Below are 63,966 nucleotides of genomic sequence, written 5' to 3'. Positions count from 1 at the left end.
GGGAGCTTGCGAAGGCGTTGCGAGTGAGGAAGCCGGATCGGCAATGGCGGGGTCGAGGTCGGCGCTCAGTGGATTCAGCGGAGGACCGATCTCGCTTCACCCGGGAGCAGCGGCTTCAGCTTCCGCGTGGGCTCGTTTGGGCCAATCACCGTTGGTCCCGAGCTTACCTACCTCGGAGCGGCAGCGAGTCCGAGGGGACAGGTGGAGCCGGAGAACGAGTTCGTCTTCGGAGCGATAATGGCGCTCCGTGCGCCGGGCTCGTGGGCGGAAGCCTGGTCCGAGAGCTGTGCAAGTGCAGGAGGTCTTCCAGCCGAGATCTAGAACTGCAGGACACCGCCGTAGTCTCGCGAACAGAGGTGAAGGAGAGGTCGGAACAGAGCTTAGAGGTGAGCGACCAGCATTCTCTGTTCGTTTTGGCGAGGGAGAAAGCTTTTGCGCTGCTTCCTCCGAGGTGGAACATGAGGCCATTTCCGCTGGGGCTTGCTGTACCGGAGCTGAAGGCGGCGGTGGCTCTGATGATTCTGCGGCAACACAAGCGGTTGCTGAGCAAGACGCCAGAGGTGCTAGAAAGTACAGAGACTTGATTGGAGCAGCTGTGCTTGGTTTTGGCGGGAGCGGAAAGGAGAAGGAGGGGTTGGTGGGTTCCAGGAGCTCGCCCATGGCGTCGTGGACCAGGTCAAAAGGTCGTGGAGACCATGTGCCGGGTGTAGACATGGAGGATAAGGAGCTAGAAGCGCTTTTCGGACAGCTGTGGGATATTCCCAAGCATCTAGCCAACCCCCCCACCAGGGTGGCTCCATATATAAGCCCACCACGCTCTAGGGTTCGGAGTTCCCCTCCTCCGCCGCCATTACCACCGGAGAGACCAAGCTTATGCTACTCGGGGGTTGAAGAGGTTGATTTTATTGATCTGGAGTCTGAGGTGGTGATCATGGCTGACCGAGGGCGTGGAGGAAGAAACAGAGGAAGGGGATCTGGAGGGGGAAGAGGTGACAATTGGAATCGACAGCAATTCAACAGCAATCAATTTCAGCAGGGTCCTCAGCAACAACAGCAGCCCTTTCAGCAGAATCAAGGTCCATATCCTCAATTCCCTCCTCAGTCTTATGGATTTGTTCCTGGTGGCCTACCTCCTCCCTGGGCTTTTCAAGGTCCATACCCCCAGTTCAACCCTCAACAGTTTGGATTTCAGTCCAATCAATGGATTGCTCCAAATGCTGAAGAAAATCCACAGAGTTCTCAAGGTCCTGTGGAAGAAAATGGTGCTAAAGCTAAGAGTGGGATGGCAAAACAGATGCAGAAGAAGAAGAATGGTGGAGGAGGTGAAGTTCAGGTGATTCCAAATCAGATGTCTTATGTAGATACTATCTGTCTTGGATGTGGTGAGCCTGGACACTTCAAGCAATCTTGTGACAAGAAAGCCTTTTGCTTCATTTGCAAGGCTCCTAATCATGGTGTGGAAGGTTGCCCAGTCAACAAAAGGCCTCCTCAGGTGGCCAAATACATAGGGAGTGCAGCTAATGGCTTAGGTTTCTTCCATATTGAGATTCCTGAGGTAGTTGCAAACCCTGTGACTACCACTAAGAATTGTGGGCTGGTGCTGATAGAAGAGGGGAATATATCTAAAGCTGAGCTAGCCAAGGAGTTTGCAGGGATCTATAGGACAAACTGGCCATGGCAGATCAGAGAACTTACCCAATGGTCATACTTGGTGAAGTTCCCTCCTCATCTTCCAGTGGACCAGGTGATTGGGTATCCTAGGTTTGGACTGACAAAGCCTGGAGTGTGGGTCAAAGTTGAGGCTTGGGATGATGATCCAGATCCTGTGGCAGTGATGCAGGTGACATGGATGAAGATACATGGCCTGCAGCCTCCATGGTGTGAGTGGAACATAATAGCTCAAGCTGTATCTGTGTGTGGTATCCTTGAAGAAGTTGACTGGATGAGTGTGTTCAAGGATTGTGCTGAGGTGGTCAGGGTGAAGATAAAGTGCAGGGATGTTACCAAGATTCCTGCTGGCAGGCTTTTTCATTTCCAAGGGAAATTCCATCAGTTGCTGTTTGAGGCTGAGGGTGAACCTATTACTGGGGTTGCAGATGATCCACCTGCCCCACCACCACCCCCACCTTCTGATGGGAATGATGAGCATGAAAATGAGGAGCAGAACAGTGAAAGACAGGATGGGATGGATACAGACAGAGGCAGTGCTGCAGGGAATTCTACAAATTCTGTGGTGGTGAATCCTAATGCTGCTAGTTCTGGTTCTGTAGGAAGGAGGCTGGTTACTGATGGTGTAGAGGTGAAAGAGTATGTCAGTGGAGAAGAAGTGTATGATCTGCTGCTCAAGAATGGTGAGGTAGATGAGGAAGGAAGATTCATCTGGAGGAGTGGGCCTAGCAAAATTGATGAGGTGGTGAGTGAAGAGATACACAATTTCCTTTTGGGAGATCAGGAAAGCTTAACTTGCAACAGTGGGATTGATTTAGGCAGTGGAGAGGTGAATGAAGGCTTGGGGTTTACTCTTCCAGAGGATATTATGCCTAGCTTTGAGAAGCCTGATACAATTGGAGTGATGGATACTGACCAACAGAGGAAGACAAGGAAGAAGAAAGTCTGGGGTCCTGTTCAGGCTACAAGACAGAGTTCCAGGGTGGATAGGTCAATGAATGTGATGAAGAAGGCTATTGAGTACAAGAAGAAGAATAACCTAGAAGAGCCAAACAAAAAGATGAAAGGTATAATGCATTCTAATGCTTTTCAGTCCTTAGATGATGATTATCTTGAATCTCTAGCTAGGAATGTAGGTGTCGATATATCTCGTCGTTAGTGGTAGTTGTGAAAAGAGGAGGTTCAAGCTGATCAGTCTAGGTGTCCAGTGAGTAATGTGTTGCATAATAGGAATGTGGTTATAGATATGGAGATCCCTAGGGAGAATAATACTCATGGGTCTCCCCAGTCTAGGAGTCCAGTGAGCAAGGTGCTTCATAATAGGAATGTGGTAGTAGATTTTGAGATCCCTAGGGAGAATAACACTCATGGGTCTCCTTTAGCTTCCATTGATAAGGTAGATTTAGAGATCATGAATGAAAAAAGTGGAAATGGTTCTTCTCTAGTTTCTAGGGTGTGTAGAGGTGTAACAACTCCTGTTGCTTGTAATAGGCAAGAGGTAGATGACTATGAGGACGAAGGTGAAAAATGGATAGAGGTCATTAGGAAATCACGGGGCAAGCACCCCAGGAAGAGAGGGCAATGTTAATTTCCTTTTTAATATTAGAGGGATTACCGCCCTGGTAGGAAGAAATGTCCGGAGGACATCGTCATACCCCCGAAAGTTGATTACATTGGCTTTCGAGAAACGAAAAAGGAAAAGTTCTCTAGATCTTTCTTGAAAAACCTTCTAGGAAATAGAAATTTTGAGTGGAATTTCAGTCCTGCAGTTGGTTCAGCTGGTGGGATCTTAGTTGGGGTTAATAGTGATGTCTTTGAGATAATTTCTTGGGACATTAGAACCTTTTCCGTGAACACAGCTTGTTAGGGTTAAAAGTACCGGTGTGGTAATTAGGCTTACTACGATATATGGCTCTCCTTATGAAGAGGGTAAAGATGCTTTTATTTCGTAGTTGCATGAGTTGTGTTTGGGTTGGGATGGGCCTGCTATGATTGGAGGTGACTTCAATTTGGTTAGGTCACAGTGTGATAAAAGTAATGGAGTGATAGATTTTAAATGGGCTGATAAATTCAATGCTTGGATTGATTTGTGGGCCTTAGTGGAAATTGGTTTAGCTGGTAGATCCTTTACTTGGAGTAATAACCAAAGTAATAGAATTATGAGTAGAATCGATAGGATTTTTTGTACTACTAGTTTTGAGACCTTGTTTCCTTTAGGAAATGCAAGAGCTCTACCTAGATTGGGTAGTGATCACACTCCCATTCTCTGGGATTCTGGGGAAAGTGTGGTGCCTAGGAAGAGTAGCTTTAAATTTGAGAAATGGTGGAGCACTAGAGTAGATTTTAGAGAGGTGGTTGTTAAAGCCTGGTCTACCCAGGTTTTTAGTAATAATCCTTTGGATATTTGGCAATCTAAGGTTAGGTGCTTTAGGTGTTCTGCTAAAGGGTGGAGTGCAAATATTGATGCTGAAATTAGGAAGAAAAAGAAAAACCTTATGGAGGAATATGATATACTAGATATTAAAGCTGAATCTCAAGAGTTGTCGATGGGGAAGCCGAAAGATTTAATCTAATCCTTGAAGAGCTAAGTTCTTTTTGGCTCATTGAGGAGATTAAAGCTAAGCAGCTGCTCTGGAGATAAAGATATATGTGAAGGAGATAGGAACACCGCTTATTTTCATGCTTTAGCTAATCAAAGGAGAAGGAAGAAAATGATTGCTCGTGCTAGATGGGCCCGATGGTCCCGTCACATCGAAACCAAAGATATGTTAGAGGTAGCTAAACAATATTATAAGGATTTATTTGGTGCCGAAGATAGACTCGACATTAGGTCATTAGATAATTTTTTCCTTCCTGAAGAAAAAGTAACAATAGAGGAAAATGAGATGTTAGGGAGTCGTTTTACTTTAGAGGAGGTGAAGGAGGCTGTTTTTGGTTCTTATGCTGATGGTGCACCTGGACCTGATGGCTTATCCTTTTTCTTCTACCAGAAGTACTGGGATGTTATTGCACAAGATTTAATGAATTTATTTGATGCTTGGTTTGAAGATAAGTTGGATATCTTTAGACTAAATTTTGCTATGATTACCTTGATTCCAAAAGAAAATGATGCTAGGACTATGAGGAAGTTTAGGCCTATAAGTCTCTTGAATTGTAGTTTCAAGATTTTCTGTAAAGTCTTAACAAATAGATTGGCTAAAATCATAGGGAGGTTAATCTCTTATAATCAATCTGCTTTTATTAAGGGCAGATATATTTTAGAGAGTGTGGTTACTGCACATGAAATTGTGCATGAGGTTCACAGGAGGAAGAAAGAGGGGTTTGTTTTTAAAATTGATTATGAAAAGGCATATGATAGGGTTAATCTAGATTTCCTCTATGAGATTTTGCATCTTAGGGGTTTTAGTCCTTTCTGGATTAGGTTGATTAAGCAGCTAACCTCTGGTGGATCAGTGGGTGTGAAAATTAATGAGGTTGAAAGTGATTTTTTCCTTACTGGTAAAGGCTTAAGACAGGGGGATCCCCTGTCTCCTGGTCTCTTTAATTTTGTGGTAGATGTGTTCTCAAAAATGCTCCTCAAAGGGGGCAATGAAGGTTTGGTTAGGGGCCTGTGTCCTGAATTTGTCCCTGGGGGAGTTGTTTGCTTGCAGTATGCTGATGATACTTTACTTTTCTTAGAGAAAAGTAATAGGATTGCAACTAATTTGAAGTGGATCTTAACTTGTTTTGAACAAATATCTGGTATGCGTATTAATTATCATAAGAGTGAGTTGATTCCTATTAATGTTGAGGTGGAGGAATGTACTTCTTTCCTGGAAACTTTTGGGTGTGTTTTGGGATCTTTCCCAATTAAGTACTTAGGAATTCCTTTGCACTATGACAAGTTAAAAAGGGAGGATTTACAACCTTTAATTGATTCTCTCTTGAGTAGATTAGCTGGTTGGAGGGGAAAGCTGTTGTCCTCTGCAGCCAAAAGGGAACTAGTTAGATCAGTACTAGCTAGTATTCCTATTTATTTACTGTCTTTCTTTAAGTTCCCTAAATGGGCTCTAAAATTAATCAACACTCAGTTGGCCAATTGTATGTGGAATGATGAGGAAGGAAATAATAAAATTCATTTAGCTAATTGGCAATCTGTGTGTATGAAAAAAGAGTTTGGTGGTATGGGTATTCCCAATCTGCAAGACTTAAACTTGTGCCTCCTAGGGTCTTGGATTAAAAGGTACATACAAGGGGAAGGAACTTTATGGAGGAAAATTATTGATAGCAAGTATAATACTAGGGACCCAAACATCCTCTCGTCTGTCATGATGCTCACCCTTCTACCTTCTGGAAAGGGGTAATGGGAGCTGCAGAGGCTGTTAGGTTTGGTTATAAGTGGAAAATAGGGAATGGTAGGAGTGTGAGGTTTTGGGAGGACATTTGGTTTGGTAATTCTAACCTAGCTACTCAATTTTGGGACATTTACTTTGTATGTAATCAGCAAACTAAAACTGTTAGAGATATTTGGGATGGTGCAAATTTGAGATGTGATTTTAGGAGAACCTTCTCGGATGAGATGATGTCTCAATGGCAAGAAGTGTTAGCTATTGCTGAGACTATAGTTTTTAGTGTAGATGAGGATCAGTTGATCTGGTCCTATGAAACAAATGGGGTTTATTCTTCAAAGTCTATGTATGCTATAGTTAATTTTAGAGGTGTGACACCAATCTACTTACCTGCTGTTTGGGATCTGAGAATCCCTCCAAGAATCCAGATCTTTCTGTGGCTGTTGTCACAAAATAAAATCATGACTAGGGATAATCTGAGGAGGAGAGGTATTCCAAAACCTATGGAATGTTCTTTCTGTAAAGAGTTTGAAAGTGTTCATCATCTCTTTTTTGATTGTCTTGTGGCAAAACAAGTATGGAGTCTCAGTGGAGGAGGTGTTTAGATATAGGGTTGATAAATACTTGGATATAGCTAGTAGGTGGCTTTGTAATAAGAAGTTTTTGCAGCTTAATTTCATTTCCTCTGCTTGTTCTTTGGGGAATTTGGAATTCTAGGAATAGTTTAGTGTTTAATAGACTTACTTGGTTGAATCTAAAACAGGTGTGGAGTGTGATCTTGTCATACCTAAGGAATTGGAAAGTTCCTTTCAAGGACCAGTGTGGAAGGAGGTGGACTTGTTCATGGAGTTACCGATGAGAAGAATCAAAGCTCCACCGAGGTCGGCACAAACCTGAAGTGCTCCTCTTTCGACTGGATCACTTCCCGGGCTCCCGCTTCCAAGATGGCACATGGCGGGAGAGCGTCGCTTGACTTCCCGAAAGAACATCCGAAGAGGATGCCTCGGTGCATGTGGTGCTGTGAGCAAGACACCAAGGAAAAAGAGCGAGGAGTTTGTCTGTTGTGTTGCAAGCAGTTAGTGTTCTCCTTGCTGGTTTAGTCTGTTTAATGTCTGTGTAAGAAACCTGGTTGGTAGCTTTTGTGGGTGCGCTTTTGTATGCGCTGAGCTGGGTCTTGGTCGGTTCGGTCGCTCCCTGGAGGAGGTGTTGTCGTACTGTTCTAAACTAAGTTGTTGTTTAGGCTACACGGTGTAGCAGGGGTTTTGCTGGGTGCGTTTTATTTTCTGTAAGACTGATGACATTGGTTTCTTTTCGGTATGAAATGGAACCGGGGAGAATGTCTCCCTGTGAATCTAAAAAAAAAAAAAATCTTCAAGGAGCCAAAATTAGGAGAGTACCAAATGAGGTTTTCAACATGTTTAATCTGCGGTTTCTGGGTCTTAGAGATACTGTGGTTGAGGAGCTTCCAAAAAGAGTTGGAAGACTACAGAATTTGGAAGTTTTGGATGCTTACAATGCTAAGCTGTCTAGTTTGCCAGAGAGTGTCGCGACACTTAGAAAGTTGAGATATCTATATGGAGCTACCGATCCAAAGGCAGGTATTAAAGGAGTTGTTGCCTGGACTGGGTTCCAGGTGCCTAAGGGCATAAAGCACTTGACAGGCTTGCAAACCTTGCAACTTGTTGAGGCAAGCTCAGACACTTTGTGCGATCTTGGTTCTTTGACAGAGTTGAGAACTTTAGCCATCACCAAAGTGAGGAGAGAACAATGCTCTGATCTGTGCACTGCTATCATGAACATGAGCCATCTTGTTAGTCTTGCAATTATGGCTATAAGTGAGAAGGAAACACTGGAACTGGAAGATCTCTGCTTGCCTCCTACTCTTTCAAAGCTTGAAATAGGGGGGCAACTAGACAAGAAACGGATGCCTCAGATTGTGTCATCCTTCTCAGATCTTAATAACATTACCTTGTTGGCCCTAGCCTTCTCCAAACTTGATGAAGACTCATTTTCATGCCTTTTGGAGTTACATGGGCTACGTGCACTTTGGCTTGATAAGGCCTACGAAGGGAAGAGACTGCACTTCAGTGCCATGGCATTTCCAGAGCTCCGACTACTATCAATCTCAGATGCTCCACAGACTCAATGATGTTTTAATAGAACAAGGTGCATTGCAAAGCCTTGTTCACCTAACTCTCACAGATTGTCCAGAGCTGAAGGCCCTCCCTGATGGCATTGAGCGTGTTAGAACACTGGAGAAATTATATCTCCGGGGAGCTTCCAAGGAGCTCACAAAGAAACTTCAGAATAAAGAAGAAACAAATGAATGCAATGAATGTATTAAGAAGATCAGTCATGTCCGAAGGGTTACTGTTTACCCTTGAAGCACTTGGTTATGATCCAGTTCCAGTACATATCACCAGCTCACGGACCTGTGAGCTCTTGCTCGAATTGAAAGTTTCACTTGCCTTCTAGCATTAGAGGTCAACTGTTAAAATATATAGCCTGGCCCTTTACATAAACGTTGACCAACGGGGGAATGATCCCTCCCTTGGCTATAGGTTGTTAGATAGGATGAGACTCTCCAGCGATTTCTCGCTACGGATGATAACCCAGTTAGTTCGCCCTCCAGCGATTCCTCGCTTCGGATGGGATTCGAACTCGGGTGGGCTGGCTCAACACCCTGAGCTCTAGCCACCAAGCCAGCGCTTGGTTCTCAGCCTAGCCCTTTACATCAGTCCGGACCTTTGCAGAACTTGGCTAGTGCATCAAGTCAATATGGTATCAGAGCCTTGAGGTCTCAAGTTCAAGACCCGGGTAACGCACTGTTCGGACATTTGGAAAACTTGGCTAGTGCATCAATTCAGTATCAATGACAGTGGAGAGATGATCATGGGTGACAAGCAGCTCTCCTGAATGGTAAAGGAAAAAAAAATACAGCCATCAAAAAGTTCAAGCAGCAGGAGGCTCTAAAGAAGAGAAGTGGCACATAACCTGACCTAGAAACTAGGGAGAATAGAAGAAGCTTATTTTGTTCTGTTGATCCAGATGCTGAAAATGCACAACACATGGAAATGGATGCCTCAGGAGGTTGGTAGATTTTTCTTTCTTTTGTTATTAATTCGGAAGATTACGGATTTCCTGACTCTAAACAAAGTTTTGGACAATTCTACACCAGGAATTAGAGAGGGAACATTAAATGGTCTGAATTGCGGCAATGAGTCCTTCTGATTTTTTCCGCAAATGCTGCTGAATTAGGTGAGTGTTGCCTCAGTTTGTTGTGAATATTTTTCTGCCATTGTGACACTATCTCAAGGATCTTTGTTATCATTAGCTGGTTTAGTTTATTCTTTTGTGCTCGTCTTAAAATTTATGCACCTATGAAAATGTGGCTTTGTGTGACGAGTACTCAGTGGGGCTCGAACTGTTTTTTGTTCAGGAGCGCCAAGAGAGATGGGCAAAGTGTTGGTCTTGGCCTGTAGGGAACTCTGCCTGCAGGTGTCGCAGCGCTGAAGATCTCAAGTGCCCGCGATGTGCACTCTTCATTTGGCTCATTTATCCTTGCATGTGCAAAATTAACCGGCAGTTTTGCATAAACTGTAGAAGTTGGTTATTATCCCCACAAAAGAGGTGGTTAATGGTTATTATCATCTAGTAGATCATAAACAACTATTATTTCTGCTTGACACTTGCATAGTGTGTTGGTATAGCTTATCACCCCAGAGGACTTGTGCACTGAGGTGTTTGCTTTGCGTGTCAGTTGAGCATCAGTGGCTACGAACAAATTTTTAGCTTCGCCTTGCCAGGGACGGATAAAAATGATGGTTGTACTCGTATCAGTGATGATGGATGACCCGGATGCTGCCATTGTTTGTGCGTTGAAATCTGTGTTTTATATGCAGCCACAGAAGCTAGCTTGGCATTCAGAAATCTACAAGTAGCCTGGGCAGTAGATAGCACCGCGGAGAAATGTACTGTAGTTGCTTTGAACTGTCACCTTATATCAGTATTGAACTCCTTCATAGATCAATTCTTTGCTGCTTGCTGCTAGTAGCACCAGTTAGCTATCAGGAGCACAAGCTTTGCCGGCAGCATATACTATGGGACGAGCCGCAAATCTACCTGGGTGGGAGTGGGACAAATACATTGATCAGCAAGAAAATGGCAAGAGCAGATTTTAACAGTGACTATTTTGTTGCCGGTAAGGGTTTGAAACAAGGGGATCCACTTTCCCCCATCCTTTTTAATCTAATTGCTGAAGTTTTTAAAAAAATGTTGTGTAAAGCTGCTGGGAAGAATCTGATTCGGGGATTGCTCCCTCAGGTCACTCGGAGTGGTGTCATCGGCCTTCAATACGATGATGATACCATTCTATTCCTTGATCCAAATATACATATGGCAAGAATTCTTAATTAGATTCTCACATGTTTTGAAAATTTATCTGGTTTAAGGATCAACTATCATAAAAGTGACTTGTTTACTTTAAATCTTTCTGAGGCCTATGCCAAAGATTTTGCCCAAGTTTTCTGCTGCAATTTGGGCTCTTTTCCATTTAGGTACCTTGGTGTGCCTTTGCATTTTGCTAAACTTAGAAAGGAAGACCTGGAACCCATTATTGACCACATTATAAAGAAAATCTCTGGATGTCGAGGTAAGTTAATTTCCTATGAAGGAAAACTTATCTTAATTAAAGCATGTTGCTGAGTTCTGGTAGCAGGTGAAGTTCATCTCTCTTTTCGTCGTTGTTTTCGTGATGCTATGATGTCTAGATGGCGAGAGTTATGCAGAAGCTGGGGAGATACCCCCATTTCGAAAAAAAAGATGGCGAGAGTTGTGTGCTTTGTTGGGCCCTATTATCCTCTCTGAAGAGGAAGATACCTCTGTTTGGAATTTGAATGGCTCTGGGAAGCTTTCAGTAAGTTTGTGGTACCAGGTGGTGAATGACGGGGGCGTTCGTGTCCCACACCTTGGTATCAATTGGAAAATTGTTGTCCTGGAACGAGTACAAGTTTTCCTGTGGCTTCTTGTCCAAAATCGTATCTTGACTCGAGATAACCTGTCAAAACGCCGTTATTTAACTGACTATACCTGCTTGTTTTGCTCAGAGTCTGAAACCATTCAACACCTCTTTTTTGACTGTGGTTTCTAAACAAATCTGGGCTATGCTTGTTGAGTTTTGCCAGGGAATTCATATAAAAAACATTGAATCTTTGTTATTCAACTTGGTTGCTTAAAGATTCTATCTCCAGTACTACTACTGCTGCCTTTTTATGGGCCTTATGGAAATGTCAGAATGGTCAAATAATGGTCAAGTTTGGCGATGATCTGTGGTACATCACTGTTGAGGAGTCGGACGCCGCTATTCAAGGAGTCGCGATCCGTCTAATGGACAGAAACTTGATGCTTCTTCTTTTTCTTCAAACGGAGGCAAAAAAATTCACCTCATCTATTATCTATTAATTAAGCGAAGGTGTCTAGTTTTTAAGAAAAAATCGGGCGAAAACCTATAACAATAGGGCAAAGCCCACACCCAGAACCACCCACACGCCGCCGTGAGGGGCACACCCAACTATCATGGCTACCCACGGAAGCTACACAAATGGGAAGCTCAAGTCATCCTATGTCAAACAGATGGCCCTTCGAGAAGAGACTGATAGCTCCGATTCTAAAGACGAGGCTCGGAGGGGAGACAGATGATTCTAAATTCCAAGCGGGGTGAATTACTACGGATTGCTTGGCAGCTTTGAAGATGGATGCGGAGCGCAGTCATTTCTTGGTCGACAACACTAACTGGTTCGAGCCAGTGTAGTTTACTCCTCCTGAGCCTGCGTGCCTGCATTTGAAATATGTAGTAAGAAATTCTGTTTGCACTTTGCTGGGGCCGCAAAACTCTGCTTCTCGTCGCGAGCTACTCTGTTACTCCCTGCGTCCATTAATAGATGTTCGATGTATCATTTAAATTTGGATGTATCTATGCACTAAAGTATATCTAGATACATTTGAATTTAGACAAACTTTTGACATCAAAAGATGGACAAGGTAGTACTTGGCTTCATCTTAAAAAAATGGGGGTGTGGAGTTTAGGCCCCCTATTTTTCTAAAAAGAATAAAAAAATGGCAAGTACTAACATTTTTCCTGAAAATTTTCTTCTCCAACGGATTCACATTCAAAACTTGTCAGTCTTTTGGGTGGCTGCATTTTCTGGGCAACTTTCGGGTGCCACCTCCGGCGCGCCACGCGCCAACTGCCGCCCGTCCGTCCACATCTCGTGACCACACCACATCACTACAGCACACTCCACACCAGCCTCCGGCCTCCGCCCTCCGTCTCGCCTCCCGCAGCCATGGTCTCCCTCCGATTCCCCACAGCCACCTTCGCCCACCTGCCCCCTCCGCCGCCACCCCACCGCACCGCCATCGCGGCCGCAATTGCCGCCGCCGCCGCGGCAGCGGCAGCCGCAGCCAGCTTCTCCCTCACCGCCAAATCTGCCGGAAGGCCACTCCCGCACCCGGCGCACTCCGCACCCCTCTGGGCCTCCCTCTCCCTAGCCGACGGCGCCACCCCCGGCAACGTCGAGCCCCGCACCGGCGCCGCATTCCCCGCCGAGGCCGCCGGCGGGCGCCGCCTCCTCGGCGTCGGCCTCCGCAAGACCACCATCCTCGGCCTCAAGTCCATCGACGTCTACGCCTTCGGTAACCCACTAATCCCATCCTTCACACATCCAATCTTCTCATTGATGTGAAATGTCGCTCTGTGCGTGCAGGCGTGTACGCGGACGACAGCGATCTGAAGCAGCTGAGGGACAAGTACCAGAAGCTCCCCGTCTCCGAACTGAAGGAAAGCGCTGAGCTGATCAGCGACGCGCTAGAGCGCGACATACGCATGACGGTTAGGCTTCAGATCGTTTACGGGAGGCTCAGCATCGGGTCCGTCCGGAGCGCTTTCGAGAAGAGCGTGGGAAGCAGGCTTCTGAAGTTTGGAGGACCAGACACCAAGGAGTTGCTTCAGAGGTAACTGCGATTCTGGTTCTTGGTATTGTGCTTTTCATGTGACAGGCAAAGACCACCACTCTTTGACAGTACTGGTTTGTGGTTGCTGATGAGTTGGCTGTGATGATGGCTTCATTCCACATTTGATTTACTTGTATTTTTTTTACCATAATTCTGTTCAGTGTCAGTGTTATCATTTCAGATTTAGGATCGTCCATAATGCAATTAGTTTCATACTGGATCAAGAAACCTGTTAGGGTGCATATTAAATTTATTTCTTGAAGACTTGAATCATGTGTGATCAAATTGGCCTTTTATTGGGCTTTTTCTGTGGGGCCTTCACTTTTCTGAAGTTTGAGCTCAGGTCTGTATGATTATATTAATGGAACCGAACAATGTTGGCACTTGAACATAGCCTCTGGCATTAACAATCCGTCTAGAGTGCAGGGTTGTTACAGACCTGAATGTGTTTGATTTCACACTCACGGAAGTTTCATGTTCTGGTGCTACAACTAAGGAGCTTCCGTTGTTACATGCCACAATTGTTAGCTAACCGAAATCCATTATAATCTGCTATTGTGGTCCTGAAATTCAGATTATATTCACTGAAGTGTGCCAGTGTTGGTTTACCTAAATGATGCTGCTCCATCATTTTGTTCAAGCATAATGTTCCAGTCTTAGCAGATGCTATGCTCAGCAAGTTCAGTATCAGTCATGTCATGTGATTTTGACTCCTTTATCTTCTGCAGTTTTGTTTCACTTTTCAAGGATGAATACAAATTATCAAAGGGATCTGTAATTGAGCTTTCGAGGGAATCAAACCATGTGCTTAAAATTAGTAGTAAGTTCATTTCCCTTTTGTTTCCCTTTCTTTTTTAGCAGATTCAAATATGTGATTTATGCTGATGGAAAAAAGGCAGGCTTTTAAGAGTCAGGAAGATATGTTGATTATGTACAACGAATGGCTATGCATTCAGTATCTAAGTTCGAAGCATCACAAACTTATTTTTCTTCACACATTTGGTTCATATGTTCAGCATCAACACCTCATGATTATTTGAACTATTTTGGTAGATATAGTTTCACTTTCGTCTTATTTGTTAATATCTGGAAGAAAAACAGAAAATGACAAGCACTTGCACTGGTAGCAAACTTTCTATAGATTCCATGTGTCCTGTGGAGCATAAAGTCATCACTCGGTCATTCTTGGGAAATAGGATGCCACGGCACTTGTATGCAAATATGCAATGACGAAAATCATGGTCATGCTGTACACACAATTCTTCCAGTTATCTATAAGTTTCCGATATTTTATTTATTAAAGCTGCCTAGGAGTCTTGATTAGTAAGTTCTTGTCTGTATTGCAGTTGGAGGAGAAGAAGTGGGAAGTATCCAGAACAAGCTCTTGTGCCAGTCAATCTTAGATCTGTACATTGGAGATGACCCATTCGACCGAAGTGCGAAAGATAACATCCAAGGAAGTTTGGCTAGCATAATTAAAGCCTAGAAATAGTGCTCGAACTTCAATGTCATGTAACTTTTCTCACGAACTTTCGTTCTAGGTCCAAGATCGAGCACTGCTAGGTTTGTTTAAACTTCTGTGGGATGAATGATTTCCTTCTAGTCTTAACTTCCTTTCTTCAAAAGGGAATAAAAGTATATGCTGACCTTAGATTTTCATCTTGCATGGCATTGTAGTGTAGTGGCTCGATGTGACTTTGCTCAGTTTGCCGTTAACATACCATGATCAAAGAAAGAAAGAAAGAAAGAAAGAAAGAAAGAAAGAGTGCTTTAACCCTACGCCTCATATTGGGTGGGATGGATAGAACGCATTTCTGTGCTATATATATGTTTGATGCGCAGATATTAGCACATGTAGATTTGGTCAGGCTTAAAGAATATTTGACTTAGGACAAAGTAGAACTTTAGCTAATTTGGAACGGGTGAGTATATAATCTAGCCAACTCAGAAGTACGCAGAAGTAGATATCCTACCCTATTGTTTCTGCTAGATAGTAAGTGATATTGATCTCCTTTATGAGGATTATATAGATCGAAAGCAGATAGTGAAAGAACAAAACGTGTTGACAGTTGAACCGTCGGAATGGCTTATCCTACTCTACCAATATATAGCACCAAAAACAGTGTCTAGAATTCAAAGCGAGACTGTACAGGGGCATCAACGGCGTTCATATCTGGGGAAAAATCGGCCAAGTGTCGTCGTCTGGCCTCGATCAGCACGAGCGACTGGCTGATTTAGTCTCATGTTGCTTTCTCATCTTCTTTGGCACGGCTCGTGTTTCTTTCGCCCACGTCACACCTCTTTTACAGGGATTCCCCTACGTTGATTCAGCTCATATATGCTTCTTGTTGCTTCTCGCCGCTGATGATGCGTCACGAGGCGTATAACCATTGTTGCTTGCGGGGACACGGTTTAACCTGCTCGAGTTGGTGTGCAAGGAACTCTGAAGTGTCTCCGACTGATTCCTTGGCATCCGAGAGGGGTAGCGGCTGATCGGGGAAGAAGCAGCGCCATGCTATCCGTGTCCGCTTCGCCGTTTTCCGCCAAGTCTTTTGTGTCCTCGCGTGCACGCCAAATCTGCCTCCATACCCCAGTCTCTTTGCACAGAAACTGCTGGATACAGAGGGGAGGAGAGAATACAGAATGGCTTTGGGACAGATGGACAAACAGCATGCCCAAAGTTCCAAACTGCCGAAAGGGCATCACCTGTGCTTCTAACTTTTGCTCTTAGAGTCTTGCTAGGCTCGAATCTGAGGGTTTCCACATCGAGGTAGCTCAAAACCAGGAATATTTCGTTGGAGTACCAGGAAGACTAAGAACACGTGATAAGATTGGGAACTCACGTGCGAATCATATGATTGAGAAATCCACAGTTAATCTTGTTCTCATTAGAATGACCGTAAATAAGAGGAAGTTGTGTAACTCGTACTATCTCCGTTCCTCGAAAAGAAGGCGTATAATTTCATTTAAGACAAACAATTTAAAATTTGATTAAATTTGTAGGGAAAACTATCGACAACCACAATACTTCGTAGAGATAATTTAAAAATATATTTTATAATGTTGATTTCGTATGGCAGCTGTCAAGTTTTATATTGTTTGATCTTAAACAAAATTTATACGCCGCCTTTCAGAAACGGAAGGAGTACTAAATTTATTTGAACTAACAAGTCCTTATGTAGAATGATTCTCCCAAATTAAACAACTCAGGAAAAAGTGGAATGATATTTTAGGAATTAAAGGTTGGGTTCTGTAAACTTTCTTTTAACTAGCACAATGGACAATGTATGTGTGTGACAATCACCGTTTATACTCATAGGAAAGTCTTATACCTTCTATTATTGTTATATTTAGGTTAACAAAGTGGATGTACAATCCAGCCACACATTTTCAAGTCTTCACGGACATAGATTTAGGTTCTTATTATTTCAAAAATAAAATTGATGTAGGGGCTTCCTCTACCGTATTCCTTAAAAAAATCATTAGATATGTTATGCTACATATGTGATTGTTAGCCACAGAAAAATGTAATAACATACTGGTCGTTTATGTTTTAAACATAGCTTGATCGTCTTGATTTTATCAAAGAAACCATAATGACATTTGGTTTGGAAATAAACTATGACAAGAAAAGGTGAAAGAAATATGAAATTCAAATATTAGTTCGAGTAACAAATGCCATCATGCTAATCAACTGAATTGAGCATAGGGGCACAATACAACTCGCTTATCTCCTTTCCTTGTCACATGGTTCGTGTTTTCTAAAGATTATGTTTAACATGTTCTCTAGTAAAAACATACAAATATATAAGTAGCATCTATGTGTGTAAAATGTATACGAGACCACCCATCTAGCCACCAAATCGTCAAGCAAAGATGGACGTGCTCCGACTTTTGTGCCCTATGTGGTGATCACCACATATATTCTTTTCCGCGTGTCTTCTAGATAAATTTATTACGTGGGGTTGCTATAGAGAATTCTTTTGGTGCCATTGGAACCCGTCTTGCTTGGATGTTTTCTTTGCTTTCCACTCAAGTAATTTTGGGGCAATATCGCTATCTTATTTGGTTTTGCTTTGCACCTCAAGCATGTGCACCGACTTTTGTGCTCTATGTGGTGATCACCGCATAGATTCTTTTTCTCGCGTATTCTAGCTAAATTTATGTGGGGTTGCGCTAGAAAATTCCTATGGTGCCATTGAAATCCGTCTTTCTTGGATGTTTTCTTTGCTCTTCTTCAAGAAGTTTTAGGGTATCGCCGTGTTATTTGGTTTTGCTTTGCTGAGCAATGTTGGGAGTTTTTACTCATTAGGAATAAGCTAACCATCAAATGATCATCCCTCACAAATCAAGTGCATGCCTCTTTGAAAGCCCATCTTTATGCAGCTTTGGATGTCATTGCTGAAGATGAGGGACATGGTTCCTCTAGGGTGGCGATGAGGGTGATCAATGCTCTTCACTCGTCATTAGGATTTTGTTGGAGACGACAACTTGACGATGGCAAGGGAGCGGAGCTTTAGTTTCCTAATTGTTTATCTTTCGATGTTTAGGGTTTTGATCGCTAACTGACTACTCAATGTGCTCAAGCTCAATGATGTGCTTGTGTAGTTGTGTGCGTGTGGCTGCATCTGAGTTTGAGTGCGTGTTGATGCAAGACTTGTTTGGTTGACTGATTTCAGGGTTTATACTCTTTTCATCTATTTTTCTTTTGAACGAAAGCATCTATTGAAAATTTTAAATACAACTTCTGAAATTTTAAAGTACAGGACCCTATGACTGTTTATATTAAATATTCTTTCTTGAGAAAAAAGAGAAGTGAGCTTGGGAAACAAAATTCCTAAATACTGGGCACAAGAAGAATCTATCCATCAATAATTATGAGTAAACTACTTTTCTACACAATACCTTCTCCAACCGAAGAAACAAAAACGCCTTGGCAAAGATAAGCAATTCCAACGTTTATTTCTGACTTGTAAAACCAGAAAGCGCGAGCACGTAACCGTAACAAAACCAGAAAGCAGCTTTCCGGGGGAAAAAGAAAGAGGAGCGATTCCTGTGCACCCTCCGACTTGCCGAGCTCGTGATCCCCCTCCGCCGGACCGGTGGAAGCGGCGAGGCGTTTCCGCGCCAAACGAGCAGCGAAGCTCGCGCGTTTTCTTTCTTCCCTTTGGTTACATAGCCGCGGCGGCCTGCTCCAACAGGCAACAGGTGCTGCTCAGCTCAGATCTATCGCCGCGGAGTGGGGAACCATCGCTCGAGATGGGGCACAACGCCGCCGGCGAGGATCAGGCCGTATCCGGTGAGTGAGTCGATGCAGCCCTTGGGTCAGGCGTCGGGTTGTTTGATCTCGCTCTGTTCTTCGCGATGTCGGTCCATCTTGGTTTTTTGTGCTTTTGAACTTTAGAAATTAGTACGAGTATTTTGTTTGTCCACCTTTTTTCAGATTCATGTGGTTTCGACGGCGTTATCTTTTTCATAACTTCTTGTGCGCCATTGCGTCTCATTGAGGGTTTCCCGCAAAATTGGTGCATTTTGTTTGTTTTCTTTTACGTACAAGCTAGTCTTTCTTTTAAACATACGTACAAGTTAGTGGTGACTTTTTTTATTGTCGTCTGACAAGAGTATAATGATTCACTGCTTCATGAATTAGAGCACCGATTGATTGACCTGTTTCTTGAATAGCTAAATTGCATGGTTGGCTTTGGTTCCCTTCATATATTTTCTGTTGGAGGTAGAGAGATGATCCTGTTCGTCATACTTGATGGCCATTTTCACTATTTACCTTTCAAGAATCGAGTTATTTACTCCGCTTCTGGAACTTTCCAGTTGAAATAAATTCCATATTTAAGCTAGGTTTTTTTTTTTGTAAGGGAAGATGGCATTTGCAATAAGTAACGTTTACTTCATTACTTCCAATATATTTCTTCCCGTAAAGATTGGCTAGAGGTGATATTTTTTTATTGGAATTTTTCTCAGTTTTCGGTCTCATGTGGTGTGTTTTGGAATTCCCAAGTATAATAATTAATAAATCTAGTCTTTTTTGGTATGAACTATTTTCTAGAATAGAAATGCTGCTTATTGCGGTCACTATCAAATTATGTTATGGAAGCTAGCTGTAAAAAAAATTCTTTCATGCACAGCACAACGTGTGTAATTATTGGTCGAAGTATCATAAATGGCAACAAATTAGGTTGTGTATCATCCATTGGATTCTTCACAGCCTATGGCAGCTTCATTGTAACATCAGATGAACTGAGAATTCTCTGAAAGCGTTGTTATCTTAATAAGCTAAAAGTAAGACTACTCGGTGTGTTGACGATGATAGATTTACCATATATTTCAGGCCTTCGTGATAAGCACCGCTTGGATCTGGAGAGTTTAACGCTGACATCACAGCCCTTCAAAACACTCGCATTATTTGTGCTAGCCATTGGACAGAGTATAAGAAGCACATGTTCCTGTGTTCTGAAAGGAGGTGCTCGGTTGAAGTTCCTGGTTCTTTTGGTTGTTACTACCTGGGTGCTTCTCTTGGTTATCGAAGGCCCGCATGAGAAGGTATCATCATCTTCTTATTTGTTTAGCTCATTTCTATATTTTTCAGATTAGACTAATCAAGTGGCGATATGCTGAATGGAACTACAAGTGCACAAATTAACACAGAGGACTAGCATTACAGTCTTGATATGCATAAAGCTCTTGTTTTCAAACGGTGAAATAAATTATTTATTTATCTTGAATGAGATGGGATAAGACTTGTTCCCTGTATTTATCTAAATTAAGGTTGAAGTGCGACTTGAACCTAGGTGGCTGGGTGCAATTTATTAGCCCCGCCATAGTATCGAAAGAGTTCTCAAGTTAAATACTGTTATTGCTTACTCTAATTCTTAGGTGATGTATCCGTGTATGCGCTGCTGGTCCAAGGCCTCGATCTAGCATTTTGGCAACTATACATGTACCTGTGTTAAGAAAGTTTCAGTTCAATGGCAATGGCTTGTCCATGTTAGTTGATAAGTCTGTAATTTTCTGGTAGCTCCATTTCTATGAACATATGTGCTTTCTTCCTTTCCTTTCTTAGATGGGGTGTGGTGTGTGCACTCTTGCAGCATAGATAAAATATTGTATTTCGTTTTCAATTCAGCATATGCAGGAACTACTTTCGTATGCCAGATTTGGATTATGGTGGGTCATACTAGGGGTTGCTTCATCTATTGGATTAGGTAAAGCCCAAAGTTCAACTGTATTTGTGTGAGAAGAGTTAATCTATTGAATAAAACTTTTGCCTAGCAGGTAAGCATTTGGTTAGTAAGACTATACTTGTAGTTCGATCCTCAGTCCTCATTTTATTTCGCAGGCTCTGGTTTGCACACATTTGTATTGTATTTAGGGCCTCATATCGCCCTTTTTACAATGAAAGCGGTTCAATGCGGCCGGATTGATTTAAAGAGTGCTCCTTATGACACTATTCTTCTTAAAAGGAGGCCTTCATGGTTGGAGAAAGACTGTCTGGAGTTTGGACCTGCAATATATCCGAAGACAATCCCATTTAGCAAAATACTGCATGAAGTTCATCTTGAAGCTGTTCTTTGGGGCATTGGAACTGCACTTGGGGAGCTTCCTCCATATTTTATCTCTAGAGCAGGTTATGTTTGTATTGCTTTGCTCTTTCCAAATAGATTTTTTGTAGTAGTTCTATGTTTGCTCACTTCTTTTGTTTTTGCATTTCATGCCATACTTTTTTATTCTTCAATATTACCTTGCTCTGTCCCATAATATAAGATGTTTTTACAACCAATATAGGTTGTAGTTGGTTGTAATAACATCTTATAGTATGGGATGGATGAAGTATTACTTTAGAACATTAGTTGCGATTCACTTAAAATTATGCAGAAATGTTTAACTGCACCTAAATTTACATGAACATGTCAGAGTTACCTCGATGTGGAATCTGTGCATCAGAAAGGTCTGCATAGTTTTGTGATTAAGAAGCTTCTTGAGAAACTAAAAATTAAGCGAACATTTGTAGCACGCTTTGATGAGTGACGGCCATCATTTTCATTTTTTTTCAGTTGTTTATTTAAGTACATCTTCCAGTAATGGCTCCAGCTAGAAATATAGCTATCCTGTGTGCAGAGCAGAGTAGTTGTACAGTTCAGTTGCTTGGTCCTGCTTAGATGTCAGATCTGGAATGCATTTAACTTCCATCCATGCTCCAACTAAGTCTTCAGCGAGTCTTGTCTTGCTATTTTCAGTATCGGTATTTGCAGTGTTGAAGTATAGGTATCTACAAAGGGTATTTTAGATTACAATTTTGTCATTCCCATTTGTGAGTGATTTGGCTAACCATATGTTGAGCTGAGTTATCTGGCTTATCAGTTGGGTCTTGACCACAATAGGCGGTCATAAGATTGACCTAAGTTAAGGCTAAACAATCCTTAGACTTAGGCTAATAGCTCTAAGTTGCTGTAGTTAATTAGGGAAAATTACTTGAAGCAACTGACTCAGGTTACTACAAATGAACCACAGCTAGCATGTCAGGCCAAAAAGTCGAAGAGTTAGCAGAACTGGATGCTTCTATCTCAAAAGAAGGTTTTCTATCATCAACTCTATACCGGGCCAAGCGCTGGCTTATGTCTCACTCACAACATCTGAACTTCCCGACAATACTGCTACTGGCTTCGGTTAGTCTCTTTCTTGTGCACATTTATTTGCTTGATACATGTTTGATTATGTCACCTACTTGCATTTGCTTTGTATAGCTCTTTAATTGTTTAAGATTTTAGCTGAGCTCCATTTACATTGCTTGGGAAACTCATTCTCTCTCCCACTTAAACGATAATTACATGTAAAATGTGGTCATGACTTTCCTAGTGATCAGTGGAGCAATATTGCAAATATAGAGCAGTTATATTTGGCCGTAAAATTTATTATTTGAAGGATGGTTACAAATAAATGGGAGTGTACAAAGAATGCATATTATTGCTCCATTGTTAAATATGACAGTTGGAGAGACTCTTAACATTTCCTTCCATCAGGTGCCAAACCCTCTGTTTGATCTTGCTGGTATTTTGTGTGGACAATTTAACATCCCCTTCTGGAAGTTCTTTCTGGCAACTTTAATTGGAAAGGCCTTTATCAAGGTTTATATGCAGGTTTGCTACATTCAAACTTGTTTGTACAACTGCTCCTATGTTATATTTAGTTTCCAATTGTTATACTGGCACATCCGTAATCCCATATCTTACAAATGACTTATGTAGACAACGTTGGTAATTACTCTCTGCAACAACCAACTTCTTGAACTGCTGGAGGAAAGGCTATTTAGCAATATTCCTGGAGTATCATCAATCCTTCCCTCTTTAGTGGCCAAGTTGAAAACAGCCAAGGATAAGTTTTTAATAGCCAGTGTTGCTGCTAGTTCTGCAAAGGTACAGTTTTTTCTTACGTCTGGAAACAGTTCTGAATATTTAAAATTGACTGCCTAAATCAGCTCTGTATGTTTCATTTCTTTAAGTGATCTCTAATTCTCTGTCATTACTTCAGTGCAAATTCATTTTAAATTTTAATTATAATGTAGTAACTTGGCAGAAATATTTTGTGCTCTCCTATATATTTCCAACAGATATATATTGTTTAACCAAGTCCTAAGTATAGTCTGCATAATCCATTAGCTTGATTCAGTTGGATGAACTGATGGATCCCTTAGATACATTATTATGGTAACATATCAGCAGTAATGTAGTAGAACATTTTATCATGTCAAGACTTGCATTTTTTTGGTTTCCTCCGCAGTCTTTCCTTAGCTTGTTATTGTCCCCTTTTCCAGAAAGTTGCCATTTCCCCTAAACCTCTGAACTATCCATGTGCAGGGAAAGAAGTGGAATTTGTCATTCTCTTTGATCTGGAATACCGTGGTGTGGCTCATGATCATGAATTTCATCGCTCAGATAATCACTTCGACAGCACAGAGTTATCTCAAGAAACAACAAGAGCTTGAGATCAGTAAGAAGTCATCAGCAACAACATATTCTGCTTCTGAACCTTCTGCTGGGATATCAAATTAGTCGAGCCAGGGCATTTCATCTGATCCGGCCATAGAGGAACACATTCAATTCATATTCGTGCCATTAGTTTCTGCATGAGGCTGGTTTGGGAATTCTAAATCTGGTCATTTACTATGCGGTGGATTGCTGGCATTATTCTCGAAGATATCACGTTGACGCACTGTACATAGCCCATCCCATCAAGCTGCCACCATGACTGCAAGACTAAGAACACCTGTATTGTTGTGGAGCACTAGTTATTGATTTACTTTGTAGAAAGCCACAAAAAAGAGAGGAGAAAAAAGTTTGACTAGAGCTCAAATGTAATCTGGGCCTTGTACATAGCAACCAAAGACATCTCCATCAATTACGCAAGAAGCATAATGTTTAAGCCTCCTGTCTCACTGGTTGTGTTTTTGTCTCGGCACTGTCAATGATTTGTGAAGGTTCAGCGTTTGTTTCTGATGGCTAAGTCATGAGAAAAGTTTCTGTACCTGTCAATACTCAACACATGCCAGTTGGCATGTAAAAAAATCGCACGTTTTTATCAGCTGCTTTACTTTTGAAGGGATGTTGAAGTTGGCAACTCCTGTTGACTGTAGTGTTGTGTACCCCCAGAAGTCCATCTTCCGACGTAACTTGGCAGGAAACGTTGAGGCTGAAACGTTGGGTACAAGTGTTGGATAAACTGGGCAATCTTGCCCTCCGCCTGATTTGGAGGCTGGAGCGTGAGCTGGGCGCTCATCCCTCGTAGTCAGGTCCCGTGGCTTTGCAGCGTGTTTGGTTATGTAGTGCCTATAATTTCTATGTTGCTTATGCAATGAACTTATTAAGGTAGGGTATTAGTGACTACTAAACACCTATAGTAGATTGAACCACCGCGGTCACTAAATTATTGGTTAGAGGTGGAGGTCTCTGAGACAGACATGTTCACTTTTATTTTGCACTATCCAGGGTGGAGTGCGTTTGGTGCAAAAGGTGTTCTGGATCCTTCTCCATAATAATTAAAAAATCTGAATCCTTTTCATTTCACAAAATATAAGTCTTGAATCTGGGTTGTCAGTCACACACACACAAAAGATGAAGGGAAGGATGGACTTCTAAAAAAATTATAGTGTGAACTGATATTTGTTATTCATGGGCAATGTGATGCATTTTAGAGGAAAAAAATGATCGTACGAATCGGGAAAACACAATTGATTGCGTCAAGAATATGCTCTCTTTAAAAAAAAATGTAGGACGTATTTTGACTGTCAAGTTCATATTTTGTCAACTAACAGTCTATCAACATGTGAATTGTGTTACACATCATTGATATACACAGTTAGGTTCGTATATATCAATTTTCCTAGAAAACTTTTTTTGTAACCATATCAACAAAATGTTATACAAGAAATTTACGTCAAATATGAAAACTGCACTATTAAATATGCCATACTTTTTGCCACTGTGTGAGAGTACATCATTTGCAATATACAAGCCATTTTCAATCCCGTTATTCGACATACTATTACCAGTACAGGCAGTAGATCGCATCACCTGAGCAAGAGATCTGAAAGGTACTACCGGTGTAGCATGCAGTAACTGATAAATGCACATGCACTGACCGAGCCTATCCTACGCGTATGCTATTTTCCCTACCCTGGCCTACTACTGGCCATCATATGCCTGCTACAGCAATGTAAATCTACCACTCTGATCCATCAGCTATGCAGCCAGCTAGGGAGCTAGGAACTACAAAGCCAACGGAATATGATAGCACTGCTGCTACTCTACTGCAAGCTGGTCAGGCATCAAATCAGAATAGTACCTCTAGGAGATATTTTTTTGGGTGTGCTTATAGGGATTTGAGAATCCGTTTAGTATTACTACGTATATATAACGTCCCCATTCTCAAGAAAACCAGAAATAGTATTATATACAATGTCCTCATTGGGAAGAAAAACAAGAAAACTGTTGCAAACTTGAAGAAATTGTTGGGAGAATGTGCATTTCAATATTTTGTACGCTTGATGTTAGTTTGAGATGTTAGAGAACATAAACTTTTTTTTGTATGCATAGCTGTTATACCAGGGATTCTCATATGCCTTTTTTTTAACAGAGCATGATTTAAAATGTTTTTCATACAAAAATAGAGGTGCATATATATGCTCTGCATTCTTTTCTAACATCGATGCCTTATTTTGGATATACGAATTCCATAGATTTCTCTACAAGAATGAGTTGCTGCCAAATTCCTGGGATGGCAATGCCTCATCCTTCATCGTGTTTCTATATCTGGATTGGTGGTACCCATATTTGTTAATTGTTACTAGTATATGTTAAGTAGTTGCATATACACCAACTTCTCTCTTGAAGCGTGTAAGGAAAAAACCTTCTCTCTTGAAGTATGCCATATTAATAGTTCTATTGACTTTGTTTGGCACTAATGGAAAGCAATTCTAGTCTTCCCCTTCTTCCTGCCAAGCTACTCTTGTTAATATTATATATACTCTCAATCAGGTCCGTTTAAAACCATTATTTATATCCACGATCCACTGGAATATGTCTATGATCAATAGTCACTCCCACGTACGTACTTGTAAAGTAATCGCCATGATAGCGATTTGATAACAGATTGGCAATGGCAACAAGAGAGCATTTGTTTAGTCCCAAGGATAATCTTGTCATGCAAAAGAAATGGTTGCACAGAAAAAATGTTTGTATGTAGAACTAGTCATTAGCTGATTATATACTAGTACTATATACAATGGTTCAGATGTGTGTTCATAGCTATAATTGTACCAGTCAAACAAAGCATCCCAGGCCATGCACTTGCCCTAAATAAATAATTGGCCCTACCACAAATATTGTATCTAGTGGTGAACATAATAATATCTTGTAGAGATCATGCAATTAAAAAAATAGATTTTATATGTGCCACCATGCTAGCTAGTGTGATTCAACCTCTAGTGGGATGTGGCAACATTGGGTTACTTGTTTGTTCATGTCACTTTGGGGTTTAGGAAATTTCAACCTAGAGACATGATCCCAGATATATAATATATCCCTTGGGCCCAACAAAGTAGACACGGAGAGCACAAAATATTAGAGCCAGCTTACATTCTTGCATCACATTAGTTTAGTCAAGTAGTATAAACAAACTGGACAAGAAAGAGACTTTCACGCATTTGGGCATCTCTTTTGATAGACCTCATTATCATGTTTTCCCCTTTCAGGCTTTATAGTCCCTTCTCCCTCGGTACCCCTATAGGATGTAGTAGCACATTTTCAGAATAATACAAGTTGCAATATTTTAACAAAAATTTACCAAAAAAGTACTGCTGATATAGGCTAATAAATATCTGATGAATGCTGATGTGGGCCGGACTTCAGTAGGTTTGACATCTATATATTGTTGTGGGCCACCTAAGCCCAACCAGCTATTACTAGAAACCAACTCTCTCCGTTACTTTATAACTACACTTCGTTTGTAAATCAACAAAGCAAGTTCCTTTTGAAAAGGCAACTCTAGCTAGTGAACTAGTACTACAACAGTACAAATACAGGAGACAATACTTGTCTGCACGTTGAATTTGAGGTTGTTTTGTAGTGCTACTAGGAGGGTTTAGCACTTGTATGGTTCTTCTTTTAGAGTATGAAACCTGATGGTCCTCTACGAAAATCGATGGCTCTAGCAGTTATCTAAAGTATCTTATGCATGAGGATCAGCTTAACAAGAGGTACTTCAGAAATACAATTTTGACTTTCGAATTGAAAGATGAGTTTAGTTTGGATGTACAAGACCCTCAGTTGACTTGGCATCTGGAACTTGTATTCCATTAAATTGGGAGGACAGTTGACAATATAGATGAATACTCCAGTATCTTCTCTCAGGTTCGATATGAGTATCATCATTAGCCCTCAATTTATTTTTGTTGTTTTTATGCTTCTTTTTGTATGCATGTCTGTGTATTATGGTCTGCTGAAATGTATTTGAGTAAAATTCCACTTCTTTAAATCTTCATGATATATGGTACATCTTGAGAACATAAACTGAAGAAAAAATGTGGGACCTACCAGAAGGTTTGGTTATATATGGTTTGAGCAATCGCCCATATTTGGCATGTGAGATTAACAGGGTAATAGCAATTGCGAAAGCAGTGACCATCAAATATTGTCGTTTGTTGCTGAAAAATGATTTTGAGTGCACTTCCTTTTTTTTTGGGTTTCTCCTATTGAAGTTCTTGTATAGCCTAAATCATGCTTTTATGTGGAAAGCAATGTACCACTTAAGTACTCTTCATTTAAAATTCTTGTTAAACACTTTATATTATGATTGTCATCATTTTGGAGAATTAATCATTTTGTAGTTAATGGAAGTTACACGGAAATAAAAAAAAATTGTATGGTCCGGGGAAAACATGGAGATGATAAGAAGAAAGAACAAGAACTAGAGAAACCAGAAACTGGAGGATCGATGCTCCCGAAACCCCCTTCTCCTTCGTCTATCTTGGGTTTGATTGCGGTGAACTAATCTTTTATTCTTACTTGCATGTCTCGTGTAGATTTTGGAACCTTGGATTTCAGTTTAAAATATTGGTTTCTACTCTCTGTTATTTTTCTTTGAGTCACCTTATATTTTAGGACATACATTTTTTTCTTTTGTATGTTTCTCCAAAACAAATTGCCACATTTTCCCTTTAGATTTTTTTGGTGTTCTACCTTTTGAACTGGTCTTTATGCACACTTGTTGTTCATTGTCAAATTTATTTACGCTTGTTGGAAGTACAGAAAGTTCCTGAAAATATAACAGCCAAGCATCAACTTGTCATCTGTCTACCCTAATTTTTTTAGTTTTTCTTAGGCGAGTCTAAATATGTTTTCAAAATGGTTATTCCCCTCTTACCAGGTAAAATAGATTTTCTGCAGAAGTGATTTTTGGTCATTCAGTTCGATTCTCTTTTATATTATTATTCCCACTGTAGCAACACACATGTTCTTCAGTTTTAAAATTTATTGTTGAGTTTGATAGCGGTGTTAGATTTATCTTGTCTATTAATTACTTCATTCATAAAATCAGATATAAATTGTTATGTGGTGAAGTTTTTTGCATAATATAAGGCTATCAAATGGTGAAGAAATTGTGAAAATCCTAAGCTAAGAGATGCTCCGGCATCCTACTTCTACCTTAACCACTCACAGTTTGAGAAGTTAAATATCTTTTTTGGTCACTATTATTATGCTTGCTAAAGTTGGAGCATGTTTGTTTTATATCTACTATCTTGGACACCATCACGCAAACCCAATAGATGTATGTTAAACATTGGTTTGGTGCAATGAAAATATTTCGCCCCTGGTGCTACCTGCAGTCGTTGCGTTTTACCGCCGTGGTACCACTCCCACATACTGGGAGCGTTGAATGAGCCGGCAAGTGCAACATCAGCCGGTTGCTTCCACCTCTATCAATCGGCGGCCATTTTTGATAGCCGAGACTGTCGCCACCGTGGCTGGGGGCAGTGGCCGCCGCAGCGTGGGAACATAAGGAGAATATTGGATCCGGATACTTCATGGACCTTCACAGATCCGACTATCTTCATAGGGCGGTTAAGATCCGGCTCCTGTTACCTAGGCTGGACTTCATCTATCTTGATCTATAGCAACTGGGCCGCCCGATGGGCCATACACCACCATCACCGTCTATGGGCCACCCGGGCTTACCGGATCTAAGCCACGCTGTTGATACACCCATAAAGTATACCCACAACACATGCAGTATTTAGAAAAGGTCTACCAAGAATAATAGATAAATTGTCATCTTCCAGCATTTCCAATATCACAAAGTCCGTAGGGATTTGCACATTAGCAATCATAATAAGAACATCTTCACATATACTAATAGGAATATCAGTGGATTTATCAACCATTTGTAGTGAAACCTCAGTAGGAACTAATTTATTCAAGTTAAGCTTCTTATAAAGATAGAATGGCATGACACTTACCCCTGCTCATAAATCACATAGAGCATATTTTACATAGGTATTATTAATAGTGCATGGAATAGTGGGAATACTTGGATCTCCACGCTTTTCTGGTAACTTCCCCTTAAAAGAATAATCAGCAAGCATAGCAGTAATGGCTTCATTAGGTATTTTACTCTTATTGTTAACAATATCTTTCATATAATTTGAATATGGAAGAATTTTAATAGCATCAACAAGAGGAATTTGTAAATATAAACTCTTTATCAATTCAATAAACATCTCAAATCTTTCATTATCTATTGTTTTAGTTACCTCTTGGGGATATGGTATAGTTCTATGAACCCACGGATCCCTTTCTTTACCTTTGGGTTGCAGTGGAGCCTTCTTCTTCTTATTTTTATCTTCTTTTATTGTAGGCTCAGGTTCTTTATCAGCAGTGTCTTCAGGTGGTTCTTCTTGTGGTTGAGACATTTCCACATCTTCTACATTATTCTCATCTTCAGTTTCAGTATCAGAAATAGATATATCGTTATCTTCAGAGTTCTCATTCTCTTCACTTTCATTGGGTGATTTTCCTGCAATAAATTTCTTCTTGCGAGCTTCTTGTTCTTTTCTCTCCTCAGTACTTGAACCTCATCTCGTATTAACTCCATAAACCTGTCTTTTCTCATCAAGAAGCTTCTCATACATATTATTTTGAAGATAAATCATTTTCTCAACTTGATTATGCATCATATAATAATGTTTGACAGCCATTTTAAGAGAATCTACACAAGAGCTCATATTTTTATGAATAATTTCTATATTGCGAGAATTTTCCAGTATGTCCCTTCTAATGTCATAATCAAAATTCCCCCTATCATAAGTAGAACCATAACAAAAGAAACTTCAGTAGGAGATGATACATATTCATTACCTTCACCAGAGTTTATAGCATGTACTTGAATAGGAAAACATGGTCCATCGATATTTAATTTGTAGCCATCTTCGGAGTGTTTCTTCAACTCAGAAGTTTTAATGCCCTTCTCCTTGAGAGACTTTGAAGCTTCCTTTGTAACTTCATTAGACAATTTATGAATACCTCTTCCATATATAATATCTTCATCAATATGGCAATCATCGTGATTTTTTCTGATGGTATTCAATAATTCCTTAGCTTCTTCCACAGTCCTTTCCTTGAAAATATTACATGCAATACTGTCTAGATAAGATCTAGATCCTTCAGTTAGGCCATTATAGAATACATCAAGTAATTGGTTATCCCTTAAACCAAGGGGTGGACACTTTCTCTCGAGGGCACTAAATCTCCCCCAAGCTTGCGGAATACCTTCTTATTTCCGTTGAGTGAAGTGAATAATTTCAAGATTTTGCTTCCCCTCATAAAGAGAAAGGAAACAATTTCAAGAGGTAATAGCGTTTTTGGATTTCAGTATTTCCAAATAAATTTGCTAGCTCAGAGAGATTTATTAAATATTCCCAAGGGAGTTCATCCTCTCTACCATTAAATTGAATAGCTTCAACTCTCTCTATTTTCTCAGGTTCAACATTAAATTCATAGTCTTTATCTTTAATGTAAATCACATGAGCTTCAGTTTTTCTAGCATCAGAAAATAAATCATCTAAGCATGAACTTAAGCTAGCTTCAAATTCATCCAAATCATCTAGCTTGGCATTCATAAAGGCCTCAGTAAAGATACTATCCTCTTTAGAATTTAATATTTTAGGACTTAAAGATTTATCATGTTCATCGTAAACTTCATCATGTTCAAATTCAGATTCGTATTTTCATCAGACATAGAGTTGGATAAATCAGGAGTACCTTATTTATCCTTATCAACATCCAACAAATATCTTTCATTACTAGTTAACATAATGGATAATGAAGAACTAGTATGAACAATAGCTTTCTTTTTAGTAGCAGGAGTAATAGCAGCTTGAGGCGAAAAATGTGGTCTAGAAGGCAAATCCGTACCTTTCCTTGTAGTGGAGGGCATGATAACCTTCTTAGCAGGTTCCTTATTCTTTCGCATGGTGAAAAACAAATAAGTGCAACAAGTAAATGATAACGGCGCCAGAAAATATCTTGATGCCCACAAGTATAGGGGATCGCTGAAATCTTCGATGGGAAGTATTACCCAAATTTATAGTTCGACTCAAGAAGAACACAAGAATAACAATAAGACTTCAGCAATTGAGACGTCACTCTCAACCACACATGTATATCAATAAACTCACAAAGCAAGTGGTGGTTTTTATAGCAGTTGATTCAAAGCAGTAAAAGTAAATAGTAAATAAAAGCAACAGATTTCCAGTTTTCACCGGAAGAAGTAATGTGAAACTTGCAGTGGTTAAAAGTGTAGGCATGAGGCAGCAATGGGGTCATATATGGATGATATTGATCATTTAATGTAACCCAACTAATATAGCACCCATCTCTAATTCAGTTGTATGTAGGTGTATGCTCCAAATATAGTTATGTGTATTAACTAAGAGAATTTGCATAACATCTTTTGTCCAGCTTGCCCATTTCACCGGGTGTAAGGGTATATTACCCCTATGTGTGGTTTTGGTAATTAATGACAACCCCTATGGACTAATGTTTTCATTGAGTTTATATGAAGGAATATTCCATAGGTACTACTTGTATTCCATGTGTTGGATTCAAGTATGGATGCCATGAAGATAAAGATATACCTTGTGTATTGGCATCAAGATCATCGTTTTGAAGATATACATGTGATATGATCAAGAAGAAGAAATGAAGATAGAGTCCTTATGTGGAACTCAATATTAGCCATGCTCTAGCTTATGTGATAAGCAATGAATGATCAAGATCTTGAGAGCTTGATTCCAAGTGAAGAATTCTTTATACACCTCAAGATAGTATGATAGAGCATGAGAAGATGACGGCAAGTGGTGATCATCATCAAGGTTGAGTTGGGCAAGTTCAAGTTGAGTATCTCAAGATGATCATATGCTTGAAGCTTGCCATCCATTTGGTGATAATGGACATGTGAAGATGTGCATCAATGGAGCTTTCCCATCATGGTGTATGGGGGAGCATTTGTGAGTCTTCACGAAGCAACGATGATCAAGTGAGGCATTCCGGCTTGAGTGGAGCTTGAAGAGCTATCATCAAGATCAAGCGGGATGCGCAAGGCAAAGGTATGGCCTTGCTAGATTTTCCTTTTACCGGTCTCAAGGTGGTTGTTGGGAGATCGGATTATAGGATAGATAGCCGCACTATCAAGAGGGGCTTTCGGTTGGGTAACTTGACCACATCGTCTTAGGGAGCTCAATCCTTTGCATACTTTGCATATACCTATTGCTTCTTGGTGTTTCTCCGTGTGAGGTTCTTGAGCTTGTTGCTAGCTTTACAACAAGCCCAAGTTCATCGAAAACGGAGTTCGTATGACTCTTCTATGGCTTTTTCAAGGTTGGGTGATTTTACCGGTTATTCATGATATAAGGTTCTACCTTTTATATTCATGATAAAATCCCCTCCTACAAATCCTTGTGTTTTCACTTTCTATAGGATAGCATTTGTTGTTATCTTTCAAACAAAATTGGTTCCATTCAATTCGGAGTTCGGGAGCATTTCTTATTAAAGAAAAGGAAAAAAGGGAAAAAAAGAAAAAAAAAAGAGGGAAGGGATCAGCCGCTGACCGGCCCGGCCACCGGCCCACCCGGCCTGCACTGCATCTGGCGCCTGTGCCAGCCGGGCCGCCTCCAGTGGGCCGTTCGGTCTGGTTCGGCCCAGGTTCCGGCCGGTGACCGGCCTGCCCGACGCATGACCCAGCCCGACCGGGCGCTGCCCCAGATGGGCCGCTTCCCCTCGCCCATTTTCCACCGCGCGGCCTGGCCGCCCCCATCCGGCCTAGGCTCCGGCTCGGCCGGGCCATTGACCGCCCTGTCCGGCTTCTGCCCCGGTCGGTCGGCTGGGCCGTTTTTCCTGCGATTTTCAGTGTCTTTTTCCCCAACGGTTATTTTCCCCCTTTAGCTATAAATAGCCTTCTTCCACCTTGAGCTGAGTTAGTTCTTCCCCTTTCTTCACCTTCACTGTTGCTCTTCGAAGAACTTGCTTCCCCTCTTGATTCCTCCCATGATTCTTGCCCATTCTTGAGGATTTGAGAGAGGAGATCTAGATCTACAATCCCCACCAATCAATTTCTCCTCTAAGTGAGGGGAACCCATTGGATCTAGATCTTGGAGTCTTTTGATGACTTTCCCCATTGTTCTTCCTCTCCAATCTCATCCTAGCATTCGTTGCTTGGGTGGGATTTGAGTGTGAAGGACTTGAACACCTCTAGTGTTCTTGCTTTGCATCATTGCATAGTGTTGAGCTCTCCACCACGATTAGTTCGAGTGAGAGACCGTAAGCTTGTTACTATTGGAGGGAGACATCCTAGTTGGCTTGGCGATTGGTGCTCCGGTGATCTCTTCAAGGAATATTGTGAAGAGGCCCGGGCTTCTCCTTCGTGGAGCTTGTGAAGTGGTTGTGGAGCTTGCCATCTCCGGAGTGGAGGAAAAGCTAACCATAAGGAAAGGGCCATTATCCTTCGTGGGTGTGGCTTGGAGAATAGGGTGAGCCTTCGTGGCGCGGGGAATCCTTCGTGGGACCTCCACTCCTCCAAACGTGACGTACCTTCTTGCAAAGGAAGGGAACACGGGAATACATCCTCGTCTCCGCGTGCCTCGGTTATTTCTATACCCAAGCTCTCTTTCCTTGTGATAGCCATCGTGCTTGAAGTACATATATCTTGCTATCACTTGTGCTACATATATCTTGTGCCTATCTTACTTAGCTCTAGTTGTTATTGTTACACTTAGTTGAGCTTAGAATATTTAGGGTTTGTACTTGTAAACTAAACGTTAGTTTAATTCCGCATTCTTACAAGACGAATCCGTAAGAGTTTTTAAACGCCTATTCACCCCCCTCTAGGCGACATCTCGTCCTTTCACCGGGGCCAACTTGGAACTTCAAGCAATTGAGGTCTACCCTTCCGAATAGACCGGAACAAAGCATTAAGATTCATGAACACACATAACCCTCAAAATTATTACATCTCCCCTTTGTTTTTCCGCACCTATCACCTTAGGGATTCGCATGATCAACATAATAACAAGTAATACACCTTGCACATAAATACCAACCTCACATATATGATAAAGCAATATAGGTTCAGTACTGAAATCATGTCACTCGGGCCCTAGTAACAAGCATTAAACATAGCAAAGGTGTACCAACACTCATACATGAATATCTTCAAGACGAACACCTAAAATCTCGATACATATGGAGGATAACATGATCAATCTCATCCAAAACCCATCCACCTCTTAAGCCTACAGAGAACTACTCACTCATGATGATGGAGAGTGAGTCCATGATGGTTGGTGATGATGGCGGTGGCGGTGATGATGAAGAAGCCCTCGAAATCCCTCTCTCCGGGGTGGAGAGCAGGATCAATCTCGCCCCCAAAACGAAGATAGTGGTCTCAGCGGCGCTCTGTTTCGTGAAATGTTGTTTCCCTCCAGGGGGTCAGTTTATAGGGTATATAAGGCACCTCGTGAAGGGAGAGGCGAGACGACGATCGAGGGCCGAACGGGCCTTGGTGGAGCGCCCAAAGAGTTGGGGCGCGCCACCTGGCCTCATTCGGGCCTCGTGGCTCCCCTCTCGTGATCCAAAGCTCCAGGGCCCTTCTTTTGGTAAAAACTTCCGTGGTATTTTTCCCTGATTTTATTTCCTGAGAAAACTTGACAAAAAGGAGACTACGCTAAAAACAACATCATATTCAGCAGTTTTTATCCAAGAATTGTGAGACTCCAGTGTAATTCATTGAGCAAAGTACTTGGAAAAATAGATAAATTTGGGATGTAATAGATGCCACCGTAACGATGGTCGCTATGCTCGCAGAGACTTCCGGCGAAACTTTGCTTTTTCTCATCTTTGGGTCGAGGAAATGGTACAGGCGCGTGGTACGGGTAGATGCCACCGTACGGATGGTCACCATTTTAACTGGTACCTGCAAACTTAATATTTTCTTTGCATCTTTGCACACGCCTTTGCACGTCAACATAACCTCGAGAATGACTAAGTAAAAAAAACAACAGTTTATAAAATTGGATAATGCCCATATGTTATTATATCAAATCAAAATGTATAAACACCTACTTCTTCTCCTCTTTTCCAAAGGATATCATGAACAATCTTTATTAGAAATAAAAAACAAATATAAAACAAAAACTTAAAAAAGAACTAGTAAAGGAAAATTTTATTAAGCATGGGTTGCCTCCCATGAAGCGCTTCTAGTTACGGTCAATTAGCTTGACCCAAATGACGATCATTTTGATTTTACAAGTGAAGACCCACTCCAAAGTAATTAGCTTTTAAAGTGATGATCCCATTATCACCATGCTTGGCCTTCTTCTTTCTAGGGAAGTGTACTACAAATGGTTCTTTGGATGGTAGTCCAATTCCGACATTCAATTCATACAAATTGATTAGAGATTTAATAGTTCTAAGAAATGGCCTTCCTAAGATTATAGGATTTAGGGTCTTCGAGCATGACCACAATATATAACAAGGTCAATAAGAGCAGGACATCGTCCTTTAATTTCTACCACAATATTATCTTTAATTTCTACAACTTGTTTATAGGTTGAATATGCTAAATGAAGTCTTAGCTCAGTTGTTGTAAATGACCCAATTTTAATTTATCAAATAAGCTATTTGGAATAGTTGAGATGCTTGCACAAGATCACAAAGTGCAACAACATCAGTCACTCCAATATGAAGTTTAATAGTGGGCTCAAATATCTCATCTAGCTTAGTTGGGAGTTTCTCAGCTAGCTTGTTTTATTGTTGTTCTAACTCACGAACTTTGCATGATACGTACTTCATGAATAAATTATCGATACATAGTATCGTTACCTTGATCAATTCCGGGATTCTTAACAGTTATCATCTTCACAAGGTCTTCCACGGAATAGTCCGGTGATGGAGCATTGCTATAGTCCAGCTCTTGAGATCTTCAACGGGATTTGCTTCGGGTTTCCCTGCAAATCTTGCAATTAGTATAGTTCAGCTTTCAGCTATCTTGCCCAATTGTGCCTCAACGGTTTGTCCTTTCCTGTAGAACTTGGACATCATTCATAAGAGAAACAATTTGGTTAGACAAATTCCCTAACATAGTGCTATGATTCTCAGTAGGTTTTGTAAGGGTATTGCTTTGTTCAGTTTGAGCATGCATAAATTTTTTGAAAGTACTTTCAATAGAAACATTAACATTGCTTGCTGCACTTCTATTATTGTAGTTGTTATTTTGAGCTCCTGCGGGATTAGTGTATTATTTTTGAAAATTTGAGCCAAAGTTTTGACTCTTCCATGCAGGGTTATAAGAATTTCTATCTATGAAATCTACTTCCTCAACATTAGAATTGGTGATGGCATTAAATTGGGTATTTTCTTTACCTTTCAAGATATTTAGAAACTCATCTACCTTTGAAGTAAGCTCTTCATTATTACCTTTGATTGAATTCACCTTTCTTGAGGAGGATCTTTCTACATGCCATTGGGCATGGTTGATTTGCATATCATCTAAGAGTCTTCTAGCAACTTCAACTTGCTTGCTCATGAATGTTCCTCTAACTGCAGTATCAAGCATAGACTTCGACATTGGGTTAAGGACATTATAAAATAAGTGGAAAATTAACCAGTCCTCCATTCCATGACTTCGACATTTCATGATGGCTTCCTTCATTCTTTCCCATGCAAGCGCTAGTGGCTCGCGGTCTTCTTGTCTAAAACCTGTAATATTAGATCGTAGCTGCATAATCTTTGCTGGAGGGAAAACTTAGTCATAAATATATTAGTGCATTCATCCTATGAAGTAATAGTGCCTTTGAGCAAATCTAGCACCAATCTTTTGATTTTCCTCTTAATGAAAAAGGAAACAAGCGAAGTTTTACCACATCAGGGTTGACATCTTTAATGTGCATCATATCGTATATCTCAGTAAATGTATTCAAGTGCATACATGAATCCTCAGCGGCTGAGCCTCAAAATTGATTTTTCTGAACCAAACTGAAAATCTTAGGCTTAATTTGATAGTTCTCCGTAGTGACAATGGTTTGAGTAATAGGTGCATGATAACCCACAAGTATAGGGGATCGCAACAGTCTTCGAGGGAAGTAAAACCCAAATTTATTGATTCGACACAAGGGGAGGTAAAGAATACTTATAAGCCTTAACAACTGAGTTGTCAATTCAGCCGCACCTGGAAAAGCACTAGTAACGAGGGTGATGTGAAAGTAGCAATAATATGAGAGCAGTAGTAACGAGTAACACGGCAACAATGAATGAGTAATATGAGAGCAATGGCACCAGAAAATAGTTGATACTACTTCCAATGACATATAGAACGAGTATATGATGATGAGAGATGGACCGGGTTCCCAGCTATCTACACTAGTGGTAACTCTCCAATAACAAGTGTTGGGTGAACAAATTACAGTTGGGCAATTGATAGGATTGAAGTAGCATTAAGACAGAACATCAAGATTATTAATCATGTAGGCATGTTTTCCATATATAGTCATACGTGCTCGCAATGAGAAACTTGTACAACATCTTTTGTCCTACCAGCACGGTGGCAGCACGGGCCTCTAGGGAATCTACTCGGAAATTAAGGTACTCCTTTTAATAGAGCACCGGAGCAAAGCATTAACACTCCGCGAAAACATGTGATCCTCATACCTAAGCCTTCCCCTCCAGCTTATCCCAGCTGTTGTCACTCGGGGCCTCGGGTTCCGGACATAGACATGTGCAAACAACTTGTAGATACAATCTAAGCAATAAGTATAGAGCTTAAATCTAAGATCATGCCACTCGGGCCCTAGTGACAAGCATTAAACACAACAAGATTGCAGCAACAATAACTTCACAAACTTTATAGATAGACTAATCATAATGTAACAATCCATCGGATCCCAACAAACACAACACCGATTACATCAGATGAATCTCAATCAAGTAAGGCAGCTCATGAGATCATTGTATTGAAGTACATGGGGGAGAGAGTACCAACTAGCTACAGCTAGAACCCGTAGTCCATGGGGGAACTACTCACGGAGCATGATGGAGGCGATGGCGTTGATGGAGATGGCTTCCGGGGGAACTTCCCCGTCCCGGCGGCGTGCCGGAACAGAGACTTCTATCCCCCGAAACGGAGTTTCGCGATGGTGGCGGCGCCCCTGGATTCTTTCTGGAATTTCGTCAATTGGTATCGATGTTTTAGGTCACCAGGGCTTAAATAGGCGAAGAGTCGGAGTCGGAGGGGCCACGGGGCCTCCTCACACTAGGGGGGCGCCCCCCCTTGGGCCGCGCCGCCACCACGTGTGGGGCCCCTGTGGCTCCCCTCCGGTCCCACTCGACTTTCCGGAAGGTTCCGGAAAAATAAGATGTTGGGTCTTCGTTTCGTCGAATTCCGAGAATATTGCCCGAACAGCCTTTCTCGGAACCAAAAACAACGAAAATAGCAACTGGCCCTTCGGCATCTTGTTAATAGGTTAGTTCCGGAAAACGCATAAAAACATTATAAAGTGCAAGAAAAACATGTAAGTATTGTCATAAAACAAGCATGGAACATCAGAAATTATAGGTACGTTGGAGACGTATCAGCATCCCCAAGCTTAGTTCCTGCTCGCCCTCGAGTAGGTAAACGATAAAAAGAATAATTTCTGTAGTGACATGCTACTTACATAATCTTGATCATACTATTATAAAGCATATGAGATGAATGCAGTGACTCAAGGCAATGATCTATAGTTGCTAACAAATAGATAACATATAGCAAAACTTTTCATGAATAGTACTTTCAAGACAAGCATCAAAAGGTCTTGCATAAGAGATAACTCATAAAGCAATAAATTCAAAGTAAAGGCATTGAAGCAACACAGAGGAAGATTTAAGTTTCAGCAGTTTCTTTCAACTTTCAACATGTATATCTCATGGATAATGGTCAACACAAAGTAATATGATGAATGCAAATAAGCAAGTATGTAAGAATCAATGCACAGTTGACACAAGTGTTTGCTTCTAAGATGGAAGGAAGTAGGTAAACTGACTTAACATAAAGTAAAAGAAAGGCCCTTCGCAGAGGGAAGCAGGGATTAAATCATGTGCTAGAGCTTTTTAAGTTTTGAAATCATATAGAGAGTATAAAAGTAAAGTTTTGAGAGGTGTTTGTTGTTGTCAACGAATGATAGTGGGCACTCTAACTACCACATCAACCAGACTTCCAAGAGCGGCTCCCATGAAGGACGTTATCTCTACCAGCAAGGTAGATCATCCCTCTTCTCTTTTGTTAACACATGTATTTTAGTTTCATTATTTATGGATGACACTCCTCCCAACCTTTTGCTTACACAAGCCATGGCTAACCGAATCCTCGGGTGCCTTCCAACATTCACATACCATGAAGGAGTGTCTATTTGCAAAATTAAGTTGCTTACTGATGAATCAGGGAAAAACACGTGAAGAGAATTATTAATGCAAGTTAATTAATTGGGGCTGGAAACCCCATTGCCAGCTCTTTTTGCAAAATTATTGGATAAACGGATGTGCCACTAGTCCATTATGAAAGTCTGTCAGGAGTAAATGACAAGATTGAAAGATAAACACCACATACTTCCTCATGAGCTATAAAACATCAACACAAATTGAGAAGCATTTTGAAGGTTTAAAGGTACCACATGAAGTATTTACTTGGAATGGCAGGAAATACCACATAGTAGGTAGATATGGTGGACACAAATGGCATAGGTTTTGGCTCAAGGTTTTGGATGCACGAGAAGCATTTCCTCTCAGTACAAGGCTTTGGCTAGCAAGGTTGTTTGAAGCAAACACAAGTATGAACCGGTACAACAAAACTTACATAAGAACATATTGCAAGCATTATAGAACTCTACACTGTCTTCCTTGTTGCTCAAACACTTCTACTAGAAAATATCTAGACCTTACAGAGACCAATCATGCAAACCAGTTTCAACAAGCTCTACGGTATTTTTCCACTAATAGGTTTAAACTACATGATGCAAGAGCTTAATCATGATCTACTTGAGAGTTCAAAACGATTGCCAAGTATCAAATTATCCAAGACAATATGAAGCATTTTCTTTTTCCAACCAAATAGCAATAAATGCAATAGCTTCCAACTTTTATCATTGAACATTAAAAGTAAAACGAAGAACACAAGTGTTCATATGAAAAAGCGGAGCGTGTATCTCTCCCACACAAGGATTGCTAAGATCCAATCTTATTCAAACAAAAACAAAAATAAAAGCACACAGACGCTCCAAGTAAAGCACATAAGATGTGACCGAATAAAAATATAGTTTCAATAGAAGAACCTAATAAGTTGATGAAGAAGGGGATGCCTTGGGCATCCCCAAGCTTAGACGCTTGAGTCTTCTTGAAATATGCAGGGATGAACCACGGGGGCATCCCCAAGCTTAGGCTTTTCACTCTTCTTGATCATATATCATCCTCCTCTCTTGACCCTTGAAAACTTCCTTCACACCAAACTTCTCATAAACTTCATTAGAGGGGTTAGTACTCAAAAAACTTTAATCCACTTTAGTCCTGTAGTGACAAATTTCAAGAACCCAATAAAATATTAGCTACAGCTCTCCATGTCTAGAAAGCCTCACTTAAAGTCCACAAGAGACAATGCAAAAAACAGAGACAAAATCTGTCAAAACAGAACAGCCAGTAAACACGAATTTGTAAGAGGTACTTCCGTTGCTCAAATCAGAAAAATCAAAACTAATGAAAGTTGCGTACATATCTGAGGATCACTCACGTAAATTGGCAGATTTTTCTGAGTTACCTACAGAGAATCATACACAGATTCTTGACAGCAAGAAATCTGTTTCTGCGCAGAAATCCAAATCTAGCATCAACCTTCTATTAGAGACTTCACTTGGCACAACATTGCAATAAAATAAAGATAAGGAGAGGTTGCTACAGTAGTAAAAACCCAAAACACAACAAAACAGTAGCAAAATAAACACATGGGTTATCTCCCAAGAAGTTTTTTCTTTATAGCCATTAAGATGGGCTCAGCAATTTTAATGATGCACTCGCAAGAAATAAGAGTTGAAGCAAAAGAGAGCATCAAGAAGCAAATTCAAAACACATTTAAGTCTAACCCACTTCCTATGCATAGGAATCTTGTACACAAATAAATTCATGAAGAACAAAGTGACAAGCATAAGAAGGTAAAACAAGAATAACTTCAAAATTTTCAAGCATATAGAGAGGTATTTTAGTACCATGCAAATTTCTACAACCATATTTTCCTCTCTCATAATAATTTTCAGTAGCTTCATGAATAAACTCAACAATATAACTATCACATAAAGCATGTCTTTCATGATCCATAAACACATAATTTTTATCAAGCTCAAAAGTAACAGGATCAAAACTTTCAAACTCACTTTTATCAATAATATAACAAGATGATTGATCAATCTCAAAAGATATGGGACTCATAGATAAAGTCAAGAACTCTCCAATCCCATTTTCATTAGTAGTACAATTAATATTATCAAGTAACATAGGACCATCATCTAGAGATTTATCATAAACATTTGCCAAGCAAAACTCTTTAGTACCATGCATTTCGACATCAGGCACAAACAAAGCATTAATAAAGAAGTGTAGCGAAGTCACCTCCGGTTAGGAGTCAAATAAATTCCATAAGATGGATCCGCCGCTATTTTATCATCATCTGGCACTGCTTGAGGAGCAGCTTTTCTTTCTTCCTCAAGCTAGGGGAGAAGCCTATCTGAGTGAGAGTGCCTCAACCAAGCTACTTCGTTCCTTATCATAAAATTTATCAAAGTAGCATGGATTATCATAAATAACAGTAGCATAATTATTCTCACAAGTTTTACTCATAGGGAATATTTCAAGAGAATCCACAGGAACATAACATTCATCCTCCTTTGGTAAGCATGGGGGACAATCAAATAATGTTAGAGATAAAGAGTTACTCTCATTAGAAGGTTGGCATGGGTAGCTAATCCATTATTCCTCCTTCTGTTCATCACTCTCCTCTTTTTCATCCAATGAGCTTTCAGGTTCATCAATTTCTTCTTCCACTGGTTCCTGCAAATTGTGAGTGCATTCTTGTGCATTAATGAGTCTCTCTTTATAATCAATGATATAAGGATTATCACCGTAGCTTTCTATGCAAAAATTAAGGATAGAAGAGACATAATCTTTAAGGTCCTTACAAACAGCACAAGTTTCATAATTTTTAGCTATGAAGGATTCTATCTCAGAGGCTCCCATAAATATGACAAATTGTTCTACCTCTTCGAACCCAAGATGAATATAGCTATTCCAATTATAGTTCTTAATTAAAACTTCCTCACTAAAGCCACATTGAAATTTAAGATGTTTAGTATCCTGTTTAGAGCAACAGTTTATATCATGGCCTTTAAGCAAGATTTTAGCAATTGTATTCAGTTTTTCTATCACAGCACTCATAACTTTTCCCGTTCTTGATTCTCTATAATTATTATATAATTCAATAAGATCCAAATAGGTTGTATGTTCTCCCATAATAGCAGTTTTTAATTTTTAGGTTTTTCAAATTTTTAGGGATTTTCGGGTATATGAGAAAAGTAAAACAAAACAAAAACAAACTAGACAAAAGTAAACTAAGCAAAATAATACTAGACAGAAATAAACTAAGCACAAATAAACTAGACAAAAGTAAACTAAGCAAAACAAAATAAAATAAAATAGAGAGAGAGATGGAGTGTACTCCCCAGGTGAACTTATGAGTAGAGCTATGCCTCCCCGGCAACGGCGCCAGAAAATAATCTTGATAACCCACAAGTATAGGGGATCGCAACAGTCTTCGAGGGAAGTAAAACCCAAATTTATTGATTCGACACAAGGGGAGGTAAAGAATACTTATAAGCCTGAACAACTGAGTTGTCAATTCAGCTGCACCTGGAAAAGCACTAGTAATAGGGGTGATGTGAAAGTAGCAGTAATATGAGAGCAATAGTAACGAGATAACACGACGACCGTAACGGTAATATGAGAGCAATGGCACCGTAAAATAGTTGATACTACTTCCAATGATATATAGAACGAGTATATGATGATGAGAGATGGACCGGGGTTCCCAGCTATCTACACTAGTGGTAACTCTCCAATAACAAGTGTTGGGTGAACAAATTACAGTTGGGCAATTGATAGGATTGAAGTAGCATTAAGACGTAACATCAAGATTATTAATCATGTAGGCATGTTTTCCATATATAGTCATACGTGCTCGCAATGAGAAACTTGTGCAACATCTTTTGTCCTACCAGCCGGTGGCAGCCGGGCCTCTAGGGAATCTACTGAAAATTAAGGTACTCCTTTTAATAGAGCACCGGAGCAAAGCATTAACACTCCGTGAAAACATGTGATCCTCATACCTAAGCCTTCCCCTCCAGTTATCCCAGTTGATGTCACTCTGGGGCCTCGGGTTCCGGACATAGACATGTGCAAACAACTTGTAGATACAATCTAAGCAATAAGTATAGAGCTTAAATCTAAGATCATGCCACTCGGGCCCTAGTGACAAGCATTAAACACAACAAGATTGCAGCAACAATAACTTCACAAACTTTATAGATAGACTAATCATAATGTAACAATCTATCGGATCCCAACAAACACAACACCGATTACATCAGATGAATCTCAATCATGTAAGGCAACTCATGAGATCATTGTATTGAAGTACATGGGGGAGAGAGTACCAACTAGCTACAGCTAGAACCCGTAGTCCATGGGGGAACTACTCACGGAGCATGATGGAGGCGATGGCGTTGATGGAGATGGCTTCCGGGGGCACTTCCCCGTCCCGGCGGCGTGCCGGAACAGAGACTTATGTCCCCCGAAACGGAGTTTCGCGATGGTGGCGGCGCCCCTGGAGTCTTTCTGGAGTTTCGTCAATTGGTATCGATGTTTTAGGTCACCAGGGCTTAAATAGGCGAAGAGTCGGAGTCGGAGGGGCCACGGGGCCTCCTCACACTAGGGGGCGCGCCCCCTTGGGCCGCACCGCCACCACGTGTGGGGCCCCTGGGGCTCCCCTCCGGTCCCACTCGACTTTCTGGAAGGTTCCGGGAAAAATAAGATGTTGGGTCTTCGTTTCGTCGAATTCCGAGAATATTGCCCGAACAGCCTTTCTGGAACCAAAAACAACAGAAAACAGCAACTGGCCCTTCGGCATCTTGTTAATAGGTTAGTTCCGGAAAACGCATAAAAACATTATAAAGTGCAAGCAAAACATATAAGTATTGTCATAAAACAAGCATGAAACATCAGAAATTATAGGTACGTTGGAGACGTATCAGTGCACGAATAAAATCGTCATTGGGGATAGTATATTCCCCAAGCTTATTTTGTGCCATGGTTCCTATCTTTTTGGTATTTCGATTATGATAAATGAAATAACAGGTAACTATTTTTTTGGATTTTCAAATAGATAACAAAAGGTAAACTAATGAAAATAAATAAAACTAAAATTAAAATGAAACTAACTAACACGGTCTAGTAACCTTACTGGAATAACGAAAATGGTTCCCTGGAAACGGTGCCAGAAAAAGGGTTGATACCTTCGATCCGGATTATGGATTGTAGTATTGTAAGATTTTTCCCTAGAAGAACTCGATTTAGATGAACCTTGGGAAGCACTCTTTGTTTTATGTTGTGCTCAATGGACAAAAATAGGCCAGGGTAAAAAAAATTAACCCTAAAAAAATAGGCCTGGATCAAGGATTCTCCGGCAGCTATGCATAGATATGGAAATGAAGTAGAATATGTAGTAAATAAAATAGTGATAAGAGATTTGTGAGCAGCACATCCGAAAATACTATTACCCCTAAAGCCAGAGGTGACAAGAGTCTCTTGGTCCAATCATTGTTCCCACAACCATGAGTAACAATAATTATTAAGTCAATGAATAAAGACCAAAGCATTAAGCTATATGATTATGTCGTTGATCCCGAGCGAATCACTAACATGTACCGTTACTTTCCTCTTTTTGTCACTGAGGTTTCGTGATAACACGCCATTTCCCCTCATCCCACCTCTTCCCTTGATCGATCTGATAGACATGGGTACCTGCAAATCATCAAATCGAGGCAAAGAGACAAGGATACAAAATTTCAAAACTCCTATTAAATTCCTACACATATTCATGAGATTAGATGCATATAAACGCAGCGAAGATTCACTCCAACATGCAGCCCGTGAGGACTACTCGCACATGATATCAAGATCAAAGATAGAAATCATTGTTGCAAATACTTGAATTGAAATCACAATATTCTTATAATGGTCACCAATTCTCAAAGAGATCTCTATTACCATGGTGATGGCTATGACTATGAAGGAGATGGGAGATGGAATGGATGAACTATGGTGGTGGATCTCCTTTAGTGTGGCGTAGATGGATTTGATAGGTGGCAGCTCTGTTTGACGACGAATGGCTCTCTTTTTGCGTGCCTCCCTTCACAAAACTTATAGGGGTTGACCTCGGGAGTGCTGCGGCACACCGTACGGGTGGACGGTACGGGCAGGGCTTGCCCATACTGGTGCCCGCTAAACTTGCTGGAACCGACTTTTGACCTCTGTTCAATTTTGTTGCACTTGTGACGAGATTTTCTTAAGTAATTGCATGTTCATTTGCCATTATGACTTGATTTCCTGCACACCATTCAAAGATAGATGAGTGCACACCTTTGCAATAACTAATCATTAGTGGCACATTTAGAGAGAAACTTAATCAATTTCTTGATATAGCTAAAGGTTTAAACATGAGAAAAAATTGTGTATTTCACAGCCATCAGCCACACACCAAACCTGCATATCCTCAAGCTAGGACACCATGTCTACGCTTAGACACTCGGGTAGATATTCATACAATGTAGATGAGCTTCGGCCTTCAAAAAATTTGAAGGCTCCTTTTGAGCTAATTTACAGGAAAATATGTCAGGGTAGGAATCGATAGCCATTTTGCTGCTATGTACTGAATCTCCTACAAGCCCCACTCTTGAACAAACAACTAGCCAATTTCTCATCTTTTTCTCCTTTTCGGTTGTTTCTACGAAAGGTCCCACACACTACAAGAATGCCTCCCCATCCCTGATACCCGACGAATTTTGTACATCACAAGATGTAGTAGCCTGCAAAAATATTTCTCTCAGCATATAATACTTTACCAAAAACTAGCAAGGGTGGATGAAATATGTGTTGTGATAGATTATATTATGGCGGATGATTCGGCCGCACTAGTTAGTCAGCACCATTGATGTTACTAAATGGCTTGGTATATGGAATAGGGTAGTTATTATTCCGCCGTGTAAAATAAGGGATGTTGACTAATCAAGCTCGTCTCACTGACAGGCGAGCCCCACCCGTAGTCGGGCCATTGCTCTCCAAATATTAAAATGCCCTCACGATCGTACTATCATCTCTCCCACGTCTCTCTCTCTAGTCTCTCTAGCTCTCCAAAAAAGGTTAAGGGGCAGCGACAGGAATCAGACGAAGATCTACGACTTGGAGCGTTGTACTTCTTTCTAGGCTACTATGTCAGAAAGTACACAGTTGAGGATTTTAATTTCGATCTAATCGGTGCATTGGGTTTTTTAAATTGTTCCACGATGCTTTTGACAAATTTAGGAATTTTTCGACCTCGCTTCCTCATGACATGATAACTTTCCACCCTATCTCCGTCCCCTACCGTGTGGTTACCACTTGGTCAAAAACCAATTTGTGGGTGGCGGGGGAGAGGGGGCTTGGGCCGAGATTGAGGGTAGAATCTTTGCCCTAGTCAGAATCTTCGATCTAGTTAGGTTGGATATTCTGTCCCTACAAACCTCACATCAACTAGAATTCTGAGGTTCTATCTTCTACATTACTTCAAGACACACACACACCAAAAACGTGAAAACCTACTTTATAAGACCTAGCGTATACTACGCCCTCTCTTAGGGATATATGAACTAGGTATACCCACAACATAGTATCATACCGGTAGGTCTCGGTAGCCCATAGATGGTGATCAGTTCCATGGCACGATCGGGCGGACCAGTTGCTGGTAGACCAAGGTGGAGGTCCGGCTTGGACTATGCAAGGCGGAGCCAAACCGCCTCAGTCAAGGTGGTTCCTTGAAGAGTAAGAAAGTATGTCACTGTGTTAGTCTTGGACCTTTTGTTAGATCTAGTTTGGGCTCTCCCCTCTAACCCTAGGTCCATCCAAAAGCCGGCTTGTGAGAGTCCTTAGGTCACGACAATCCTCATCATTCTAATCGTTCACTTGTTTGCCTTATAGTGATTTATAGCATGAAGTAGGATCTCATTGTTGTTGTGAGATTTGAACCTAGGCAACTCATGTCTCCCCGTCCCGAAGGCTCCCCTCCTTACGCCTACTCTCTTCCCCCGCCTTGAGGCACCTAGAGTGCGTATCTGGACGGGACCTGCCTTCGTAAGCATCTGCAACACCATCGTTATTGGTCATGTCCTCTATGTCGGCAACCTTCCCATCGTCCCTAACGACGAGTGTAGGATTCTGGCTAAGGTTGACCCGGCTCACTTCGAAGTATTGAGTTGGTGTGTGTTTGTGTGTTTGCAATCTCTCTATGTTCTTTGTGTTCTTCGTTTTCCTCCTTCGTGTTCGTCAACAAGTCTAGTCGAATTCGTGAAGGTTGGGCCCCAAAGAGTATGGATGACAAAAGAATCCCCAAGTGGTAAACCACATCAAAGTATGGCTGAAAGCATGATAAAATGAATACAACTTTTAGAGGAGAAAGAAGTTAGCTATGTGGGAGGGGGAGTGGTGTTTTGGAACATGAGAGCATATGCTCCCTCTATTTTAAAATTCATCTTACACATATTTTGAATTTCAAAAAAATTGAAACGAAAAATTCGCACGTACATCTTCACGTGCTACGCTCTCACAAAGTTGTTTCATAAAAAATGAACTTGTCATGTGACGTGTGTAAAAAAGACAAAACTCAGTGCTAAAAATAATATTTTTTACAAGATAAATTTTCTCTTTTTTACATAGACCACAAAAAATATTGATTTTTCGTGAAACTTGACGAATGCACATATATTATGGAGATGTACATGTTGAATTTTTTGTCAAAATTTTTCGACAACTCAAAATATAATTTTTCGGTATAGGGAGCATACGCACCCGGGAGCCGAATTGAATTTCCGGGAGGCAAGGCTCAAAAGAGTATGGATGACAAAAGAATCATCTCTTTTCTAAGAACAACATAAAAGACCATCTTTTGCCTTAGTTATATTTCACACAAGACAAACATAACAACACAAGTTGACTTTATGGTTAAAAAACCAGGTTGTTTCAATTTAATGGGCATTATTACTAATGATTGATTTTAAGTGTAACACATCAAATTAAGACAAGAGATATTGTTGTTCATCCACCCCATGTTTTGCTAGTTGCGGCATGATAAACTCTAGCTTGGGCCTCTAGAGATGAAAAATATGAAAAAGATAGTGGACCAATCAAAGATAACCACAGTTAAAAGGGCAAGCGAACTAGTGACTATTTTTAAAAGGGACAAAGTGCAGGCCAGACAAATACAAGCCATCATCATCTTTGGTCATTGCTTAGGACATGCATGTGGTCAAATAATTAAGAGATTGTGCCAATAGACTAATGTGTGGCTTGCTTGCCAACCTCCGTCGTCAGAGGGCGGAAAGGTCATCAGCCTAGCCAAATTAATATGTTATCAGGGTTAGAGTGTTGGACCAACTGATGAATGCGACTGTGAATAGATTGCATTGTGTTAGACAGTTTTTTTTTCATGTTGAGACATAGAGTTTTATATATCCTTGTCATGTGAGCTGGACATATAGCAAGAGTGTGGACCAGGCCATTTTGTAGATCCAACTCATGTGGATGACAATGCAAATAGCTTACATTATTATTATTTACACCAATGCATATTTAATTGGTTTACTTTTTCATGTTTCCTCCGTGTCCTCTCTCTAAAACAAGTTTTGACATGCTGATAGGTAATTTTGATATGAACAGACATTAAATGGATGCAATTTTGATTATACAACCAAGCATACTGATAGGGATTTGACACAATGATTATAGTATGATTGAAATGGCATGCAAATGTGTATTCTCGAACGATTTTTTTTTTCAAACAGTTTGGTTCAATAGTCTGTTACTCTCTTCAAATCAAATTAATTTACACAGCTCTGGAAGGAGCAATGTTTGACTAGGCTAGTGACTAACTGCCTAACACTTACGCAAACTACTCACGGGACAACTGGCCGAGCATGTTCGTTCGAGACAAGCACACAGGCCATCAGGCCACTCCATCACCCATTGTTTATGTGCAAAAAGATGTCACCGACAACGAACACCTAGACCTAATCGCTAAGAGGATTGAATTGATTTTCAATGCGGGATGTGAAAGATAAGGGTGTGTGTATTTGCGTTTCTTATCAGATTATAATTGCAACTGCATAAGGTAACTATTTTTCATACTACACCTATTTTTTATACTCCACTTCTTATGCTACGTTTCATATTAAGGTGGCCTATAATTATTATTTTTCCTCCATTTCGAAAAAATAATCGTCTTTCCCTGGTGAGTGATGATACAATTCAATTTTTCAAGTACTCCTTCCATCTTTAAATATAAAATGTTTGGAAGCTCAAATTAAACTGATAAAGAGTCTTATGTTTTAGACAACTCTGATTTTGTCTATTCTCAACTTTCATGTCGAGTTATTCAAAACGAGTGGAGATTTTTGACTCTCCGATGAACGATCATATTGTTTAAAAAAATTCAAATTACATTTATGGGTTTAAAAAATGATAAAATCCAGGCGTAGCCAATGATGTATCCCACGAACGTGCAAAATAGCAATTTTAAATATCTTGTATTGTAGGCTGCAGAAGAATGACAAAATTGTGAATTTGAGTATGCATATTTTAAATCTCCAAATCGCATCAGATTTTGTTATTTTTATATGTGGCCCATAATACCTAGAATTTTGCATTGCTATTTGTGTATGCTTGTAAGTTGCAGCATTGATTAATGTCCAGATTTTCTTTCTAGAGGTGCTGATACTTATAGTTATTTTTTAAAATATTTTTAGGTTCACTTGAGCTCACAAGTCAAACACACTTTTCGATTCAAAACCCACTACTCTCTGTCACATAAAAAATATCTCACATTTGTTTAAATTTAGATGTATCTATGCAGTACATAACATTAGCATAACTTATTTTTAGCTGAGTCCTCATGAAGGAATACATACAAGCCTTTAAAAATACATATACATCACTGTTGTGATGCATAGGTAATTCTTGGAAGAAGAAATCATGCTTAGGGTATGTGTTGAAAAGTTTCTTTTTTTGCTCCATGTTATGTAAAATTTATGCTTTTATCATATACTCTATTTTGCATCATCTACTGAAGATGCTCTAACATCAGCACAGCTTTTCATAGAGGAGTGCATACAAGCCATTTTTTATGCGTGTAAATACGTACAAGCCTTTAAATATATGTATGTATACATCACTATTTTTTGGATCCTTTTGTCACTATCGTGATGCATAGGTAATTGTACCAAGAAGAATCATGCTTAGGCAACTGCTCCAGACCTAAACAAATCGATTCAAAGGGCCGAAGCACCTTTGGTGGCGTTCAAAGATCAGCACTAGAGGAAGAAAGTCCAGGAGGAGGGTGCGCCAACACGATCTCTGAACTCTGATTATTCTTAAAATACTCCGCCATTGGAGAGTATAAAATTCGGCAGGGTGAGCACATCCATCCCTTTAAATACGCACACTGTACAGCGGCATTTTCAATAGGGAAAGATCTTTGGATGATGATGATGTTGATAGCAACAGCCAACAGGGACAGCATTGTAAAAGCAGAGATGGGGAGTGGGGGAGACCTGACCACGGTGGCAGGTGCAGCAGCGCAAGCAGGACTAGCTCCTCGCGCGCCATTATAAAAGCCACGCGGTGGCGACTAGCAACGGTGCTACTCTCTGTGTATATCTGACACCCAGCTAGTCGCTATAGCTCCCACCGGCTGGCGGTCGCCGGAATTGGAAGTCTGCTGCCGGTGTGAAAGCGAGGTGGAGAGAGACGGGCGAGGTTTCTCCGGCGACCCGAGCCGGGGATGCATCGGAGTGTGCGCGCGGGCGAGGTCGTGGGTCGATTGCCGTGATGCTCTCGCTGCTGGGGCGGAGCAAGGTACGTTTGCTGCGGCTTCGTCCGTCGGTGGTTGTGGGCTGGTGGCTGATCTCGCGTCGCTCTCCGTGTGGCGTTCGCGCCATTCGATCTCAGCACCGGCGAGACTCTGCCGCCGGCGGGTCGACCGGCCAGGCGGCGGGCGACGGAACCAGCGTGTCGGCGTCGGACCCCGGAGCGCGATGCGGCGGCGGCTTGGACATATCCTTGCCGTTTCGGTGTCGAGCTAGTACAACCACTCTGCTCCCAGCTGTTTCTACTTGTACCGCGCCAGTACGTAGTACTCCTCTGCTTCCTCGATATGTGCTACGGAGGAGTACTGCATCCATGGCGCCATGATGAGGCGAGCACTTTGATGAGACGATGTGAACTGGGCGCCGCGCGAGGACGAGATTGGTCGTGGAGGAGTTCCGTGGCAGAGAGAGAGGGCACGCCGCTCGAGGATCGACAGGCGGGATCAAATGCTTGGGCAAAGCCTGCTTGCTTCCGTTCCGTCCATGTCAATGTCCATGTCATGCTCAGTCAGAATCGTCCAGCAAAGGCAAAGGAAGGACGGGGAAAAATCTCACGCTGACCTATGTCTGTACTCTGCACATTGCTTGCATTCATCTCCTTCCCTTCCCTATGAGCTGACTGTTGCCTGTTGGGATGGGGATGAATTTCCTGTTCCAAGCTGCGGTTTAGCGTCAAGCTTATCCATTGATCGAGGGGGGAAAACGATGTCTTCTTGTCTTTGTTTCATTCTTCGAGAGCTGCTTAACTGCAAGTAGGCCTGGATTAATTCGAGTAGTATATGCATTATTGGGGTGAAAAGCACAGTGACCACGACGCCTATATACTCTACGAGTAAGTATAGTATCTGAAAACCGAAAGGTGTGTTTTCCACCGCTTCAAGCGACAAGCTACCTGCCTGCCTACTAGAAGGCTAGAACGTTCAACCTCGTCAAAAGAAAGTGAGATGGACGCGGCATGGTTGCTTGCCTAAGAAGAGGCACACAAACGTGACACTCATACTTGTGTATACAAGTGGATTTACGGAGACTGTACGTCTCTCAGTGCACTGATCGGTAGACATTGCAATGCTTGTGGTACAAAAGTAAATTCTACTGGTAGCTCCCAGTCTCCCACTTGGTAGCAGTAGACAGTACAGTAGTATATCTCCTACGCAATTCAGTGACAGCCTCACAGGTACTAGACACGTAGACCCCTCTCTCGGAATGGGATGGGTCGGGCCCACCAGGCACTCGAGAGAACGGTGGACTAGGCTGCAACTGGGCCACCCCACCGGTGGCGAGAATCGGACACACCACTCGACAGGCGAGGAAGCCGCAGAGGATCCGGAGCGAGGCTAGGGTAGAACCACGTGCCTGGTAGTGAAGATCGGGGGCTCACGTGAGTGGCGTGTGGTCCCCGCCGCCCACACGCTTTCCCCACCCCCGAACCGAACCAACCCCTTCCTACTCCGCTACTCCCGCACCGTCGAAAGAAATGTAGAGTGAACGGAAACTGACAGGTGGGTCCCGGAAGCTCAACGTCAGGCCCACGTGTCACTGGTAACGGACAGCGAAAAGTACGCGGCTGCGGGCCCGTGCCCCCTCCTGCCTGCCTGCTTTCCTCTCTCTCTCTGAGCCTGTCACGGAAAAAAAAGCTTATCCTCGAGGTGGGCCCCGCCACATCCGCACCGCACGCCCTTTTCCCTCCATATCTCTCGTCTTCGCCCTGTGGCGCACGACAGCCCATGGTGCACCGCGACCACGCATGCAGTATGCTCCTCCGCGCACCGGGTTAAACGGCCGACGATAAAACCCGACCTGCCGCCTTGTTTACTGTCTGACTTCCTTACCAGGCACGGTCCACTGTTTATCCGGTGGTCCCAATCACCCGCCGATGCCAAATTTGACCCGCCCACGTACGTAAAGCTAGCGTGTACCCGCCTCTTGTTCTTGCCAGCCTGCCCGTCCTTTACCACTGTACTAAAAGGGAGCAACCAAATATCATTCCCCCACATGTTTGATATCTAGCGAGAACAAAAGAAAAGGCTCCCTCGGATTTAAAAATTATGCTAGTCGATTGGAAAATATCTTATATTGCTAGTAGTAACAATGGTAAAAATCCCACTCCCTCATTTGTGCTCCAAATACTCTCCCATTTATATTTCAAAGTTAAGCACATACTATTTGATTTTAGGTGCTCGCTCCATTGATCACAATAGGATATCATACCGCGGTTTCGCACACCACTAATTATTGTCTTCCAGTTCGACTCTACAAAACCCTCGCCGTATCCCTTCCGATATTTCAGAAGGTTGGAAAGATCATTAGTTAGTTCTTGGTAATTACTCCCCAATAGACCACGGTAGCTAGAGGCGTTTCCACGCTCAAGAACATGCTTCAATGGAGAAGGACGCCTTAATGTTTATTTGATGGCCTCAATTGCCTTCCGGTGCAAAATTTGGCCCGTCACCGTACACAAAGAGTACCTATTCCTCATTGTTGCCACGCTAGTCTGCCTTCACCACTATTTCGACCAAATATCACCTCCACATTATGATATCTTCTCGACGTAAAAGGGTATTTTTCTTGGATTAAATTATTATGTTGGTTGATTGGTAGGAATCATATATGTATTGGTAACAATATTAATGTCACACATACTATCTCTCGTTTACCTTTAACTTAGGCGTATCTATTTTTAGCCTCTTTTTATGTGTTTTTCTTTTACCCCTAGCTCCCGATTCTACCACGCATTCCATTAATTGCCATAGGACATCACGTCGCAATTTTCGCATAATAATTGTTGTCTTCCAGTTTGACTCACCAAAACCTTCATCGTATCCCTCCTGATATTTGGGAAGATTGGAAAGAGTATTAATTAGTTATTGGTAATTACTCCCAGTCAACACCCTAGCTAGAAGCATTTTCACCCTAAAAGATAGGCTTGAATGGTAGAAGGAAGCATCTTCACAAAGAAAATACAATCCGATGGTGCTAATACGAATCCCTCGTGTAATTTTTGTATTTAATGTTTATCCCGTGGTCTCAAACTCCTTTCGGTGCAAAATTTAACCTATCGCCGTACACAAAGCGTACCTTCTCCCTTTTATTGCTGACCTAGCCTGCCTTTACCACTATATGTATCAAATACTATCCCCACATATTGATATATAGTGAAAGAAAAAAGGCACTCCTATCAAATTTAAATTATGTCGCTTGATTGGAAGACACCCTATATTGGTGGAAATATCAATGTCACACATACTCTCTCCTTTACCTTATTGCTAGGTGTATCTATTTTTAGCCTATTTTATGTGATTTATTTTACCTCCTTAGACCCCTATTATACCATGCATTGTATTAATTACCGTAGGACATCACACCACGGATTTTTATAGTAATTATAGTCTTCCTATTCGACTCTCTAAAAATCTTGTTATAACCCTCCCGGTACTTCAGAATATCGAAAAGATCATTAATTAGTTGTTGGTAATTACTATGTTTCCATGACGAAAGTAAGCTTGAAGAAGAGAAGGAAGGCCAATGCATTGGCTCTTACCACAACATCCTATGTAGTTTTGTACTACCTCCATCCCAAGGCTTAAGGGTTATATTTTTTCAGAAAGTCAAACTATGTTAAGTTTGACTAAGTTTTTAGAAAAAATTGTTAACATATCAAATACAAAATTAATATTATTAGATAGATAATGAAATATATTTTCATGTGCTATCTACAAAATATCATATTTATTGATAGATAATTCTAAAATTTTGGTCAAACTTTACATGCTTTTACTTTTCAAAAAAATATAAGCCTTAAGCTTGGGATGGAGGTAGTATTATAATAGATGACCGCCACGATGTGTTGTCTACTAAGTGTCGTAGCCTATAGATATTTGGCATTTGTTTTACAATATAAGGTTGTGGCTTGGCTTTTTTTCAATTACCCCCTCCACCGGTCAACTCCCACACGACATGCATGAAAAAAAATCCATACAAAATAGGAAACAATTAATTTAGATTCCTAATGCATGGCCCCAAGGATTGCTTAGATTTAGGAACCAATGTTTTTCTTTCCTTAATTAAACCTGGCTGCACATATATGGAGAGTCAACCAGACAGATTTATGAGATTTGTTACGGTAAGTTAGGAAGTAATCGATTTCCCTAATTTTAGTCTGATCTCAAATCATTCAGCCAGGGGGTCTTGTGTAAAAAATACTCTTGCGCTAATTTTCGTGCCAAAAATCTATAGGCACTATAAAAAGGAACGGAGGGATTATATGATTGTGCTAGTATTTTGTTTGCCTATGATTGCATGTAAGAGAGTCATATGTTAGCCACCTCAACAGTTTACCTGCGATACCATGCCAAAAAGCAAAGCATCGGAAAGGCCCGAGAGACAATACAATTGGATGGTGCTAATACAAATCTCTAGTGCAATTTTTAAATCTAATATATTTGTTTGAAAATAAAATTGATAGGATGAATTGCCGACATGTTAACCTCACATCGATGTCTTTCCGAGAGTGCATAAAAAACATCTAAGAAAATGAAGTCACATATAGTATGAAATGAAACTCGAACATTCAGGTCTCTTTTGGACCTCAGGCTCATCCAGGTGTGCTTCTAGGTTCCAAGGTGCTTCTCCCAATGAAAAAATGATGCTCCAAAAATCTCAGGTCAATTTGACTCCGTATAGGCCTCTGAAAGTGGAAAATATAAAAAACAGAGTTTTCTTGTTCTGCAGAGTTACAAACCAAATAAAGGGGATCATTGGTAAATCCCCATAAATCAATGTAAAACATGGTATTATTATCGGATATGTTGCAAATATGTGGAAATTCAGTATGATAAAGGACAAAGGAGAGTGGATTTAGTAATCAGGGGGATATGTGAGCACGGTCTAGCCATCGTTGGATCAACGTTGAGATTTGCTTCTTGGCTCACGGTGACCAAACGACGTCCATATGTTTTCTGGCTGTCGTTATCCCCTAAATCACTCCCACCAACACCAAGTCAAAAAAAAAACACCCCACTCCTCCACTTCCTCTCTGACTAGCGTCGCCCTGAAGCTTGCATACCACCAGCGACTGCCAACGTCCGCCATCGTGCATCGTCCGCCGAAGACTCTCCTTGCGTGCCGGCGTGGTGGGCAGCCCGTCGGTGTCTTGTCGCCCTCATGCACCGCCGCGTGACATCCGTCGATCCTATGCCGAGTGTCTTCATGTCGCTCTCCTGCATAGCCGCGCGTTTGGTCACCGTGAGCCACGTGGAGAAGGAATTGGACGAAGGCGGAAGGGATAAGGTGAGGCAACGATTGAGAGGCGGAAGGGAAAATCGACTGAATCGGGAGGATTTGGTTTCTTCGTGTCCAGGCGGCGCCAGGCGGGGGCGAGGGGTGCTGCCAGCCAGGGCGATGCACGGGGACAGGCAGAGGGCACGGCAGGAGGGCGCGCGGGCCGACCCTCGAGCTCCTGTCGACGGTGATGTATGGGAGGCCGTGGCAGGGAGCGACGATGTAGGGGAGGCCAGGGCGGCGCACGGGGACCCCGAGATCCTGTCGACGGTGATGCAGGGGAGGCCGGGCCAGGGGCGGTGATGTAGGGGAGGCCAAGGCAGCGCACGGGTACAGGCAGAGGGCACGGCAGGAGGGCGAGCGGGCCGGCCCTCGACCTTGGCCGCCCCTCGAGCTCCTATCGGTGGTGATGTAGGGGAGGCCGGGGCAGAGGGCGGTGATGTAGGGCAAGGTCGGGGCAGGAGGCGGCGAGGTAGGGGGCGCGGCAGGGGCGGAGAGGTAGGGGTTGGCGAGGTATCTGTGGTGATCCTGCATACCATTGCTTGTTGTAGTACGTCAGTCGTTGACATAACATGTGTGAAGTACCAATCCGCAAATATTACATCCCTCAGAGTAGTACAACAGAACTTAGTTGGTCCATAATTCATTCATTTATTATTACAAACCATATGTACATATCATCACGGAGCTCCTCCTGGGTCCAAAGAGTTATACTCCTAGGTTCGAGGTGAACCCAACTTACCTTACAATATAAGAGTCTAAGCAGGTTATACATTTATTCTACTCGAGCAGCTAAGTACTATAGTGTTCGCACTGCTCGGTTACTACTACTACTACTCCTCCACTAGTATAGGCTTGCTCTCCTTTGCGAACCTCCCCGGTTCCGTAGACGATAAGGTAATCAACTCCTTCTACCCCTCCTGAGAGGTCTGGCTCCTCATAGCAGATCCCATCTGCTCCATCTTGGCCGTCGATGTCCTCCTCTAGACGATTCGAGCAATCTAAGCATGGGATTATAAGAGGCATCAGTACGAGCGTACCCAACAAGTTCATAATAGAAAGAGGTGTTTAATGCACTAGCTACGGTACAAGACCAGAAAGTCTAATACCAATGCATGTTTTTATAACATTTTTTCAAAAGGTTGCTTTTATTCAGAAGAACTATGTCCATCAGCCTTCACCGGTCTACTAGAACTTCATGGAGTTCCTTTCCGGCAGCATTCGCAGTTCCATATCCCGGAACAGAGGAGTGACAGGTCACGATTCGTTACACTCTGCAGAGGTGTGTTGCTTTACCCATAAGATATCTTAACCTTGGTGCCAACCGGGCAGCTTTCCCGTCCACACTTCCTTTGGTGTGAGGCTCGGTATAAGGTCCTAGCCAATCATTATGTTTCTCCGCGACCCCGAACACCCACCCTTTATTGCAATTCCGACCTTGGGTCCTCGCCGGCCAGCATATCCATAGGATACCATCCGACCTCGACTACTATCAGGCATCCTGGCCCGATACCTTCGTCGGTCGTTGCAACCCATCGTAGACCGCATTACCGTGGGGACTTAGGGCTCCCCAACCACTCCGCTTGTCCCTCGGGATTCAAGTGACTACGGTAAGCGCATCCGTTGATGAACAAGAGGAAGAAACACAACTGACTACACCGTCCCATTCCAGATCTTATGGTTAACACGGGTATTACGGCACAAGAATCACTGGACGACATTTGTTGTTTAATCCTAGATGGATATAAATCCTTGCAATGGAACCTCCACCATACTCATGCCATGGTTCCATTGCCCACCACTTAGTCATATTCATAATTATGAAGATATCACTTTTAATTTTTATGCAAGAGTGATAAGCATAGTACTTTGCAAGTAATTTGGTAAAAATACTCAAATGACATGAGCAAGCGATGAACTTGCCTTGCGACCGCAATGTAGTGCAGTTGGATGTTTTGGACTGACCCTGGTCCTCTGTTTCTGAAAGAAGCATCATTGTCCGATAAGGGCCATGGTTAAAGAAGCAATTATGCATGCTTTCAGCTTTTAGGGTTTGTTCCCCCTTCCCGGTGTTTTATTATTTCATGTCAGAGGTGAATACTAAGAATAATTTAGGGATACTCTTTTAAGAGTAAAATACTACCTTGGAATATTGCCAAGGTGTTTTTAAGTCCAAAAGGAATTTATGGACTTATCTTTATCATTAAAAATATGAGGTGTTATTTTTAATGATTCTTATAATATTTATTCTTTACATTTAATTATGAATCAATTTCATTTGTCTCAAAAATTCCATTACATATTTTATTATGATAGAGAATTTTATTCTGAGTGGTTTGCATATTTTTATTTATTTTTTAGAGCAATATTTATTTTATAAAATTCCGTGAAAGATTTAATTAAATGGTCATTTATGAAATGGCCAAAATGCCCTCGGCCCCACTCGTCAGGTGGCCCGAGCTGGTTAGGTTGCACCAGCCCATTGGGCTCGGTCCAACCGAACCGGCCGCGCCCATAGACACCGTCTCGTCCTAACCCTAGCTCTCCCCGACGCTCTGGCGATTTGCGGTCGCCATCGCCGTCGCCGATTTATCCCGGCCGCCTCCGGCCATCTCCGGCGACGAGATGGGTCGCGGATGAACCGCCGCTCGATGGCGCACCTATCGGTCTGCGTCGATTTGGGATTCATCGTCGTCACCGCTCGTCCCCAACTCCTCTGCAACACGGTCGCACGGATCCGTGGCAATTCGCCGCGCGCCGGCGCTCCTGGTGCTGTGGAGCCGTCGTGAGACCTGTCGTGGTGGTGCTGGGTGTTGTGGCGTTGCCGTGGCCTGGCCTGGCTTGGCCTGGCACCGCCGTGGCCGCCATGGCCACGTTCCTCGACTGCTCGCCTGTAAGTTCCCTTATCCATCTGTCTCTCATCCGTTCCTCTCCTTCTTCTAGCTTGAGCCGCGGATTCTCCTCCTCATGGAGAGGCCATGTCGTGCTGCTGCTCATCGCTCTACCTGGCTGCTGCTGCCGTGCTTGCTCGTTGTTGTGCGTATGTTGCTCGTGCGTATGCTCGTTGTGCCCGCTCGTTCGTCGTGATGTGCTAGCTGTTGTTATTGGTCTACCGCCATGGCCTAGCTCTATTGGTGTGCTTATGCTCGGTGCTCTCCTCTCTCTGGATTATGCTTGTGTGCTTAACATTCTTGATGTCGTAGCTCATGAGCACTTGCTCATGAGTATCCTGTGATGCTCATGGCCTGCTAGATTGCTCCTGCTATTGCTTCTGCTGCTAGGCTATCATGTATATTCATATTCTTGACCCCTAGCTTGATTACTATGAGTAATCCTTGCATTCTGCAAGAACCAGTGCTTCTGGTGTGTTGCTCATTGAGCTGTGATTCATGGTGATGCTCCATTGAGCATGATTGTTGGCTAGACAGGTCCATCCCTTGATAGTGTGCTTCTGCATACAATTATATCTCAGTTGTTTGATTATCTGTGATGTAACTGTTAATGAATTGTTACTAATTGATTTATCTGATCAATGGGTTGTTGCTAGGCTTGGCTCTAGCATGCCTTTGCATGCTCTGTCAAGCCCTGATGATCACATGATCACCAGTTGCTTGGTGATTGACTGTTGTGCTATGACTTGTGTCTCACTGATGCTCTTCCTTGGCCTGTGTGGCACTCAAGCCTGTGTTGGTGCATGATCTTGCCTGCTCCAGCACCTGTTGATGCTTGCAGTGATCCTCTAGACCATTTGCAAGTGTCTCGGTGCATGGTTTACTTATGTATTTCATTTATCCGTGTAGCCTTGCTTGATTAAATAGATAGATGGGGTGAACCGCTTGTCGTTGATGGTCCTATTGTTGGATATATTGGAGCTAGAGGGATGCCAACCATCGGTTGGGAACCCTAGCTCACTTCGAACGCTATTGGGTGATGATGCATCGACTTGGTGTGTTGGTCCGTGGGTTTGAGGTGGCCCCGACAAGCATCCCGATGTTGTCCAAGGGTAGCTCCCCCTCCGTGGCTTTATCGTGGCTCTCAAATGCTTTCGGTTGATCCATGATTGGATTTCCGAGTAGCCTTTGCTCGTTGAAAACATAAATAGACACTATATTGTCTATTTGTCCGATGGTGTAGCTAGCTATAGGTGCTAGGTGACTTTGGCTGGCTAGATAGGATCAATCCTTGCTGGATTTCCTTGGTTGTGCCACTAGTTTGACACAACCAGTGTTCCCTTGGATGATTTCCTGTTGGCTTCTCACGTGTTTGCTTGCACCAAATGGCTAGCAGCCATGATACAAACAGGGTATTCTACCCCTTTTTGCTTATGTGATATTTGCATATGCTTATTTATGAGCAAAACAACTGCTTGCTCATGATCATCTGTGTATACCTCACTCCAGCTCCTAGATTTATGTGTTGTTGTAGAGGATTTGCTTCTGGTTGATGATCAAAACTTGCCCTGCTCCCCCTTGCTAGCTTGTGATGATCTCCTCCTTGTGGCTTGCTCTACAGCAACAGTTCTTGGTGGAACTGTTCTGGATGCTTTGGATGGTTTGGAGGAATTTGGTGTTCTTCATGTTCTATGGTTATGGCTGTTCTTACCCTTGGATGAACCTGTCGATGGATTCTAGGGTTTGCTGTGAAAAGCTTTTATATTGTCCCTCTCTTCACTCCTTTGGTCGACAGCATAGCTTCGTGCTTGGGTGCCTCACCCCTGGTCTGTGTGTGTGTGTGTGTGTGGAGAGCATGCAACTAGCCTTGTGAGCTGTGCATGCTCCTAGGTTGGGACTTGGATCCTGTCCTGGTTCCCTCGGCAGACTTGATATTATCCACCAATTTTACCATATTTTCACTAATCTGCCAAGTGGCTTTGCCACTTGGCCTAACTTTTGTTTCTCTGTGTTGTAATTGTTTGCAGGGATGAATTAGATGATCAAATGAAGATCATTCAAGTGTTGATCAAGCAATCCATGAAGATTTACTTGTCTAATTTAGAATTATGTCAACAATTGTAATTCTTTTATTTTCATTATTTTCATTTATTCGTTAGTGTAAGGTGTTGTAATATTTGTAATTCAATTTGGATAATGTAAATGACAATATAATATGTGTGTTAATCAATAAAGCTCAAGGTTTTCTCTAATGAGCTTTAAATATATGTTCTTTTATTTTATATACTTGATTTATTCATTTGTTTATGAATTATCCATTATTTGAATTATAATATACTTAATTGTTGTTTGAATTTGAAATTCAAACATAACTTGTTTGAATTCAATCATGCAACTTAAGTTGAGAAGGAAATTGTTCCCCTCTCTTGTCAAAAACCCTAATTGAGTTTAGATAGGTCCAAGTCTATCGCACTCTCGAAACCGTAATCCTATGTGGTGGCGAGAGAGAAACTTGTCCCCCTAAGATGCAAATTTTTCAATAAAGCGCAAAATTTCCCCAGATTTTACGATGCAATGCACATCCCTTCCTAAATTCTACCCCTCGATCATCTCTAATCCTGGGATATTACAGCCTTTCCCTTAAAGAAAACTTCGTCCCGAAGTTGTGTTGTAATACCTGAATAGTTTTGGATAGGATTTCCTCAAATCTTCCTCCTTCTCCCAGATGGCTTCTCTCTCAGGGTGATGCTTCCATTGGATCTTGCAATACTTAATGGCTCTGTTCCTAAGTTGTTTCCAGTTCTCCTCGAGAATCTTGGCTGGCTTCTCGATGTAAGTCAAATCTGGCTGTAGATCTAGCTCATCATGAGATACTGGCTCATCTGGGGTCTTTAGACATCTCCGAAGTTGAGACACATGGAATACATTACGTACTTGGGATAACCTTCCTGGTAGATCCAATTCAAAGGCTACCCCTCAGTTCTGACTCAATATCTTGAAAGGTCCGATGTATCTAGGGCTAAGCATCCCCTTTATCCCGAATCTCCGAAGACCTTTCAACGGACTTACCTTAAGGTATACCATATCTCCAACTTTTGGTTCCCATGTCCTTCTCTTATGATCTGTGTAACTCTTCTGTCGGCTCTGAGCTATCTTGAGTCTGTCCCTTATGACATCAATGATCTGTTGCTTTTCCTTTACATAATCTGGATCAAACTCCTTGCTTGAACTTGCCTCGTACCAACAGATAGGTGACCTACACTTCCTTCCGTACAGAGCTTCAAACGGTGCCATCTTGATACTGCTTTGATAGCTGTTGTTGTAAGAAAACTCTGCTAATGGTAAGTGTTCCTCCCATGATCCTCCAAAGTCTAGGGCACAAGCCCTAAGCATGTCCTCAAGTATTGTGTTTGTCCTCTTAGTTTGTCCTCCCGTCCGAGATGATAAGATGTGCTATAGACTAACTTGGATCCTAAAGCTTCGTATAGTTGTTTTCAGAAAGCTGATGTGAATACGGATCCTCGATCTGACACTATCTTCTTGGGAACTCCGTGTTTACTCACAATCTCTTTGATATAGAGATCTATAAGCTTCTCACCTTTATCCTGTTGATTTACTGCTAAGAAGTGTTCACTTTTTGTCAACCGGTCCACGATTACCCATATCATATCCTTCTTTTTATTTTTCATGGGTAGTCCGGTGATGAAATCCATTCCTATCTCTTCCCACTTCCATTCTGGGATTGGTAAAGGTTGCAATGGTCGTGCTAGACTTTGATGTTCTGCCTTCACCCTTTGACAAGTATTTCATTCTGCCACATATTGTGTAATTTCTCTCTTCATGTTATTCCACCAGAACAACTCTTTTAGATCCATGTACATCTTTGTACTTCCTGGATGGATTGAATACGGTGTTTGATGTGCTTCTCTGAGTATAACTTCCTTAATCTCGGCGTTATCTGGAACACAAATCCTTTTCTGGAACCATAACGATCCAGACTCGCCTCGGTGGAATTCTGATGGTCTTCCTTCATCAATCCTTCTCATTTCCTCCATGATAAATGGATCATCCAATTAACCCATGATGATCTCATTCCTTAAGTTCACATTTAATTCATCTGCAACTTGTAGTGCTGATAGTCCCTCATGTGCTTCCTTCTCCCAAAGTTGTATCTGTGCTTGGCTTATTTCCTTCTTCAACTCCGGTGGTAGTTATTTTTCAACTCCCCCAGTACTCTTCCGACTTAAGGCATCGGCTACAACATTAGCCTTTCCCGGGGTGTAATTGATGGTCAAATCATAGTCCTTGATCAATTCAAGCCATCTTTTCTGCCTCATATTCAGTTCCTTCTGAGTGAAGAAGTATTTGAGACTCTTGTGATCAGTGTAAAGTTCACACTTAGCTCCATATAGAAAATGTCTCCATCCTTTCAATGCAAACA

The 63,966-nt window shown here is 41.7% G+C and overlaps 2 protein-coding genes and 1 long non-coding RNA gene across 3 annotated transcripts; all 3 read left to right on the top strand.

Moving 5' to 3' along the window:
• The first annotated feature begins 8,720 nt into the window (after positions 1–8,720).
• Positions 8,721–9,762, top strand: LOC124676893. The gene is made up of 3 exons (XR_006993842.1): positions 8,721–9,086; positions 9,175–9,254; positions 9,436–9,762. It is a non-coding gene; the product is annotated as an uncharacterized LOC124676893 (long non-coding RNA).
• Positions 9,763–12,340: 2,578 nt separating this feature from the next.
• On the top strand, positions 12,341–14,673 carry LOC124679289 (fatty-acid-binding protein 1-like). The gene is made up of 4 exons (XM_047215076.1): positions 12,341–12,689; positions 12,761–13,007; positions 13,736–13,827; positions 14,354–14,673. The coding sequence occupies exons 1-4, from the start codon at positions 12,341–12,343 to the stop codon at positions 14,491–14,493; spliced, it is 828 nt and encodes a 275-aa protein (XP_047071032.1). The 3' UTR covers positions 14,494–14,673.
• A 3,362-nt stretch (positions 14,674–18,035) lies between these two features.
• Positions 18,036–23,451, top strand: LOC124676516 (vacuole membrane protein KMS2-like). The gene is made up of 8 exons (XM_047212559.1): positions 18,036–18,306; positions 19,351–19,562; positions 20,146–20,224; positions 20,359–20,646; positions 21,531–21,685; positions 22,040–22,156; positions 22,265–22,432; positions 22,874–23,451. The coding sequence occupies exons 1-8, from the start codon at positions 18,267–18,269 to the stop codon at positions 23,066–23,068; spliced, it is 1,254 nt and encodes a 417-aa protein (XP_047068515.1). The 5' UTR covers positions 18,036–18,266; the 3' UTR covers positions 23,069–23,451.
• Positions 23,452–63,966: the final 40,515 nt, after the last annotated feature.

This window comes from Lolium rigidum, chromosome 7 (genome assembly GCF_022539505.1).
Source record: "Lolium rigidum isolate FL_2022 chromosome 7, APGP_CSIRO_Lrig_0.1, whole genome shotgun sequence".
Taxonomy (NCBI): domain Eukaryota; kingdom Viridiplantae; phylum Streptophyta; class Magnoliopsida; order Poales; family Poaceae; genus Lolium; species Lolium rigidum.
This window is presented reverse-complemented; position numbering and strand designations above follow the sequence as displayed.

Bases quoted from the DNA above. Each gene is read 5' to 3' on its own strand.
- LOC124679289 (XM_047215076.1), top strand. From the start codon at position 12,341: ATGGTCTCCCTCCGATTCCCCACAGCCACCTTCGCCCACCTGCCCCCT. The intron at 12,690-12,760 runs GTAACCCACTAA...CTGTGCGTGCAG, and splicing joins CATCGACGTCTACGCCTTCG to GCGTGTACGCGGACGACAGC. The intron at 13,828-14,353 runs GTAAGTTCATTT...TCTGTATTGCAG, and splicing joins CCATGTGCTTAAAATTAGTA to TTGGAGGAGAAGAAGTGGGA.
- LOC124676516 (XM_047212559.1), top strand. From the start codon at position 18,267: ATGGGGCACAACGCCGCCGGCGAGGATCAGGCCGTATCCG. The intron at 20,225-20,358 runs GTAAAGCCCAAA...TTTATTTCGCAG, and splicing joins TGCTTCATCTATTGGATTAG to GCTCTGGTTTGCACACATTT. The intron at 22,157-22,264 runs GTTTGCTACATT...TGACTTATGTAG, and splicing joins TTATCAAGGTTTATATGCAG to ACAACGTTGGTAATTACTCT.